The 72,089-nt window shown below is 40.5% G+C and overlaps 3 protein-coding genes across 6 annotated transcripts; 1 reads left to right on the top strand and 2 right to left on the bottom strand.

Annotated features, from left to right (window-relative positions):
- Positions 1-12,108: 12,108 nt before the first annotated feature.
- On the bottom strand, positions 12,109-29,503 carry LOC118024093 (tRNA wybutosine-synthesizing protein 2 homolog). Its single transcript, XM_035025690.1, has 6 exons — positions 29,110-29,503; positions 27,209-27,396; positions 26,972-27,118; positions 14,819-14,940; positions 13,504-13,601; positions 12,109-12,155 (listed from the first exon to the last, which is right to left on the bottom strand). The coding sequence occupies exons 1-5, from the start codon at positions 29,196-29,198 to the stop codon at positions 13,590-13,592; spliced, it is 558 nt and encodes a 185-aa protein (XP_034881581.1). The 5' UTR covers positions 29,199-29,503; the 3' UTR covers positions 12,109-12,155; positions 13,504-13,589.
- Positions 29,504-29,603: 100 nt separating this feature from the next.
- CSTF2 (cleavage stimulation factor subunit 2) lies at positions 29,604-53,627 on the top strand. Of its 4 annotated transcripts, none has more exons than XM_035024411.1 (16): positions 29,604-29,737; positions 30,828-30,906; positions 31,241-31,410; positions 32,118-32,254; positions 32,730-32,849; positions 32,964-33,101; positions 34,388-34,511; positions 39,997-40,059; positions 42,434-42,493; positions 42,674-42,760; positions 43,139-43,280; positions 44,071-44,246; positions 44,825-45,132; positions 48,387-48,497; positions 49,438-49,563; positions 52,246-53,627. In XM_035024411.1, the coding sequence occupies exons 1-15, from the start codon at positions 29,680-29,682 to the stop codon at positions 49,558-49,560; spliced, it is 1,896 nt and encodes a 631-aa protein (XP_034880302.1). In that variant the 5' UTR covers positions 29,604-29,679; the 3' UTR covers positions 49,561-49,563; positions 52,246-53,627. The 4 variants fall into 4 exon arrangements, with proteins under 4 accessions (XP_034880302.1, XP_034880377.1, XP_034880420.1 ...); XM_035024614.1 differs by having other exon boundaries at positions 29,681-29,732; positions 52,246-52,456; XM_035024486.1 differs by lacking the exon at positions 42,674-42,760 and having other exon boundaries at positions 52,246-52,456.
- A 1,311-nt stretch (positions 53,628-54,938) lies between these two features.
- On the bottom strand, positions 54,939-68,858 carry NOX1 (NADPH oxidase 1). The gene is given in 11 exon segments (XM_035024731.1): positions 54,939-55,554; positions 58,675-58,799; positions 58,990-59,136; positions 59,531-59,693; positions 59,910-60,145; positions 61,464-61,556; positions 67,082-67,214; positions 67,303-67,485; positions 67,588-67,738; positions 68,439-68,523; positions 68,777-68,858. Coding segments are annotated over 11 exon segments (1,503 nt in total). The 5' UTR covers positions 68,837-68,858; the 3' UTR covers positions 54,939-55,427.
- Between the last annotated feature and the right edge of the window lie 3,231 nt (positions 68,859-72,089).

Here is a 72,089-nt window from a genome sequence, read left to right as displayed (position 1 = left end):
ATAAAGCCAAAACGGATTAAAGACCTAAATGTCAAACCTGACACCATAAAACTCCAAAAAGAAAACTCCAAAAAGAAAATGTAGCACCATTTTTCTGGACAGTTCTCCTCAGGCAAGGGAAACAAAAGCAAAAATAAACTATTAGGACTACACCAAAAAGAAAGCTTTTTCACAACAAAAAAGCCATCAACAAACAAAAAGGATACTACTGAAGATATCTGTAAATGACAGATCTGATAAGAGGTTAATATCCAAAATACATAGAGAACTTTATTCAAGTCATCACCAAAAAACCCCAAACAATCCAATTTAAAAATGGACAGAGGACCTTAATGGACATCTTCCCAAAGAAGACATACAGATGGACAACAGACACATAAAAAGATGCTCCATATCACTAATCATCAGGGAAATGCAATCAAAACCACAATGAGATATCACTTACACCTGTTAGAATGGCTAGTATGAAGACAAGAAATAACAAATGTTTGCAAGGATGTGGAGAAAAGAGAACACTTGCACTACTGGTGGGAAGTAAATTGGTGCAACTACTGTGGAAAACAGTATGGAGGTTCCTCAAAATATTAAAAATAGAAATATCATATGATGCAATAATTCCACTACTGGATATTTACCCAAAGAAAATGAGAACACTAATTCCAAAAGACACATATGCCCCTATGTTTATTGTAGCATTATTTACAATATTCAAGGTATGGAAGCAATCTATGTGTCCGTCAATAGATGAATGGATAAAAGAAATGTAATATATATATACACAACAGAATATTACTCAGCCATAAGAAAGAATGAGATCTTGCCATTTGCAACAACATGGATGGACCTAGAGGGTATTATGCTAGGTGAGAGACATCAGAGAAGACAAAACCCGTATAATTTCACTTATATGTGGAATGTAAAAAACAAATGCATGAAGAAAACAGAGACAGAACTGTAAGTACAAAGGACAAACTCATGTTTGCCAAAGGGGAGGAGTTTGGGGAGATGTGTGAAATAGGTGAAGAGGATTCAGAGTTACAAACTTCCAGTCATAAAACTGGTAAGTCACAGGAATGAAAAGTATAGCATTGGGAATATAGTCAATAATACTGTAATAACATTGTATGGTGACAGATGGAGAGGGTAACTACACTTTATCACGTACAGCATTGTTTAATCACTGCTGTAGACCTGAAACTAATACACTGTACATCAAATATGGTTCAAAAAAAGGAAAAGAAAATATGGTATATATGTACAATGGAATGTAATTCAGCCATAAAAAAAGGAAATCTTGCCACTTGGGACACCATGGATGGACCTTGAGGGCATTATGCTAAGTGAAGTAAGTCAGACCGAAGAAGACAAATACCATATGATCTCACTTATGTGTGGAATCTGGGGGAAGTGGAAACAAACTCATAGAGAACAGATTGGTGGTTGTCAGAGGTGGAGGTGGGCAGTGGACAAAATGGGTGAAGGGGGTCAAAAGGTACAAACTTTCAGTTTTAAAATAAATAAGTCATTGGATATAATGTATAGTATGGTGACTACAGTTAATAATACTGTACTGTATATTTGAGAGTTGCTAAGACAGTAGATCTTAAAAATTCTCACAAGGAAAAAAATATAATTACATGTGGTGATGATGTTAACTAGACTTAGTGTGATGATCATTTTGCAATTTATACAATTCAAGTGACTATGTTGTACACTTGAAACTAACAATATTATATGTCAATTATACCTCAAAAAAGAAAAAAGAAATGAGTAGAAGTAGCCAAAGCCCACCAAAAATATTTACAAAAGACACATTTGAGAAGGATTTTAACCCTGATTAAACAACAGGTCAAGGACCTAACAACACCTCATTAAAGATACACATACAGCACATGAGCATATGAAAGAAGCTCCACATCATATGTCACCAGGGAATTGCAAATTAAAACAACAAAGATATACCACTACATAGCTATTAGAATGGCCAAACTCTAGAACAGTGACAACATCAAATGCTGTGAGAATGTGGAGCAACAAGAACTCTCTCATTCGCTGCTAATGAGAATGCACAACGGTATATAGCCTCTTTGAAAGACAGTTGAATGGCTTCTTACAAATCCATGTATGTTTTTACCATACAATCTAGCAATCACATTCCTTGGTATTTACCTAAAGATGAAAACTTACGTTCATGCAAAAACCCACACAGATATTCATAGGAGCTTTATTCATAATTGCCAAAACTTTGGAAGCAACCAAGATGTCCTTCGGTAAGTGAATGGATAAACAAACTGTGGTACATCTAGATAACATAGTATTATTCATTGCTAAAAAGAAATGGGCTATCAAGCCATGAAAAGACATGGAGGAACCTTAAATGCTTACTACTAAGCAAAAGAAGCCAATCTGAAAAGGTTACATGCTGTATGACTCCAACTATATGACATTCTGGAAAAGGCAAAACTATGGAAACAATAAAAAAGATCAGTTAAAGGTTGCAGGCAGGGGTACTGAGCAAAAAGGATATTTAGGGCAGCAGAAATACTTTGTATGATACTATAATGATGGACAGGTATAATTATACATTTTTCCAAACCCACAGAATTTACATCAAGAATGAACTCTAAGGTAAACTATGAGGTTTGAGTGACTATGGTGTGTCAATGTAGATTCATCAACTGCAACCAAAGTACCACTGTGGTGGGGGATGTTGAAAATGTGTTAGGCTATTTAAGTGTGGAGGCAGGGGGTATATTAAGAAATCTCTGCACCTTTCTCTCCAATTTGCTGTGAACCTACAACTGCTCTAAAAAAATTAAGTCTTTTAAAAAAAACCCCACAGGATAGAAGAAAATATTAGCAAATAAGGGTCTAATATCTAGAATATATAAAAAGCTCTTACAATTCAACAACAAAATGACAACACAGGGGCACTTGGGTGACTCAGTCAGTTAAGCGTCCAACTCTTGATTTCGGCTCAGGTCATGAACTCAGGGTTGTAGACTAAGCCCTGCATCAGGCTCCATGCTGAGTGCGAAGCCTGCTTAAGATTCTCTCTCTCCCTCCCCCTCTGCCCCTCCCACCCTGCTCACACTCTCTCTCAAAAAAAAAAAAAAAAAAGACAATCCAATCAACAAATGGGCAAAGGACTTAAATAAACATTTTCCAATGAAAATTTACATATCTCCAATAAGCATATGAAAAGGTGTTCAACAGCATTATTAGAGAAATGCAAAATAAATCCACAAGTAGATACCACTTTACACCCACTAGGCTGGCCACAATTAAAAAAAAAAAAAAAAAAAACAGAAACGAGTACTGGCAAAGATCTAGAGAAAATGGAACCCTTGTATACTGTTTGTGGGACTGTAAAATGGTGCAGCCACTTTGGAAAGTTTGAGACTCTGTTAAAAAGTTAAACACAAAATTACCATATCACCCAGCAATTCTACTAGGTATATGCCTAAAAAAATTGAAAACAGGAGTTCTAAAATGATCTAAAATGACTAATAATTGCATGTGCCTGTGATTACAGTAAATACTATTGAGTTATTATTTCTTTTTAAAGATTTTATTTATTTGTCAGAGAGAGAGCACAAGCAGGGGGAGTGGCAGGCAGAGGGAGAAGCAGACTCCCCGCTGAGCAAGGAATCTGACGCGGGGCTCGATCCCAGGACCCTGGCTGGGATCATGACCTGAGCTGAAGGCAGATGCTTAACTGACTGAGCCACCCAGGCATTCCTGTTTGTTATTTTTTTGAAAGATTTACTTATTTATTTTAGAGATAGAGCCACCCAGGCACCCCTGAATTGTTTAATTGTGTGAATTATGTAGGAATATCTGAAAATAGCTGCTATACACACCACACACACACACATTCACACATAAATATGGAATGAAGTACTGATACATGCTACAACATAAATGAATCTTGCAATCATTATGTTCATTCAGTTAAAGAAGCCAGTCACAAAAGACCACGTTATAGGATTCAATTTATATAAAATGTCCTTAATAGTCAAATATACAAAGACAAAATATGCTTTATTGGTTACCCAGGGCATGATTGAATGGGGAATTGGGGTGGTTAGACCTACAAATTACAGGGTTTCTTCGTGATGTGATAAAAATATTTTGGGGCACCTGGGTGGCTCAGTCGGTTAAACATCTGCCTTTGGCTCAGGTCATGATCCCAGCGTCCTGGGATTGAGCCCCGCATCGGGCTCCCTGCTTGGTGGAGAGCCTGCTTCTCCCTCTCCCTCTGCCTGCCACTCTGCCTACTTGTGCTCTCTCTGTCAAATAAATGGATAAAAAAAATCTTAAAAAAATACTTTAAAATTGATGGTGGTGACAGTTCCACAATTCTGTGAATATACTAAAAACAATTGAATTATACACTTTAAATGTGAATTGTATCAAAAGAAACTCTTTTTTGTAAAAGAAAAAAAAAGAACTGAAGCAGACTACTAGGAGACAAGGGGATTAGAACTTGGGTTGAGATAACAAGTTAAAGGCATCAACTATGGAAACTCATTTACACATGGACCCTTGTGCCACAGGATTTACCTCCTCTAATCAACTAAAGGACAGGGGTAGATACCCTGCTCATATAGTTCAGATCCAGGACTATGTGATCTACACGGACAGCATAGGATTTTACCAGCTGAATATGTAGGATCTGTGTCTTCAATAGTTGAGTGTGCACTTGGATGAAGAATGGCAGAGCTTTTTTTTTTTTTAAGATTTTATTTAGGGGGAGGGGGGAAAGATGGCGGAGGAGTAGGTGACCCTATTTCAGCTGGTCCCTGGAATTGAGCTGGATATCTACCAGACCACTCTGAGCACCCACAAAACCAGCCTGAGATGTAAGAAGATCTGGATCTCTACAAACAGAATATCGCAGGCCATTGATTTTGAGATACAAAGCAGAGAGCCGTGATTCTGAGGGCAGATATCGGAAGATAAACGGCAGCGGGAGGGAGCCTGGCCGTGGGGATCCTACACTGCCGGTGACAGCCTCGCGCGCTGCGGACGGGGCACAGACTCGCAGACCAGTAGCGGCGGGGAAAGGACTTTAGGGCAGCCCCCGGACAGAAACCCAGAGCAGCGGGGTCGCTCGCACGCGAACTGCAGCCCCCCCCGGACGGAAACCTGGAGAGGCGGAGTCGCGCGCACCTGAACTGCAACCCCCAGGATGGAAACCCAGAGCGCCGGGGTCATGCCAGTGAACTGCAGCCCCCGGGGTGGAAACCTGGAGCGACGGAGTCACGCACACGCGAACTGCAGCCCCCGGGACAGAAACCGAAGCGGTGGAGTCATGCGCGTGCCCCGCGAACTGGGAGCGGCTGGTGGTTTTAGAAGCACAAAGGGCAGAGACGTGCCCCGACCTGGAGGCAGGACTGGGAGCTCTGCGGAGGGGCGCACAACCCAGGACGCTGCAGTTTATAGCAGCACGGACAGAAACAGAGACAGTGTGGCCTGGAGAGCTCACTGAAGAACAGACTGCGGTCTCTGCTCTGAGGCAGAGGGTTGGAAACGGTCTCTTCTGCTCTGACTCATGGAAGAGACGCGGAAAGCCTCCAGGGAAAGGCGCCAGAGAACAAAAGCCCCAAAGACTGATTCCCACTGAGCCCATCCCCTGCCACAGGGGTGCAGGGCAACTCCACCCAAACAGGGTTGCCTGAGTAACAGCGTGGCAGGCCCCTCCCGCAAAAGACAGGCTGGGAAAACAAGAGGCCAGTAACCCTAAGGTCCCAAGAAAACAGGTGCATCTCGCTTGGGTTCTGGTCAATAATTTGGACTCTATACATTCCCTCAAACACCCATCAACAGAATGACTAGGAGGAGGAGCCCCCCAAACGGAAAAGACTCAGAGATCATGACTCATGCTGCAGATTTACAAATGGATGCAGATATAACCAAGATGTCGGAGATGGAATTCAGGCTAGCAATTGTGAAGACAATGGCTAGAATGGAGAAATCAATTAATGGCAACATAGAGTCTCTAAGGGCAGAAATGAAAGCTGAATTGGCAGAAATTAAAAACGCTATTAATGAGATCCAATCCAATCTAGATAATCTAACAGCTAGGGTAACTGAGACAGAAGAACGAATAAGTGACCCGGAAGACAATATAATAGATAAAAAGGGAAAAGAGGAGGCCAGGGAAAAACAACTCAGAATCCATGAAAATAGAATCAGAGAAATAAGTGACACCATGAAGTGTTCCAATGTCAGAATAACTGGAATCCCGGAGGGAGTGGAGAGAGAGAGAGAGGACTAGAAGATGTATTTGAGCAAATCGTAGCTGAGAATTTCCCTAATCTGGGGAATGAAACAAACATTCGAGTCCTAGAGGGAGAGAGGACCCCTCCCAAGATCAAGGAAAACAGGCCAACACCCCGGCATGTAATAGTAAAACTTGCAATTCTTAGAACCAAGGAAACCATCTTAAGGGCAGTTAGGGGGAAGAGATTCCTTACGTACAGAGGGAGGAATATCAGAAATACGTCAGACCTATCCACAGAGACCCGGCAAGCCAGAAAGGCCTGGCAAGACATATTCAGGGTACTAAATGAGAAGAACATGCAGCCAAGAATACTTTATCCGGCAAGGCTTTCATTTAGAATGGATGGAGAGATGCAGAGCTTCCAAGACCAGCAGAAACTGAAAGAATATGTGACCACTAACCCGGCCCTGCAAGAAATATTAAGGGGGGGTTCTATAAAAGGAGAAAGACCCCGAGAGTGATCTACAACAGAAATTTACAGGGACAATCTATAAAGACAACGTCTTCACAGGCAACATGATGACAATTAATTCATATCTTTCAATAATCACTCTCAACGTGAATGGCCTAAACGCTCCCATAAAATGGCACAGGGTTGCAGATTGGATAAAAAGACAGGACCCATCCATATACTGTCTACAAGAGACTCATTTTGAACCTAAAGATACATCCAGACTGAAAGTGAAGGGATGGAGATCCATCTTCCATGCCAGCAGACCTCAAAAGAAAGCGGGGGTAGCAATTCTTATATCAGACAAATTAGATTTTAAACTAAAGTCTGTAATAAGAGACACAGAAGGACACTATATCATTCTTAAAGGGTCTATCCAACAAGAAGATCTAACAATTGTAAATATCTATGCCCCCAACATGGGAGCAGCCATCTACATAAGCCAACTGTTAACCAAAATAAAGAGACATATTGATAACAATGCGTTAATTGTAGGAGACCTCAATACTCCAGTCTCAGCAATGGACAGATCATCTAAGCAGAAAATCAACAAGGAAACAAGAGCTTTGAATGATACATTGGACCAGATGGACCTCATACATATTTACAGAACATTCCACCCTAAAACAACAGAATACTCATTCTTCTCGAGCGCACATGGAACTTTCTCCAGAATAGACCATATACTGGGTCACAAATCAGGTCTCAACCGATACCAAAAGATTGAGATTATTCCCTGCATATCCTCAGACCACAATGCTCTAAAACTGGAACTCAATCACAGGAAAAAATTTGGCAGAAATTCAAACACTTGGAAGCTAAAGACCACTCTGCTCAAGAATGTTTGGGTCAACCAAGAAATCAAAGAAGAACTTAAACAATTCATGGAAATCAATGAGAACGAAAACACATCAGTCCAAAACCTATGGGATACTGCAAAGGCGGTCCTAAGGGGGAAATACATAGCCATCCAACCCTCACTCAAAAAAACAGAAACATCCCGAATTCACCAACTAACTCTACACCTTAAAGAACTAGAGAAAAAGCAACAAACGACGCCTAAGCCACGCACTAGAAGAGAAATAATTAAAATTAGAGCAGAAATCAATGAATTAGAAACCAGAAACACAGTAAATCAGATCAACGAAACTAGAAGTTAGTTCTTTGAAAGAATTAATAAGATTGATAAACCACTGGCCAGACTTATCCAAAAGAAAAGAGAAAGGACCCAAATTAATAAAATTATGAATGAAAGGGGAGAGATCACGACTAACACCAAGGAAATAGAAACAATTATTAGAAATTATTATCAACAACTATATGCCAATAAACTGAGCAATCTGGATGAAATGGAGGCCTTCCTGGAAACCTGTAAGCTGCCAAGACTGAAACAGGAAGAAACTGACAACCTGAATAGGCCAATAACCAGTAACGAGATTGAAGCAGTGATCCAAAACCTCCCAAAAAACAAGAGTCCAGGGCCTGATGGATTCCCTGGGGAATTCTACCAAACATTCAAAGAAGAAATAATACCTATTCTCCTGAAGCTGTTTCAAAAAACAGAAACAGAAGAAAAACTTCCAAACTCATTCTATGAGGGCAGCATTACCTTAATCCCCAAACCAGGCAAAGACCCCATCAAAAAGGAGAATTTCAGACCGATATCCCTGATGAATATGGATTCCAAAATCCTCAACAAAATCCTAGCTAATAGGATCCAACAATATATTAAAAGGATCATCCACCACGACCAAGTGGGATTTATCCCCGGGATGCAAGGGTGGTTCAACATTCACAAATCAATGTGATAGAACACATTAATAAGAGGAGGGAGAATCATATGGTCCTCTCAATTGATGCAGAAAAAGCATTTGACAAAATACAACATCCTTTCCTGATTGAAACTCTCCAGAGTACAGGGATAGAGGGAACATTCCTCAAGTTCATAAAATCCATCTATGAAAAACCCACAGCGAATATCATCCTCAATGGGGAAAAGCTGAGAGCCTTTCCCTTAAGATCAGGAACACGTCAAGGATGCCCACTCTCACCACTGTTGTTCAACATAGTACTAGAAGTCCTAGCAACAGCAATCAGACAACAAAAAGAAATAAAAGGTATTCAAATTGGCAAAGAAGAAGTCAAACTCTCTCTCTTTGCAGACGACATGATACTTTATGTGGAAAACCCAAAAGACTCCACCCCCAAATTACTAGAACTCATCCAGCAATTCAGTAATGTGGCAGGATACAAAATCAATGCACAGAAATCAGTTGCTTTCTTATACACTAACAACACAACTGTAGAAAGAGAAATTAAAGAAACGATTCCATTTACAATAGCACCAAAAACCATAAGATACCTCGGAATAAACCTAACCAAAGAGGTAAAGGATCTATACTCTAGGAACTACAAAACACTCATGAAAGAAATTGAAGAAGACACAAAAAGGTGGAAAAATATTCCATGCTCACGGATCAGAAGAATAAACATTGTTAAAATGTCTATGCTACCCAGAGCAATCTATACCTTCAATGCCATCCTGATCAAAATTCCAATGACAATTTTCAAAGTGCTGGAACAAACAATCCTAAAATTTGTATGGAATCAGAAAAGACCCCGAATCACCAAGGAGATGTTGAAAAAGAAAAACAAAGCTGGGGGCATCACGTTGCCCGATTTCAAGCTATATTACAAAGCTGTGATCACCAAGACAGCATGGTACTGGCACAAAAACAGACATACAGACCAATGGAACAGAATACAGAACCCAGACATGGACCCTCAACTCTATGGTCAAATAATCTTTGACAAAGCAGGAAAAAACATGCAATGGAAAAAAGACAGTCTCTTCAATAAATGGTGCTGGGAAAATTGGACAGCCACATGCAGAAGAATGAAACTTAACCATTCTCTAACACCATTCACAAAGATAAACTCAAAGTGGATGAAAGACCTCAATGTGAGACAGGAATCCATCAAAATCCTAGAGGAGAACATAGGCGGTAACCTCTTTGACATCGGCCACAGCAACTTCTTTCAAGATACATCTCCAAAAGCTAGTGAAACAAAAGCAAAAATGAACTTTGGGGACTTCATCAAGATAAAAAGCTTCTGCACAGCAAAGGAAACAGTCAACCAAACAAAGAGGCAACCCACAGAATGGGAGAAGATATTTGCAAATGACACTACAGATAAAGGGCTGGTATCCAAGATCTATAAAGAATTCCTCAAACCCAACACCCAAAAAAACAAATAATCAAGTCAAAAAGTGGGCAGAAGAGATGAACAGACACTTCTCTGAAAAAGACATACAAATGGCTAACAGACACATGAAAAAATGTTCATCATCATTAGCCATCAGGGAAATCCAAATCAAAACCACATGAGATACCACCTTACACCACTTAGAATGGCAAAAATGGACAGGGAAAGAAACAACAAATGTTGGAGAGGTTGTGGAGAAAGGGGAACCCTCTTACACTGTTGGTGGGAATGCAAGTTGGTACAGCCACTTTGGAAAACAGTGTGGAGGTTCCTCAAAAAATTAAAAATAGAGCTACCCTATGACCCAGCAATTGCACTACTGGGTATTTACCCCAAAGACACAGATGTAGTGAAAAGAAGGGCCACATGCACCCCAATGTTCATAGCAGCAATGTCCACAATAGCCAAACTGTGGAAAGAGCCGAGATGCCCTTCAACAGATGAATGGATAAAGATGTGGTCCATATATACAATGGAATATTACTCAGCCATCAGAAAAGATGAATACCCAACTTTTACATCAACATGGATGGGACTGGAGGAGATTATGCTAAGTGAAATAAGTCAAGCAGAGAAAGTCAATTATCATATGGTTTCACTTATTTGTGGAACATGAGGAATAATATGGAGGACATTAGGAGAAGGAAGGGTAAAATGGGGGGGGGGAATTGGAGGGAGAGATGAACCATGAGAGATTATGGACCTGAGAAACAAACAGGGTTTTAGAGGTGAGGGGGGAGGGGGGATTGGTTAGCCCGGTGATGGGTATTACGGAGGGCACATACTGCATGGAGCACTGGGTGTTATATGAAAACAATGGATCGTGGATCACTACATCAAAAACTAATGATGTAATGTATGGTGACTAACATAACATAATAAAATTAAAAAAAAAGATTTTATTTATTTGTCGGAGAGAGACAGCAAGAGAGAGAGAGCACAAGCAGGGGGAGCAGCAGGCAGAGGGAAAAGCAGGCTCCCTGCTGAGCAAGGAGCCCAACGCAGGGCTCAATCCCAGGACCCCGGGATCCTGACCTGAGCCAAAGGCAGACGCTTAACTGACTGAGCCACCCAGGTGCCTCAAAATATTTTTATCACATCACAAAAAAACCCTGTAATTTTTAGGTCTAACCACCCCAATTCCCCAGGCGCCCCGCAAAGTGAGTTTCTACATATCGAACCCACGTTTGCCACTCTAGCTTGGCTAACTGCCAGGTTTCCTCACAGAAATCCTGGTAGCCTTATATTTCCACTGGACATTGATAATTTGCTAAGGATAATGACAGTGCTTCTTCGCCTCTATTTCCCTGCTCCCATGAAGATGGAGATTCTTCTCCAGGAAAGATCCTATTATTTGGTGTACATGCAAAATGCCCCCAGTTCTGATACAACATTTAACAGGAAATGAACCAGCCTTCTTCAGAATTACCCTATCAGTGATGTGAAACAGTTTCAGCTATAAGAGGCATAAAGAAATGAAATGAGGAACAACAGCAGTACTATCAAATGGGACACAGCCATAGCAAAGCAAAAGAAAAAACGACTACCTAGATTTTCCCAATTCTTTTCCAGTTGCGTATTCTGAAAAGAAGAAAAAGAAATTCTTCCGCACTTTATTCTGTAGGAAATGAGGATGACTCATCTTTCACGAGTTTTCACTTCTACTTAACATTTCTCACATCATTTTCCTTTTATTTTAATGCAAGCAATACACATCTTTAAACAGTTTTAAATTCCCAAAGTCCCATACTTTTATTTCTACCACTTTATTATCTTCCTGTATTGGTTCCAGACCTTGACTTCCTACCTCATCCCCTCCCCACACGCAATTTCATGCAAATAACTTCCTACATTGTTATCACTCAAATTCTGAGTAAAATCATCAATATAAGAGCAGTACTTTGTATAGTGAGATGATGAAGGCAAGAGATAGAGTTGGTCTTATTTTGTTTTTGGAGAAAAGGATATTTTCTGACTTTATTGTAGAAAGTCACTCCGAGTTGTCAAAAGATATACCTCCCCGGCACTCACCTGTTATTCTCAAAGTATATTTGGCACCAATCTGCTACTCCATCTATCTCTGGATTTTTTTTCTCAGAGCAGCTATGAGGATTCCAATCACAGCCATGGAAGGTAGCACAGCATGAACTGGGAATGGCAATGTAAAAGAGTCAATCTCTACAGAAAGATTAGACACTGCTTGATATTATGGACCCCAAGTAGCCAACCATAAAAAAGGTTCCATGTTCTAAGAATCAGAAATAGCAATTTCCTTGAGGGAATACCCAGCTTTGGACTGAGTCGGGAGTTAATTTCCTATAATCACAGCCAAGGGACTAAAGAAAGCACAGTGAAACCGACTACCTCAGATTTAAGAAGTCCCCTTACTCAAATTTGTAGATGACTATAGTCCAGAGCTATTAGAGTGTTTATCTTCCTCCTGTTTATCAATAAGCAGATATTTAGTCCTATCTTGACTGGGGTATTTACATACACGTTCTTTAGGAAGATGACAGCATTAATACAAATATTTAGAAGATATGTAGGAACATAATCAAATGTTCAACACTTTGAGTATTTATACCATACACATATCAAGGGCCAGTACATTCTAGGGGATAAACCGCAGTGTTCAAAAGGCAGTAGATAGGGAGGTATTAGCACTCCTCGTATTACTCCAGGTGGAGTTTGAAGTTATTTGAATCATAGTCTAGTGAAGAAAATGATGAGAAAAGAACATATCATGCATGAAAATCATGGGAGAAGGTTCACAGGTATAAAAAATATGGCAATCTTATAGGGGGTGCTGACACTCAGGAGGAAGATTTTAGACATCACCCATAGTGAAATAGGAAGACTCTTTAGGATAAGAATCACATGAACAAAAGGAAGATAATTTCTTCTTAAAGGATTCACTTTAAAGAGCTCCCCTAACAGTTAAGGAGGCACTAAATTTGCTAGGAAGATAATAAAACATTTTAATTCTATTAACAAAAAGAGATTTGGGGGGGTGCCTGGGTGGCTCAGTAGGTTAAGCATCTGCCTTCAGCTCAGGTCACAGTCCCGGCATCCTGGGATCAAGCCCCATGTCAGGCTCTCTGCTCAGCGAGGAGTGTGCTTCTCCCTCTCCCTCTGCCCCTCCCCCCGCTCATGTGCGCACACACTCTCTCTCTCTCAAATAAATAAATAAAATCTATAAAAAAAGAGATTTGGTGTTCAGTTCACTTTTCATATTTGAACAACATGATTTTTTTATTTTTGCTTCTTGCAAATTATTTTATTTTTTTTGATGTAGTGAGCCACGATTCATTGTTTTCGTATAACACCCAGTGCTCCATGCAGTACATGCCCTCCTTAATACCCAGCACCGATTTTTTATGGTCTTGAAGAAAAAGATTGATAAAGACTCAAGAGTAGACTGAACCTGAATATGGGTCTGGGGAAGAGATAGCTACTTAAAGCCAAAGGTCCCTAGAACTGTCATCTGCATACAGACCCCCACATGCTTCTCCAGTACGAGGCAGTGACGCCACTTGCAGCATCTTGGTGATGATCTCAAAGGAAAACACGCACCAGGTCACATCAAAAAGATTCCTAGGGAAAGAAATACAAGGGAAGCTGAGTAACAGAGGCATCAAACAAAAATGGTGAGGGTTCATAGCTGTTCGTGACATTATAGTAGCTAGTTCAGATGAGTACAGAAATGAGACTAGTAATGATAGCTAACATATGAATACTTACTCGTGCCAGGCACAGCAGAGCATGTGCTCTCTATTAGTTAATCATCATCCCAACAACCTCATGAAGTAATTATACCCATATTACAGATGAGGAAATTGAGGTTCACAGACACACAACTAAAATAATGTCAGAGTTGGCATTTAAACCTAAGGTTTCTAAATCTTAGTTTATGCTGTTAAATTACCTCCAATCGTGAACTATCATTCAGCAGAAAATTGGATTATGACCCTTCCGGCTTTCTCTTCTTCTTTGGTCTTGTTAACCACCTCCTACACATACATACCCTTCCAAATGAGTTTTTACTGGCTACTACAATCTATTAGACCTTTCATATTCTGGAAGACATCTTGATTTACTAAAAGGAACCACAGCTCTTTGGATGACTGATTCTCCAACGGCTAAGGCAGGGAATATACAAAATAGGCATCCTGTAGTGTAAGAAAGTAAGGAAAGTGCACAAAAAACACAACAGTGGGGGCATGCCAAAGGGACATGGGCACCAACATGGAGCTTCCAGGGGACAAAGCTGAAACAGTCTTTTTTTTTTTTTTTTAAGTCTGTCAGTCTTTTTTTTTAAGGTTTTATTTATTTTATTTGACAGAGAGAGACATAGATAGTAACAGAGACAGAGAGAGAGAGCATGAGTGGGGAGGAGAGGGAGAAGCAGGCTCCCTGATGCGGGGCTCAATCCCAGGACCCTGGGATCACGACCTGAGCCGAAGGCAGACGCTTAACCGACTGAGCCACCCAGGCACCCCAAAGCTGAAACAATCTGAGAAACAAATAATTCTTCCTACAGAATTCCTACAGAAGAATGCTAAATAATTTATGTAGCTTCTCACCCTCCAGGAAGTAGAACTTAATTTTTCCCAACCCTTCTTAACTGTGGTATATAAAGTGGAAAAAGTAAGTTTACAGAGCAGAAACCTGGCAAACATTACCTTGGCCAGCTGATCAAGGCCTTGACATGACATGATAAAAATGGTCTTCCTCCCAAACACCCATAACCCAGTCTAATCATGAGAAAAGCCATCAGACAAATTCCAACTGAGGCACAGTCTACAAAATACCTGAGTGGTACTCCTCAATACTGTCAAGGTCATCAAAACAAAGAAATTCTGTGAAACTGCCACAGTCAACAGGAGCCAAAGGAGACATGACAACAATGTAATATGGTATCCTAGACTGGGTCCTAGAATAGAAAAAAAAATATAAGTTAAAAGTAAGAAAATCTGAATAAAGTATAGACTTCAGTTAAGAATAATATATCAGTATTGGTTCATTAATTGTAACAAATAGAGCATACTAATCTAACATGTTGATAAAAGGGACAACTGTGTAGGGCAGAGGGTGGGTGGATATGGGAGCTCTCTGTACTATCTTTGCACTTTTCTGGTAAATCTAAAATTATTCTAAAATAGAAAGTTTATTTTAAAAAAAAATCACAAAACTTGGAGAAAGAAATACAGTCAAATCCCAGCCTTTATCCTTATTAACTGTGTAACCTTGTACAAGTCACTATCTGAGCTTTGATATCCCTGTTTATAAAATAGATACTCTGTTTTAGGGGACATCTGCAAGTTAGCAGACTAGGAAACTCTGTTTAGGCCTTCTATCCCCAACCCACACTGACATTTAAAAAAAAAAAAAAAAAAAAAACTAGAGGAGACAGGGAAGATGACAGAGTAGGAGGATCCTGGGCTCACCTCCTCCAAGACACACCAAGGCAATGACTTCATGTAGTGCAATGCACTCTGAAAATTACCTAAACACTGGAAGAACAGATCCTCCCAAAGCCAATGACATTACCAAAAAAAAAAAAAAAAAAAAAGGCCATATTGAGAAGAGTAGAAGGGGCAGAGACATAGCCAGGAATCAAATGCCTGCCATGGTGACCCACAAGCAGAAGGTATATCACAGGCATGGAGGTCCTCTCCTTTGAGGAGTGAGGGGATCAAGACCCAGACTGGGCACCCCCCAGCCCTGGGGAACTACACCAAAAGGAAGAGCCTCCATTATGTCTGTCTTTGAAAATCAGCAGGACTTAAAACTGGAAGATTTGGAAATCAGCAGGGCTTGACTCCAGGAGAGCCATGGGGCTTTAGGAAACAGACTTTGCTCTGCGCCCTCTACACTCAGTCTGAGACTCAGCACGGAAACAGCAGTTTGAAAAACACCTGTGTTATACATGAAGGAGATTTACTAATTTTAGGTATGTGCTGGAGACACAGGGATCTCCTGGAACTTTCCCCAAGGACGGGAGTGCTGGTGGGCAGCACCATTTTTCCTGCCCTCCTTCAGTCTAGCTGGCCCAGCACTGGTGGACACCAGTTCTGATGCTCTCCATCTACCTTGCTAGCACTGCTTGCCCTGCCTCAGTCTTCGCCCACCAGCCCGCCCCGGCAGGAGCCCCTCCAAAGCAACTACTGTGTCACCACGCCTGGCAGGTAGCCCAGCCTGGGACAGGCACCCCTACAAAGTGACTTCTGCCCTGGGAGGAGGGTAGGATTCCTGCCCCATCCAGCAGCATACCCACAGCCACTCTGGCCAGCCCACTCAGCCAGCTGTACCAAGAGACGGTTGCACCCAAGAGCCACCAGCATCTATAGCCCAGCCTCTCAGCCAGCTACAATGGGAACTAATTCCACCTACCAGCACCACCAGCATGCTCGCAGCAGTCACACCAGTCATTGCTGACAACAGGGATGAGGGCCAGCCACGCCCCCGAGTGTACCAGACACAACAGGAGGACATATGAACCCACAGAGGGGACACTCTCACAGTGGCTGGTTCTGTTGACCAGGGAGCCTGCACTACTGGGCATCACAAAATGCCTTCTTCATAAGGCCACTACTTTCAGAACCAGAAAACATAGCTGACCTACCTAATTCAAAGAAACAAACACAGAGACTCAGACAAAATGAGGAGACAGAAGAGTATGTTCTAAACGAAAGAATAACACAAAAATTCAGAAAAAGAACTAAATGAAATGGAGATCAGCAATCTATTTGATAAGGACTTCAGAGTAATGGTCATAAAGATATTCACCAGACTTGAGAGAAGAGTGGATGAACTAAGTGAAAACAGCAACAAAGAGACAGAAAATATGAAAAAGAACCAATTGGAGCTGAAGGATAAAATAACTGAAGTGAAAAATACGCTAGAGAGGGGCGCCTGGGTGGCTCAGTCGTTAAGCATCTGCCTTCAGCTCAGGTCATGATCCTAGGGTCCTGGGATCGAGCCCCTCATCAGGCTCCCTGCTCAGCAGGGGGCCTGCTTCTCCCTCTCCCACTCCCCCTGCTTGTGTTCCTGCTCTCGCTCTCTCTCTGTCAAATAAATAAATAAAATCTTTAAAAAAAGAAAAGAAAAAATATGCTACAGAGAATCAAGAGCAGGTTAAAAAATATAGAAAAACAATCAAGCAATCTGGAAGACAGGGTAGTGGAAAGCACCCAAGCTAAAGAGCAAAAAGGAAAAAGATTTTTTAAAAATGAGGATAGGTTAAGGGACCTCTGAGACAGTATGAAGCATACTAACATTCACATTAGAGAGGGCCCAGAAGGAGAAGACCCAGAGAGAAGGGGGCAGAAAACTTATCTGAAAAAGTAATAGCTAAAATTTCCCTAACCTGGGGAAGGAAAAAGACATCCAGGTCCAGCAAGCTCAGAGAGCCCCAAACAAGATGAACCCAAGGAGGTCCACAGCAAGACACATAATTAAAATGTCAAAAAGTTAAAAATAAAAGGAGACTCCTTAGGGGCACCTGGGTGGCTCAGTCAGTTGGGTATCCACCTCTTGATTTCAGTCAGCTCAGGTCATGATCTCAGGGTTGTGAGACTGAGCCCCATGTCGGCTCTGTGCTCAGCGTAGAGTCTGCTCGGGATTCTCCCTCACCTTCTCTCTTTCCCTTTCCTCTCTCTCTCTCAAATAAATAAATAAAGAGAATCTTTTAAAAACAAGAGAAAAGCAAATAGTTATGTACAAAGAAAATCCCATAACACTATAAGCTGATTTATTAGTGGAAAATCTGTAGGCTAGAAAGGAGTGGCATGTTATATTCAAAGCACTGAAAGGAAAATACCTGCCACCAAGAATACTCAACCCACAAGGTTATCATTCAGAACTGAAGGAGAGAGAGTTTCCCAGAAACAAAAGATAAAAGTACATCACCACTAAAACTGCCTTATAAGAAGTGTCAAAGGGAATTTTTGAGGTGGAAGAGAGAAAGCCATAACTAGAAGAAAATTATAAAAGGAAAAAAATTCACTGGTAAAAGCAAACCAAGTAAAGGTAGTAAATCAAACACTTATAAAGCTCATATGAAGGTTAAAAGACAAAAGCAGTAAAAACAATTGTATCTATAAAAGTTAGCTAAGGGATGCACAAAATAAAAAAATGTAAAATATGACATCAAATACATACAATGTGGAGTGGGGGAAGTAAAAATGTAGTGTCTTTAGAATGTGTTTGAACTTGAGTGGCCATCAACTTAAGACAGATTGCTATATACACAGGATGTTACATATAAACCTCATGATAACCATAAACAAAAAACCTATAATAGATAACAGAAAAAGTAAAGAGAAAGGAATCCAAGCATAACACTAGAGAAAGTCATCAAATCACAATGAACAGAACAAGAGAAGATGAAAGGAAAAGAGAAGAACTATAAACATAACCAGAAAACAATTAACAAAAATGGTAATAAGTACACACCTGTCAATAATTACTTTGAATGTTAATGGTCTAAATGCTCCAATCAAAAGACACAGGGTGAATTAATGGATAAAAAAACCCAAAACCCATCTATCTATATGCTGCCTACAAGAGACTCACTTCAAACCTAGATACATACAAACTGAAAGTGAAGGAATAGAAAAAGATATTCCAGGAGCGCCTGGGTGGCTCAGTTGGTTGGGCGACTGCCTTCGGCTCAGGTCATGATCTCAGGGTCCTGGGATTGAGCCCCACATCGGGCTCCCTGCTCTGCGGGAAGCCTGCTTCTCCCTCTCCCATTCTCCCTGCTTGTCTTTCCTCTCTCACTGTGTCTCTCTCTGTCAAATAAATAAATAAAATCTTTTAAAAAAAAAAGATATTCCACATAAAGCAAGAAAAAAAAAAGGCTAGGGTAGCAATACCGATATAAGACAAAACAGACTTCAAAGACCATAACAAGAGACAAAAAAGAGCATTACATGATAAAGGGATCAATTCAACAACAGGATATAACAATTATAAATATATATGTACCTAACAGAGGGGCACCTAAACATATAAAGCAAGTATTAACAGACCTAAAGGGAAGCATTAACAGTAATTCAGTAAGAGTAGAGAACAGCCCACATACATCAATGAATCACCCAGAGAGAAAATCAATAAGGAAACCATGGCTTTGAACAACACACTAGACCAGCTGGACTTAACAGATATATACATTCCATCCAAAAATAGCAAAATACACATTCAAGTGCACATGGAACATTCCCCAGCATAAATCACATGTTAGGCAACAAAACAAGTCTCAATAAATTGATGAAGACTGAAATCATATTTATCAAGTATCTTTTCAGACCACAATGGTATGAAACTAGAAAACAATTACCAAAAAAAAAAAGGGAAAAACACAAACATGTGGAGGCTAAACATGCTACTAAACAACCAATGGGTCAACTACAAAATCAAAGAGGAAATCAAACATACATGGAGACAAATGAAAATGGAAACACAACGGTTCAAAATCTTTGGTACACAGCCCAAGCAGTTTTAAGAGGGAAGTTTACAGTAATACAGGACTACCTCAATATGAAAAATCTCCAACAGTCTAACCTTACACCTAACAGAACCAAAAAAAGCCCAAAGTTAGTAGAAAGAAGGAAAAAATAAAGATCAGAGAAAAATAGAGTCGATCCTTCAACAACATAGGTTTGAACTGAGCAGGGCCACCTACATACAGATTGTGTTTATTCTTTTTCAAGATTATTTATTTATTTATTTGACAGAGAGAGAGAACAAACTGGGGGAGTGGCAGACAGCGAGAGGAGGAAGCAGGCTCTTCACCGAGCAGAAGCTCAATGTGGGGCTCGCTCCCAGGACCTGAGATCATGACCTGAGCTGAAGGCAGACGCTTAACTGACTGAGCCACCCAGGAGCCCCCAGATTTTGTTTTATAAAGTACAGTACTGTAAATGTATTTTCTCTTCCTTATAATTTTCTTAATAACATTTTCTCTTCTTTAGCTTACCTAAATGTAAGAATAGAACACATAAATACAAAATATGTGTCAATCAATTGTTTGTATTCTCAGTAAGGCTTCCAGTCAGCAGTAGGCTATCTGTAGTTAAGTTATGCAGGAGTCAAAAGTTGTATGCAGAGTTTCGACTTGGCAAGGGTTGGTGCCCCTAGCCCCCACACCGTTCAAGGATCAACTGTAAATGAAATAGAGCCCAAAAAACAATCGAAAATATAATGAAACTAAGTGCTGGTTTTTTGAAAAGATAAACAAAATTGATAAACCTTTAGCCGCTCATCAAAAAAAAAAAAAAAAAGAAAACTCAAAATCAGAAATGAAAGAGAAGTTACAACCAACACCAGAGAAATACAAATGCTAAGAGACTACTACAAAAAATTATATGCCAAAAACTGGACAACCCACAAGAAACAGATAAGTTCCTAGAAACATACTCTTCCAAAACTGAATCAGGAAGAAACAGAAAATGTGAACAAACCAATTACTAATAACAATATTGCATCAGTAATCAAAAAAATCCCAGCAAACAAAAGTCCAGGACCAGAGGCTTCACAGGTGAATTCTACCATTTACAGGAGAGTTTAATAACTATCCTTTTCAGGGGCACCTGAGTGGCTCAGTCAGCTAAGCATCTGCCTTTGGCTTGGGTCATGATCCTGGGGTCCTGGGATCAAGCCCCGTGTTGGGCTCCCTGCTCAGCAGGGAGTCTGCTTGTCCCTCTCCCGCTGCCCCTCCTCCTGCTTGTGCTCTCCCCCTCTCTCTCGCAAATAAATAAAAATCTTTTAAAAAAATAACTATCCTTTTCAAACTATTCCAAAAAATAGAAGAGGAAGGAGTATTTTCAAATTCATTCTACAAGGTCAGCACTGCCCTAATACCAAAACCAGACAAAGGCACTACAAAAAAATTTACAGATTAGTAATCTCTGATGGACAAAGATGCAAAAATCCTTAACAAATTATTAGCAAACAAAATTCAACAATACATAAAAGGTTCATTCACCATGATCAAATGGGATTTATTCTAGGGATGTAAGGATGGTTCAGTACCTGCAAACCAATCAACGTGATACTCCATATTAACAAAATAAAGGATAAAAATCATATGATCATCTCAGTAGATGCAAAAAAAGCATTTGACAAAACTCAATATCCATTCAGAATAAAAACTCTTAGGGCGCCTGGGTGGCTCAGTCGGTTAAGCGACTGTCTTCGGCTCAGGTCATGATCCCAGGGTCCTGGGATCGAGTCCCACATCGGGCTCCCTGCTCCGCGGGGAGCCTGCTTCTCCCTCTCCCACTCCCCCTGCTTGTGTTCCCTCTCTCGCTGTCTCTCTCTGTCAAATAAATAAATAAAATCTTAAAAAAAAAAAAAACTCTTATAAAAGAGGGTCTGGAGGGAACACATCTCGATAAAGACATTATGTGACAATCCCACAGATAGCATCATAATCAATCATATAAAGCTAAAAGCTTTTCCACTAAGATCAGAAACAGGAAAAGGATGTCCACTCTCATCATTTTTACTCAACATAGTACTGAAGTCCTAGACAGAGCAATCAGACAAAAGAAAAGGATAAAAGGCATCCAAATTGGTAAGGAAGAAGTAAAACTATCACTATTTGCAGATTGCATGGTACTTTACATAAAAAACCCTAAAGATTCCACCAAAAAAAACTATTCAATGTAATAATTGAATTCAATAAATTTGCAGCATACAAAAATATACAGAAATCTGTTGTTTCTATACACTAATAATAAAGTAGCAGAAGGAAAAATTAAGAAAACAATCCAATTTATAACTGTACCAATAAAAATAAAATACCTATGAATAAACTTAACCAAGGAAGTGGACGACCTGTACTCTGAAAACTATAAAACACCGATGAAAGAAATTGAAGACTACACAAAGAAACGGAAAGACATTCCATGCTCATGGTTTGGGAGAAACAATATTGTTAAAATGTCCAAACTACCCAAAGCAATCTACAGATTTAATGCAATCCTTATCAAAATACCAACATTTTTCACATAACTATAACAAATGATACTAAAATTTGCATGGGAACATAAAAGACCCCAAATAGCCAAAAAAGATCTTAAAAAAGAACAAAGCTGGAGGTATAACAATCGCAGATTTTAAGATATACTAGAAAGCTGTAATAATCAAAACAGTATCATACTGGCACAAAAACAGACACATAGATCAATGGAACAGGATAGAAAACCCAGAAATAAACACATGCTTATATGGTCAAATTAACCTAGGACAAAGGAGGCAAGAATATACCATGGGGAAAAGACAATCTCTTCAACAAATGGTGCTGGGAAAACTAGACAGCTACATGCAAAGGAATGAAACTGGACCACTTTCTAATGCCACACACACACACACACACACACACACACCCCTCAAAATGGATTAAAAACCTAAATGTGAGACCTGAACCCATAAAACTCCTAGAGGAAAATATAGGCAATGATTTCTCTGACATCAGTTTTAGCAACATTTTTCTAGATATGCCTCCTCCAGCAAGGGAATCAAAAGCAAAATTAAACTATTGGGACTACACCAAAATAAAAAACTTTCGTACAGTGAAGGAAACCATCAACAAAACAAAAAGGCAACCTACTGCATGGGAGAAGATATTTGCAAATGACGTATCTAATAAGCAGTTAATATCCAAAATATATAAAGAACTTACACAATTAAACACCACAAAAACAAAGAATCCAATTAAAAATGGGCAGAAGACACAACAGACATTTTTCCAAAGAAGGCATCCAGATGACCAACAGATACATGAAAAGATGCTCAACATCCCTTATCATCAGAGAAATGCATATCAAAATCACAATGAGATATCACCTCATACCTGTCAGAATGGCTAAAATCAAAAACACAAAAAATAACAAGTTTTAGCGAGAACGTGGAGAAAAAAGGAAACCTCATGCATTACTGGTGGTAATGGAAACTAGTGAAACCACTCTGGAAAACAGTATGAAGGTCCCTCAAAAAATTAAAAATAGAATTACCATATGATCCAGTAATTCCACTACTGGGTATTTAGCCAAAGAAAAGAAAAACACTAATTTGAAAAGATATATGCACACCCTACACCCTATGTTTACTACAGCATTATTTACAATAGCCAAGATATGGATGAAACCCAAATGTCCATCCATAGTTGAGTGAAGAAGATGTGGTATGTGTGTGTACACACATACAACGCAATATTACTTAGCCATAAAAAAGAATGAGATTTTGCCATTTGCAACAACATGGATGGACCCAGAGAATATAAAGCTAAGTGAAAAAAAGTCCGTCAGAGAAAGACAAATACCATATGATTCCACTCATATGTGGAATTTAAGATAAAAAATAGAGGAACAAAAAAAAGGCAATCAAAAAAACAGATTCTTAAATACAGAAAAACTGGTGGTTACCAAGGGAAGACTGGTGGGGGGAGGAGTGAAATAAAGGAGATAAGAGTACACTTATCTTGATGACCAGAGTAACACACAGAATTGTTGAATCCTTATACTGTAATCCTGAAACTCACATATAACACTGCATATTAATTTTACTTAAACATGGACATTTCTAAAGAAGAGTAAACTTAACAAAGGAGGTGCCTTTAATGCCAGAAACTACAAAAGGTAGCTGAAAGAAATTAAGGAATACACAAATAGAAAGATGGCATCCCATGTTCATGCGTTGGAAGATTCAATATTGTTATGATGTTAATACCACTGAAAGCAATCTACAAATTCAAAGCAATCCCTATTAAAATCCTAATGACGTTTTTGCAGAAATAGAAAAATCCATCCTAAAATTCATATGGAATCTCAAGGGATTCTGAATAGTCACCATAATCTTGAAAAAGAACAAAGTTGGAGGTCTCACATTTCCTTATTTCAAAACTTACTAAAAGCTACAATAATCAAAACAGTATGGTACTGGTATGAAGACAGACATGCAGATCAATGAAATAGCCCAGAAATAAACCCTCACAGTTATGTTCAAATGATTTTTTTTTTAAAGATTTTATTTATTTATTTGAGAGAGAGAGAGAGAGAGCACAAGAGGAGGGAGGGTCAGAGGGAGAAGCAGACTCCTTGCTAAGCAGGGAGCCCAATGTGGGACTCGATCCCAGGACTCCAGGATCATGATCTGAGCTGAAGGCAGTCGCTTAGCCAACTGAGCCACCCAGGCGCCCTCAAATGATTTTCAATAAGGGTGCCAAGACCATTCACTGGGGGGGAAAAAGCAGTCTTTCCAACAAATGGTGCTGGGACAACTGGATATCCACATGCAAAAGGATAAAGTTGGACCCTTGCCTAAACCATATACAAAAGTTATCTCAGGGTGCCTGGGTGGCTCAGTCAGTTAAGCAACTGCCTTTGGCTCAGGTCATGATCCCAGGACCCGGGGATCGAGCCCCATGTCGGGCTCCCTGCTCAGCAGGGAGTCGGCTTCTCCCTCTGCCCCTCCCCCTGCTTGTGCACTCACGCCCTCTCTCTCTCAAATAAATAAAATCTTTTCAAAAAAGTTATCTCAAATTATCAAAGACCTAAATGTAAGAACTAAACCTATGAAACTCTTATTAGAAAACATAGGAGAAAAGTTTCATGACACTGGATTTGACAAAGATTTCTTGGCTGTAACACCAAATGTACAGGGAACAAATAAAAAATAGGTAAGTTGGAATCCATCAAAATTAAAATCTTTTGTGCATCAAAGGACACTGTCAACAGAGAAAAGGCTACCCATAGAATGGGAAAAAGTATTTGCAAATTATATATCTGATGAGGGATTAGTATCCAGGATAAAAAAAAAGACTCCTACTACAACAAAAACAATCCCATTAAAAAATTGAAAAGGACTTAAATAGACATTTCTCCAGAAAAGATATACAAGAGGCCAACAGCACATGGAAACATGTTCAACCTCACTCATCACTAGGTATGAGATAACAGAAAATACATATATGGGTCTCTGCACCTGGTTCCCCATTTAGAACTCCTAAAACCCTTATAACTTCTAAGTGATAAGAGCATAAGGAGTGTCTCTTAGTCTAATATTTGGTCTTTAACCTTGTACCTGATACAGGGCTCCTAAATACCTTGTTATTTCCTAAGTGATAACAGCATTAGGAGTATCTTTTGCCCTAATGAGGCAACTCTGGGTGGGCTCCTAGATGTGGGCTGGTCACCGAATAACTAAGCCATAATTAGATGTTGGAATTTTCAGCCCCACCCTTCATCCTCCAGAGAGGGAAGTGAGGCTGGAAATGGAGTTAATGACTGATCTTGCCTAAGTGATGAAGCCTCCATAAAAATCCCAAAAGTAGGTAGGAGATTCACAGAGCTTCCAGGTAGGTTAACACATCCAGGTACCAGTCAGGTGACACATCCCAACTCCAAAAGGACAGAAGCTCTTGCACTCAGGACCTTCCCAGAGCTCACCTTACATATCTCTTCATTTGGCTATTCAGCTGTATCTTTTATCATATCCTTTAATAAACTGGTAAATGTTAGTAACTGTTTTCCTGAGGTCTGTGAGCTGCTGTAGCAAATTAACTGAACCCAAGGTTATAGCCAATCAGTGAGAAGCACAGGTGACAACCTAAACTTACAATTGGCATCTGAAGTGGGGTAGGGGGAGTCTTGTAGGATTGAACCCTTAACCTGTGGGATCTGACACTATCTCCAGGTGTCAGAATTGAGTTAAATTATAGGACACCCAGCTGGTGTTGCAGAGAATTGTTTGTTGTGGGAAAAAAATCTCCACATATTTGGTGCCCAGAAATGTCAAAAGTAAAGTGTTCTGTGTAAAAGTAAAGGAGGCACACAGGAGAGGAGAACAGTAGGTTTCCCAATATAGTAGTGAAATGCCAATCAAAACCACGATGGAGGGGCACCTCGGTGGCTCAGTTGGGCATCTGCCTTCAGCTCAGGTCATGATATCAGGGTCCTGGGATCAAACCCAACATTGGGCTCCCTGTTCAGCAGGGAGTCTGCTTCTCCCTCTCCCTCTGTCCCTCCCCACTGCTGGTGCTCTCTTGCTCTCTCAAATAAATAAATAAAATATTTAAACAAACACAATGGAATACCACTTCACACCCATTAGGGTGGCTATTATTCCAAAAATAAAAAAGGAAATAACAAATGTTGGTAAGGATGAAATGGGAACCCTGTGCACTGCTGATGGGAATGTAAAATGATGCAGCCACTGTAGAAAACGGTATGGTGATTCCTCGAAAAATCATACATAGAATTACCACATGATCGAGCAATTACACTTCCAGATATGTATGCAAAAGAATTCAAAGCAGGAACTCAAACAGGTATCTGTACTCCCATGTTCATAGCAACATTATTCACAACAGCCAAAAGGTGGAAGCAACCCAAGTGTCCGTTAATGGACGAGTGGCTAACCAAATTTTCATGTGTACATACAATGGAATATTATTCAGCCTTAGAAAGGAAGGAAATTCTAACACACACTACAACATAGATGAACCTTGAAGGCACTATGCTAAGCAAAATAAACCAGTCACAAAAGTAAAAATAGAGTGTTAAGATTCCACTTATATGAGGTACCTAAAATAGTCAAATTCATAGACACAGAGAGTAACATGGTGGTTGCCAGGAGCTGGCGGGAGGGAATATGGGGGATTAATGTTTAATGGATACGGAGTTCCCGTTTGGGAAAATAAAGAAGTTCTGAAGATGGATAATGATGATGGTTGCACAATGTGAATATACTTAGAGCCACTGAACTGTACGCTTAAAAATGGTTAAAATGGTATATTTTGCTATGTATACTTTGCTATAATAAAAATATAGAGAGCACACTAAAACAATCTCCCAAGTGTTGTGAGACTGAAGACCTATGTAGAAAAGCTTTGTAATCTACACAGCCCTTCACAAATACTAGCTCTTTTTAATCATTATCACCCTGTTTACCCCAACCTGATACCATTATCCACATGTTCTGTCCAGCCATGTTCACCCAGCAGCACACTGTTGGAGTGTAAGTGTGGTACAGTGATAGCCACCTTCGTTTTGCTAAACCCTGGATTTCACGTGTCCCTGCAACAGTCTCCCAGAGTTCTGGTCCTGAAACAGAACAAGCCCCCCAAAAGACATAAGTTTTAGACAAGCCTGATTGGAGTCTCGAGAAAAAACTCAGAGACTTCCTCCTCTTACCCAGTTTTCCCCAATGCTTGGTTTGAAAGCAGTCCTCATTCAGCAGCAAGAGGTCACCATGCCATTGCCAAGAACAAGGAAAATCTTCCTCCAATTCAGCTGACCAACTAACTCCCTGGCCTGCTACCATGCAATGTATCTCATAAGACAGCCCTTGAGCAGGTGAACAATCGGGAACCTTCCGGATTCTAGGAAACAAATATAGGAAATGTATTCGTTGAGCATGAATTGAGAATAGAAGTACTTAGATAAGAAATAAAAAATGAGGGGCACCTGGGTGGCTCAGTTGGCTGTCTGCCTTTGTCTCAGGTCATGATCCCAGAGTCCTGGGATCGAGCCCCACGTTGGTCTCCCTGATCAGAGGGGAGTCTGCTTGTCCCTCTTCCTCTGCCCCTGCTCTCTCTCACTCACTCTCTCTCAAATAAATAAAATCTTTAAAAAAAAAAAAGAAATAAAAAATGAAAATGCTAAAATCAAAAAACCAGAATGACCAGCTTTGATGGACTGCACAATTCTCGATATTGTAGCCTCAGAGCTGAACCCTCAAATACTCACAGAAAGTATAAATATTGCTGCAGAACAGGTATGATAATGCAGTAGTGCAAAACTTAGGAATGTTTCTTTCTGGAAAGCAAGCCAATTGGAACCTACATCCAGATACTGACCAGGATCTGTGTCAGCATTCAGGTGCTCTCTGAGAGCCCCAAGTTTCCTTAGCTATTACAGGTGCTGCTCATTGAGAATTTCTCCAAACATGGATAATGCTACAGTGCCATCTGGAATCTTCTTCATGCAGTGATGTATATCCAGGGGTTGCTGCCTTTGCAGATAGTCCCTGGAGACCAATGAGGGCTTTTATTCCATGGCTCTTTGAGGAACTTAAAATGTAGATCAAACATGAAGTAGTACTTACCCCAGCCTTGGAAGTTTGACCTTCTATGGCCAAGTCTCTGTGCCCTCACAATCTTGAATGTCTTTGCTTGCTTCATTTATACCTTATCCAAGATTCTTAGTATCATCAACCAGACTAAATAACAACTGTTTTCCACAGAACTTTCTGCCAGTGCCCCACAAATCTTGACTGTGGTTTCCCAAATTCTTTGATTCTCCACAACGCACCCTTTCTCTTCTGTACAATTCCCCCAAATAACACTTATTCTAAATATAGTTCCACTTGTGTAGAAATGCATCTTTCCTAGTTTTCCCCCCACCTCTGCATACTGCACCTATGTTGTTAACTGAGGTTCAGTCATAACACCTACAACAACAGCATCAGACGCCCTATCTTCTGTCTTCATTTTGTTATAACCTATAGGCTAAAGATACGTATCACTCCAAGATTGCTACAGTGAAGGAAAACGACTCTGAGGGACAAGAGGCACTGAGGCAGGAGTCACTAGCACGGGGCCTATAAATGAAACCCAAATATACAAAAGCTTACGAAACATCCCCTGCACACACCTCCTCTTTTATAACCAGTAGAGTAAGGTTTGAAGAGAACCAACAATCCATTCTCTACAAACGCCCATTCAGGTTTCGCATGGCACTGGTTATAGGTGCCTCGACCTATTCTTGGGTGGTTCATTGTTATAAGCCACCAGCCTAGGGTCACCAAGTCAGATGCTCTAAGTTCTTTTCCAAAAATGGTAATAAAACATGTTGAGTCACTCATATTCCCTCAGTTATACTGGGAGGCAACAGCTACAGCAGTTAAACATTCAGTCTCCGAGCCAAAGCAATCTGAGTTCAAATCATGCTTTAGCCGCTTGTTGAGTACCAGCAGTCAATGATCTTTTCTGAGAATCCCGTAGCGACGCCCTCCGCCAGCTCGCTCCCTCACCACCAAACGCATGGAGCCCAGGGGCTACACAAGAGCAGACAGGGGTCTGTTCTCCCTTTACCTCCCCATCTCCTCGGCTATGGTGACGCCTTGAATTTGAGCGCTCCGCAGTCTCTCATTCCCTAGACTGCCACGACTCTCTCTCCTCATGTTGCTTGGTACACTCCAGCTTTCACAAACAGGCACGCTGCTGGGGCGGGACCAAGCACTTTCCCCCCCCAACAGGGCGGAACTAAAATGAAAGGGCCAAGGTTGTTAGCGAATGACTTCCCTATTACCATGGTAAAGCGGCTGCCGCCATCTTTATTGTGATCGATGATTCCTCGTGTTGGTCTAAGAAAAAATGAATAATAAGGGATTCTACAGACTAAAATCCTGCAAGTTAGTCTGGCGCCGCCCTACTCTAGGTCGGAACGGAGTTCTCTTCCGGCCGCAGCCCAGCCCGGAGTGGTTAGCTCTTCGGGACAGAGCGTGCGCCGGCTGCTGACGTAATGACGCCAGGGGAGGGGCCATGTGTACGCCCCGCCCAGGTGCTTCCGGCTTACGCGCCGTGCAGAAGCGTGTTTAGCGCAGAGCTCACGCGCCGTACGGAAGTGTGCTCTGGCGCACCGGAAGCTGCCGGAAGAGAGCGATGGCGGGTTTGACTGTGAGAGACCCTGCGGTGGATCGTTCTCTGCGTTCGGTGTTCGGTGAGACGAATTCGTGGAGCCAAGCATCCGGGAGGGACAGAAAGAGACAGGGAGCAGCAAGGAATGTCCCCTGCACCTCTTGAATTGTTGCAGGAGCTGGTGATGGGTCGGGCTTGCAGCTCTACCTGCCTATCCTTTGGGGCGGCCAATCTAGTGGACTCGCGGGCAAAGTGATGCTCTCTTCCCCTGAGGTCTCAAAGCCTTTCCATGATGTGGCTGAGGAAGTTAAACTGGCGTTCAGCTTCTATGTGTTTCTCCTTTTATGAGCTTCAATTATTGTTTGGAATCGAGGGCGCATGGCAACTGCCGTACTACTTCTCACTCCCTATCCCAGAATACAGATTATATGCTGAGTGTATAGAACTCTATGTCCACTTCCCGCCCTCTCAAAAGGACTTTCATCCTCTGCTTTTTACCGTAACATTTTAGTTCGATACTGGTAGCGGCCACCGGGAGTCTTAAAGTGGATTGTAAATGAATGAATGAACGAATGATTAAGATCTCGTCGAAGAAATTTTAAAGAGGATCAGGTCTATTCTGAGTAATCTTTTCAGATGAAATAAGTTTCTTTTAAGTACGTGTGGTGATTTTAAAGCACCTTTTGGAAAGAACATAACAAAACAGATTAGAATAATTTTTAAACATCCTCCACTACATTCATGGTTATTCTTGAGTGTGTGTGTATGTGTGGAAATACGGACATAATGTGCCAGTTTTTAAAATACCAAATACATTGGTATTTTTAGTAGTTACCGGTAAGACTTGCAGATCTTCAGGTAAATACCAGTGCGAAGGTATTTATTTTCACCGAAGTTAAGGAAAATCATAACACTTGTCAGATAAGTCTGAGAACTTTTAGAAGTGCCTATACCTTTTATATTTTAGTCTTAGTGGTTTATTTGTTTTGTAATTAAAGTCAGCAGACAAGATTGAAATGTCTGAAATACCATGGAACTGGGATTGTAGGAACACTATTTTGAGGTAGTTGTTACATTTTCAATGATATAAGTTCTGATTCTGTTTACTTTCTCACAAGGGAAATAGGTTACAAACTCAAGAGTTTTAATATATTGTCTATTTTCTTTCATAGTGGGGAACATTCCATATGAGGCTACCGAAGAGCAATTAAAGGACATCTTTTCTGAGGTTGGACCTGTTGTTAGTTTCAGGTGAGATTCTCCTTTGACTACTTGGGGTTTTCTTTAAAATCACAAATTTGGCCCTTAGTAATAATAGCAAGGTTTTTACTGGTGACTTTTCACATGCATCCTTCTATTTGTAACAGCTTTATTCAGGTATAATTCACATACCATACAACTGACATTTATTTTTACTAAAAGATACTTTTTTTTTCATTTAAAAATGTTTAAAAAAATATTTCAGTGAAGCAGTCAGTTATAACGTTATTTGTCTTACAGTGGACCAAATTAGAACATGGCCATGTTAGCAGGAACACTATATGTGTGTAACATTTGTGCCTGATACTTGGTTCTGCTCTTCCAGGTTGGTATATGATAGGGAGACAGGAAAACCAAAGGGTTATGGCTTCTGTGAATACCAAGACCAGGAGACAGCACTTAGTGCCATGCGAAACCTGAATGGGCGTGAGTTCAGCGGGAGAGCACTCCGAGTGGACAATGCTGCCAGTGAAAAGAACAAAGAAGAACTGAAGAGTGAGTATGAACCTGATTTGTACGCAACATGAATTAGTAAAGATGTAACAATGAAGATTTTTCCATTTGTGATATGTTTTAGCACTCACTGAAATGGTTAGCCTCGTAGCTTCTTGACCCACTTTAGGCGCCTGCATTAGGGAAGTGTATATCTTTGAGAAACAAGGTAAAGTTGACTTTAGAAGTCCTTCAGTTGTGAAGGAGTTGGTTGACAGTTGAAGATGAATTCAGGCTCACCAAGTCATTAGTTGCACTATGTCATTAGTTTACCACTGCTGTAACGGTTTGTCAGATCTGTAATTGGTGGGATTACTAAGGCATTCTGGCTTCTTTCACGAGGCAACAGATCAGGGATTCCATTTTGAAATTAGCATCTTTTTCTATTCTTTTGCTATTAAAAATTAGCATCTTTATTATTTCTCTTCTGAAATGACTTGTCAGAGGAAATCGATATGCCTCATCCCTAATTCAGGTTAACATTGTCCACCTATGTGATCCTAGTCCCAGCTTTCTTCTGAGAGCAGAAAATACACTCTTGTCACTTTCCTCTGCAGAAATAAGGACTTGCAAATCACTTACTTCTCAGTTCCAGAGAATTTAAAGTTACAACGGGTCCTGGAAAGGAAGCAGCCCTGGAAAGTAAATACTTGAAATGATTTAGCTCATAATTTTGCCTCCTTAACTTTTTGTACTTTCTTCCCGATCAGGCCTTGGCACTGGTGCCCCTGTCATTGAGTCACCTTATGGAGAGACCATCAGTCCTGAGGATGCCCCTGAGTCCATTAGCAAAGCAGTTGCCAGTCTTCCACCAGAGCAGATGTTTGAGCTGATGAAACAAATGAAGGTGGGAGGAGGCATTAGGTTAAGAACAAATCAAATCACATCAAATTTTTGAGGAGCTAATTGATCGAGTGAATGGAAATAATTCCCTGAGCTCAAATATAAGGTGTGCCTGTTGACCACCACTTCTTGCACCTTCAATATGCCATATGTGCACAGCATATTTTACATTTCGTACAAAGAGCTTTCCATTTTTTGTACACAGACACAACTATACAATCTGGCTTTTTGTGACCCATAGATATCAGATGTAGATATTCAAATGTGGCTTTTCTCCTAAATGGTGGTATTATGGTATTTGAAATGCCTCTTCCTTCTCTTGCCTGACATGACCAAAATTTTGTGTGCTATGCCAAAACCGATGATAGCTTAAAAAGCTTCTTGAATATTATATTTCTCAGATGGGAATGGCTCTAAATCGCTATTAATTTCTAAGTACTAAGTATTGAACCTGATGATGAATCTATTTATCTTCTCAGCTCTGTGTCCAGAATAGTCCCCAGGAAGCACGGAACATGTTGCTTCAGAACCCTCAGCTGGCTTATGCTTTGCTACAAGCACAGGTAGTGATGAGAATTGTGGATCCAGAGATTGCCCTGGTGAGTGCTTCTTATTCTTTTATGGAAACGCCACGGTAAACCTTGAGTGGGGTAGGAACTGCCTGATTGCTTTGTTAAGCAGACAGCTCATAGATTTGTCTTTTCGTTTTTTAGAAAATTCTGCATCGCCAGACAAATATCCCAACGCTGATTGCAGGCAACCCTCAGCCAGTCCACAGTGCTGGGCCTGGCTCAGGATCCACTGTGTCAATGAACCAGCAGAATCCTCAGGCCCCTCAGGCCCAGTCTTTGGTAGGGCTTTATCTCCTAACGTTTCTTTTACGTGTTTTGAATGCCATTTTCATGTTAAGAAGATAATACTGAGAGAAGAACAGTCAGGAGCTGAAGATGATAATTTCAATTCCCGGACATAAAAGCAATTTTCAGTTTGCAGAGTACATGGCATCTGTGCCAAGTTTGTGAAACAAAGAGATCCTTCCTGTGTGTCCTTTTATATAGGCTAATTTGATATTTATGTGCATGTGTGGTACTATGGTTGGCACTTTGTTATTCTACATCCATTATCTCATTTAGTACTTAGACTCTAATTGAATGAGGTTGGCACTCTTACTATCTCTTTACCAGTGGTAAAAAGTAAAGCTTGCTTGCCAAGAATGACACAAAACTGAAGCCATAAGAAATCAGTACATTTGAAAACTGAAAAATTTCTGTATAGAGAAAAAGAAAGAAACTGTAAAGACAAATGACAAATTGGGAAAAACTGTTTGCCACACACATGACGGACAACAGGCTGATTAAGAGTTCTTAGTCATGTTCAAGAATGTTTATTGCCACATTATAATAGTGAAACATCGAAACATCCTAAATGTAAATCAGTGGAAGAATGGGGAAAATGTTGTATATTTATCCAGTGAAATACTCTATAACAGTTAAATAAATTGCACAGGTCACCATGAATGACTTCCAAAAACCTAATTCCATGTAGTAGTAAAGATGAACTAGGATACATGGTATTAACACAGATAACTCAAAAGTTACAAAAGTGAAAATAAGTGACTGTGGAAGCCTTCCCAAAATATGGGATGTATGTGTTTGCACATATCCCAAAACCATGTTGAATGAGTTGCAAATATGTCTAGTACATAATGATTTACATACAATTTCAAAACATCTGTAAAAATTCTTAAGTGCTTGTCTTAAGAAGGGGACACAGGATGCAATTGGGGAAGACCATAAGGCAGATTTCAAATATATATAATATATTTATTTCCTAAACTGTATATTTATTTTCTATGCAATTTATATATCTGGAATTTTTCATAAGAAAAGTGTTCAACCTCAAAATAAGGTAAACATAAACAGAAAGAACAGTAATCTACCATTTTTTACCATTCAGATTGGGAGAGGTAAAGAACTTGAAGTCAACCATAGGTGCCACGTATGGCCTCACAACACAGATCAGACTTGTCAGTCTCTGCTTTTAGAATATGGTCCATCTTAATTGTGTTCTATATAACCAGGCTCATCATGTGTATTGTCCAGAGGCATATACATACTCTGTTTTTTCTTTTGGTTAGGGTGGAATGCATGTCAATGGTGCACCTCCTCTGATGCAAGCTTCTATGCAGGCTGGAGTTCCAGCACCAGGGCAGATACCAGCAGCTGTAACAGGACCTGGTCCTGGTTCCTTAGCTCCTGGAGGTAGGTTTCAGTTACAGTCTTCACCATTTTGGTATTTTACTAAAGTTTTGTTGTAGCAAATGTTCTAATGTCGCCAAATTATTATGTGGTAATGAGATCTTTATATAAAATTAATACACAGCTAGGAAGCATATATCCAGGTGGAGGAAATAGTTGATCTCTTATATACAGAGAGCAGGGAAAAGGACCACAAAATGGAAAAGTATGGTAACACTTCCAAATTAACAAGGGGGAAATGGAATAAATGGAAACTAGCCAACAAAGCCAGCAAATAGAGGGAAAAGAAAACAACATTGTGGAAGTAAGTAATAATAAACATAGAATAAGGAGGAAGGAATAAAATCTCATACAGTCATTATTCTGCTAATGTGAATGGACTGAATTTTCCCACTAAAAGCCAGAGACTTAGATTAGGTTAAAAGGCACATTAAAAAAAAAAAAACAGACACAGAATACAGAGTCACATTTGTTATTATTATATTTAATAGATACGAAATTGCGTTTCACTAAATATAATCAGACCAAACAACAAAAGGAAAAAAGAATTTTTAAAACTGTATATTTTGGGGCACCTGGATGGCTCAGTTGGTTAAGCAACTGCCTTCGGCTCAGGTCATGATCCTGGAGTCCCGGGATCGAGTCCCGCATTGGGCTCCCTGCTTAGCAGGGAGTCTTCTTCTCCCTCTGACCCTCTCATGCTCTATCTCATTCTCTCTCTCAAATAAATAAATAAAATTAAAAAAAACTGTATATTTTGATTGAAAGTGTGTATATAGAAATTACTACTGAGTATTGCTATTATGCTTGTAGCTTTTTATCATTCAACAATCATAACTAAAAAAGTTATGAGTGAAATAGTGGTTCCCTATATGAAACTCCTATATGAACACATGATATATATCCATATTTAAAGTTTCTTATGCAACATATTTGCCTCTTGTTAATTTATCTAATCTGGGTTAGATTGACTACAACACTACTCATAGAGCATAATTGAATCTAAATTGTTCTGTTTTGTAGAGAAACTGGTCTATAGAGCAAGTTGACAAGGAATAGAGGAAGGGATTTTATTTTATTTTATTTTTAAAGATTTTATTTATTTATTTGACAGATAATGAGAGCAGGAACACAAGCAGAGGGAGTGGGAGAGGGAGAAGCAGGCTTCCCACCAAGCAGGGAGCCCGATGTGGGGCTCGATCCCAGGACCCTGGGATCATGGCCTGAGCTGATGGCAGATGCTTGACAACTGAGCCACCCAGTCGCCCCTAGAGGAAGGGATTTTAAAAGAAATTTCAGCAAACTCATGATTTTCATTTATCTATAGAGTAAATATCTTTCAGTGAAAGAAACAGATTCTGTATTTTATACATTTTTGAGTCATGGGTGCCTAACTTACCTTAAAATATCACAAGTTGAAATGTGGCCCTACTACACATGACAAGTATGCAACCCATGACATAGGCAGCTCATAACATGAGCTGAAAAACACCCAAAGTCGTCTGTATCCTGTTCAGTGACAGAAGTGCCCTGATCATGCACTTGAATGTGACAGGAGTGTCAAATTGCTGTAAAAGTTTCTAAGTGTCTGCTCTCCATTTCTGTACTTGTCCTGAATTGTTAACATACAGTGTGTGGATCAGCGTTGTCTGTGGACCACACTTTGAGTACCTTTGTACTAATAGACAAGTAAAGATATTGAGGAATAAAGTAGTGGAACCAATAAGCACGATTTATTATGGGAGATTTATGTCTTTTGACTGAAGAATACACTTTTGCCCCCAAATGACCATGGAACAGTTAAAAAAAAACACATACTTGGCCATAAAATAAAAACAAGTTTAAAAAGTAGAGATTTTACAGGCCACATTCTCTTAATATAAGCCAATAAAATTAGAAGTAATTTTATTGTAATAAAATTTACAGTAATAAGTTACTGAAAATAACCTTCACTTGGAAAAATAAGGAATATACACTAGGTAATCCTTGAATTAAAGAGAAAATAAAAAGGAGATTTATAAATTACCCAAAAGACAACAAAAAGTGTATCTTATACAAAAAAGTATGGGAAATAGTGAAGGCAGTACTTAAAATGAATATCTTCAAATGCCTGTGTTATTAAGGAATAAAGGATCTCTACTAGTTTTAAAGAATTAAGAAAATAATTTTTTAAAGAAACAAGAGATCGGGCGCCTGGGTGGCTCAATTGGTTAAGCAACTGCCTTTGGCTCAGGTCATGATCCCGGAGTCCTGGGATCAAGTCCCACATCGGGCTCCCAGCTCGGCGGGGAGCCTGCTTCTCCCTCTGACCCTATCCCCTCTCATGCTGTTTCTCTCTCTCTCTCTCAAATAAATAAACAAAAATCTTTAAAAAAAAGAAACGAGACCAAAAAGAGGAAATTAATAAATACAGAAGTTGAAAGTAAATGGGAAAGGAACTTAAATTACTGGATTTTCAAGTGGTATTTTTTGTGAGTTTGTAGCATTTCTATTTCTGAAGTTATTAAAACATCACTCAGATTTTTTTTTTTAAAGATTTCATTTATTTTTTGACAGAGAGAGAGACAGCGAGAGAGGGAACACAGCAGGGGAGTGGGAGAGGGAGAAGCAGGCTTCCCACTGAGCAAGGAGCCCGATGTGGGGCTCGATCCCAGGACCCTGGGATCATGACCTGAGCCGAAGGCAGACGCTTAACGACAGCCACCCAGGCACCCCCATCACTCAGATTTTTGAAATACCCTGTACAAAACTCCATTGACAGTTGGTGAGAAGGAGAAACAACCTAGTAGAAAAGGAGGCAAAGAAAATGAGTAGGCACTTAATAGAAGAGCAAATCCAAATGGCAACAAAAACAAATGCATTTGTAGTCCTGGGATTGCAAATTAAATTACAATATTTCACTTTACTTAAACCCATCAGACGAACCAAAGTCTCAAAGAGAGATGACACTATTGGTGGGGAAAGTGGGGATCATAAATTGCCAGGAGAAATGTGAAGTGTTTCAGCCTTTTTTTTTTTTTTAATTTTTTTTTAAGATTTTATTTATTTGTCAGATAGAAAGAGAGAGAGAGAGCACAAGCAGAGGGAGTGGCAGGCAGAGGGAGAGGCAGGCTCTGTGCTGAGCAAGGAGCCCGATGTGGGACTCGATCCCAGGACCCCGGGATCATGACCTGAGCCGAAGGCAGACGCTTAATGACTGAGCCACCCAGGTGCCCCGTGTTTCAGCCTTTTAAGAAAGTAGTCTCACATTTAAAATTCATGTACACTTTGACCCACCAATTCCACTTCTGGGAAGCTAGCCCCATACAAATAAAAGTGCCATCATGTGATAGTGTATAATATGAGAAATTATGCCCGTAAGTCCTTCTGCCACTGCTTTCCTCAGATTCTAAATCTTTGTATTGTTTTAGTGAATGGTCTGAATAAATCAGAGAGTGGTTTGTGGTTAGAAGAGACCTTTGAAATTATGTAGACCTGTGGTTCTCAAACTCTAATGTACAGTAGAATCACCTGATTAGCTTATTAAAGCACAGATGCTGGTCCCCACCGCCAGATTTTCTAATTCAGCAAGCCCGAGGTAGGGCCCTGGAATTTGCAGTTCTAACAATTCTTTGGTGATACTGACACTTCTGGTCTGAGCAGCACATTCTGAGAACCACTGGTTTAGACCAACTCATTCACTTTACAGATGAGTAAGCATGGGCAAATGTTAACTTTATCAAATCACTTGTTCAAAATCAGTTACTTACTAGTAGGGGTGGGGCTAGCACGGGTTCTTAATTCATGGCTCTTTGGTGCCTGGCGTATTAAATGGAATAAGAGAATATGATGTGGGGGCGCCTGGGTGGCTCAGTTGGTTTAGTGTGTGCCTTCAGCTCAGGTCATGATTTCAGGGTCCTGGGACTGAGCCCCATGAGCCCTGCATGGGGCTCCCTGCTCAGCAGGGAGTCTGCCTCTCTCTCTCTCTCCCTCTGCCCCTCCCCACCATTCGTGCACGCTCACTCTCTCTGAAATAAATAAAATCTTAAAAAAAGAAAGAATATGATGTGTACTTGATCTTTTAGTTAAGTATTAATGAACTGCAAACAGTTCAGCTTGTCTTTTCTCCCTACTTACAGCATATAAATTTCCTTTGAGGAAAAGAGAATTATTGCTATGTAGAAAGGACGAGACAAGGACTTGTGGTACATAATTATTCTTTGTATAGCAGTCCTCCTATCCCAACTGGTTAGGGTAGAGCAGTGGTTCTCAACCCTATTAGACCCTGTGGCCTCTTTTTATTTTGTAATGACTTTTTACTATCCTGAAATGAAATGCACAGATGTAACCTACTGAACATGAGTTCCCCAAAAAATATAATGCCCTAACTATAATATAAAGAAGTTAAAAGGAAATTAACCTATAGTAAAGAATATTTTTGATATGCACGTGGTCAGGCACAACTACACAAGAAACCAAAAGGTAGCAGTCAGATGCTTGCACCTATCCCATCAGTGTAAAAGCTACAGATGCAGACAAATACAGGTATGATGTTTTGGCAGCTCAAATACCAGAGGGCTGGGGCGCCTGGGTGGCTCAGGTTAAGCGACTGCCTTCGGCTCAGGTCATGATCCTGGAGTCCCTGGATCGAGTCCCGCATCGGGCTCCCTGCTCAGCGGGGTGCCTGCTTCTCCCTCTGACACTCCCCCCTCTCGTGTGCTCTCTCTCTCATTCTCTCTGTCTCAAATAAATAAATAAAATCTTTAAAAAAATAAAATAAAAAAAAACCCAGAGGGACTGTTGACATTAGTGTTGTGATTTTCTCAAATGGTGAAAACTTTTGGTAAAGTTCTTAACAAAACAAAATGCAGTACCTGGAATTGACTCAGTAATTGTATTTCTGGAAAATTCAATATATGTGTGTACAGCTGTAAATAGGGCAAAGAGCTTTTTTGTTTACAAATATGGCAGACTTAGGTTCTAAGTTCAGATGACTGTAAACAGATTTTCATTTGTGTTAACGTTCACCAAGACATTTGAAAATTTTGCAAGACAAGATAATTCTGGATTTTGGAGGACTATCTCAGACATTGCAAGGCATCTAGTATCCCTGTTGGCTTCTCATTAAATGCCAGCCATGCCCCATAAATCTTTTCACAACTAAAGTCCACAAATTTACAAAATACCCTGGGAACAGTATTGCCTCCTCTGAGAGGAGTTTTGTGGGCAAGTGCCATCATTCTCCTATATCACAGAACTTCTGCCAAGGTTTTAGTAACCAATGAGATTAAGTATTCTCATTTAACTCATTTTTCTGTCACTGAAGCCTAGAGTTTACTAGCAAACTTTATCTTCTGTATAACTGCATTGTTTAGTGATAGTTATGATCTTTCTTTGTAGTTTTCTGCCTGGGAGGCAGAAGAAGGGAATTTGTTAACTCAGCCACTGTCCTAATTTTTTTCTACATGGTCCTAATTTGTGTTTTTCTTTCCTTCCCTTTATCTTCTAGGAGGAATGCAAGCCCAGGTTGGAATGCCAGGAAGTGGACCAGTGTCCATTGAACGGGGACAAGGTAAATAAATGTTAATATCTGATTAATGTGGACTGGACTCGGAAATGTTGTATTTATCTGCACTGTCTTAATATGGCAGCCACTAACCACTGGTTATTTGAATATTAAATTAATTGAAATTAGGTAGAACTTAAAATTCAATTTCTCATCACACTAGCCACATTCCAAGTGTTCGACGGCCACATGTGGTTATGGCACCACATACTGGATATGGCAGATATAGAATATTTCCCTCATTGCACAATATTCTGTTGGGGACAGCGCTAGTCTAGACTTTCCATCTAGTGACTCAGAGCCCAGCTCTACAAGAATCAAAGCAGATGGATCCTTTGTTTCTATTTAATTTATATCACCTTTTCATAATAGCCTAATGACACTGCTGGCATGTTCTCTCTCACCCTTGTGGATATCTGTTGACTGAGTAAGGAGCTTTAATAATGAGCATGTAACATGTAGAAGCCTAAATCTAAACCACAGAGAAAACTGGGAGGGGATCAGAGGTCTGTGAAGCCTACTTGGTAAGGGTATGTTGTACTGTGTCAGTAACACTGGATACCACAGCAAGAGCCACTCCAGAATCTCCAAATTATTTCCCTCTGTTGCTGGAGTTTGAAGAAACAGAAAATGCAGTGGTTTGGTTGAAAACAACGTTAGGAGGAGAGAGAGTGAGAAAACAGAAGCAACTAACAGTAAAACTGAGGGCATACTATGGGCCAGGCACTTTAATTTTCATAGACAACTGTGTGAGTTAGGGGGCAGCACCTCAGTATTCAGATAAAGAAATGGAAGCTCAGAGTTTTAAGTTACTTATTCAAGGGCACATGGTAAGTAAATACTGCTGAGTAACGTGGACAGGACTTGGGGCACTCATCTCTTCCAGCTAGTAAGTGGCAGAGCAAGATTCTGAAGTCTCTGACTAAAATCTTCCTCTTTCTGAAAATCCACACCGCCTCTATTAACTTCCAGAAACACTCTTCAGTGTCTTCCATTCTTACTCATGTTGTCATCGTGATGAGAAAGAACTGCTTTGGGCAGCACAGAGAAACTTAAGTTGTTACTTCTTAGCATATGGCCTATAAGTGAAACCCATTTTTTAAAAGCAAAATATTAAGGTGGAGCCTGTGTACTATATTCCTCGTCTACGGTTTGTCCCTTAGGGTTGGTTGCTGAAGTGACAGAACGGATCATCTGGTCAGATGGTTGACAGTGGGACAAGCTCTTGACCAAATGCCTCATCTAAGCAGCCTGTGCTTTTGTGCTGTTGTGCCCCCACGCCCTTGACCACTCTCAGTAGATGGTGTGTGCACCCACAGTATTTCTGCACTAGGGAGAAGGCATTGGGGTTCCAGTCATATTTTTCTTCTTCCCAAGCCATCAATCAGTCAAAACTTCAGCCGTTTAATATATATTTCCGCAAGACCTCTTTTTTCCCGCTATAGTTCTCTTCATCTCTCTGGGTCAAAAGTTAGCAAAGGGAAATGACTTGAGTTCTGAAGGTATATGAGGTGTGTCTTCTCGAAGAGATAAAGTGAGATGAGTTTCTTTTATAGTTTTTGTTCAGTACCCAGCAGAGGAAGCAAGAATCTTTCCACTTGTACCCAGTTTTCTTTCTTTTCCTGGAAGCCATACTTCTTATGCACCTTTGTAATGATAAAAGGAGACAGTGAGATTAGTTTAAGAAGACACTTCTTGCCTTCTGCCACCTCTGTGTAGTGTTGGTGCCCTTGTCATCTCATTAGTCTTTGTCTGCTGTTGTCATGGCGTTTGGTTATCACCGGGGACTCGTAGCAGCGGAGTATTTTTTGAGGAGTGATATTCTCTTTCTTTGTCTAAAGGTCATTCGCTGCATTTCCCGCAGAGATTTTTGTGCTTTAAAATACGGCAAAAAATCGTACGGTCCACTTCTGTTATGGGCCTCTTCAGAAAAATCTTGCCTTCCAGATTCAGTACAATCTCTTTCATGTTTTGCTTATGAAACCTTGTTTATGTTCTTTGCCTAACTAGAGGTTTAGAACCATACTTTTTATGTTTTGTTTCTTTTCTTGTAATGGTATAAGGAGATTTAGGTGGACTCGTAGTAGCAGAGGTGAAAATGGAGAGTGGCTGAATAAAATCAGGGGCCCACCGGTTTCACCTTAGGAGGCAATCTCATTACAGCAGAAGAGTTTCAGATCCCAAAGAAGCCACTTATAGGAAGATTTTGTAGCCTGGGGCAGGCTCCTGAACTCTTGGCTTTTTAATTTACATGTGTAAATCTCCACCGTCTGTATGTGTATGATTCTGTGTGTGTGTGTGTGCGCGCGCGCGCGCGTGCGTGCATGCAAGCTATTTTAAGTGTCTGCTCTTTCTCCTTTTGAACTTACTGCTCACCTAGGAACCCTACAGCACTCGCCCGTGGGACCCGCCGGGCCTGCATCAATTGAGCGAGTTCAAGGTACCCATTGTATCTGCGGGTTTCCTTTTGCTTGTGGTGTTCAGGGTGGGACGTTGAGAGGACAAGGGCTGCTTGGCAGTCATCCTCACGTTCGGAACCCAAAAGGGTAGTGTTTTGGGCTTTTGTTTTTACATTTTTTCCTGTTGGGGCCACACGCCTAAGATTGACCTCTTCACACAGGGCAGAGAACATGGATGATATGGGCATCTGTCCGAGGCTGTACTCCCTCCCTACTGGTGTCAGGAGGCTTGGATGGAATAGCAGTCTGTAAGGAGACAGCAGGTTCTTGCAGAGCCATGGCAGTGTTCACATATGCCAAGACCCTACCTCTCTTTTGTGACTCTGGTCCTTGAACTAAGATTGATTATAAGGAAAACCAGGAGCCTAAGTTTCTTCAGGTTGCAGTGCTAGTCCTTGGCAGGTTGCTCCCCACTTTGCTCTTTATATAATTCCATCCATACCTCTGACATGGCACAGATGCTGCCTACACCCTGCTTCTGTTCTTGAGCTGCAAGAGGAGTCTGCCTTGGTGAGGTTTCACCCGCTCTCAGGTGTCTGAATTATGTTGTCAGTGGTATATAGAGTCATTTCTTGTTTCCTTCTGTGTCCTTCACAACAGTAACTCCCTGTTTGTTTCCCTGTCAGTGCCGATGCAGGACCCCAGAGCCGCTATGCAGCGTGGGCCCTTGCCTGCCACCGTCCCAACTCCTCGAGGTCTATTGGGAGACGCTCCAAATGACCCGCGTGGAGGCACTTTGCTTTCTGTAACTGGAGAGGTAGAGCCTAGGTAAGCGCTAACATAGAAGGAAAAGACTGCGGGGATCCGAACTTTCCCTTTGTCTGAGAACACTGTCATTCTGTACCTGTTTGCCTACTTCAGCAGATAAATAAATATTCATGGCCGCTGTCCGAGACTAAGGATGCACTTCTCCTTGGACAGAACTGTATCTGTTGAGTATGTCATTTTGAATGAACCATGGCTACCCGAGTCTTTAGAAATTGGAAATTCTAGCACATACCCAAACGGGAAAAACTTCTGTTGCTTCTCGGTAGTAGCAATAATGATAAGATGATGATGATTGATATGAATGGGGATTATGCCTCTGACTCTGCTGTAAGTACTTTACTTAGATCATCTCATTAAATCCACACAACAGCCCTGTGAGATTGGTACCAATACAGTCCTATTTTACAGATGAAGAAACCAAGGCATAGAGAAGTTAAGTAAATGTGCCCAAGATCACACAGCTAATAAGGGATAAAGCCTAGATTTGAACCTATAGAGTAATCCACGTTCTTAAGCACTGTACTACATACTCGTTCTATACAATGGATATCCATTACCTCCTCCTTAATTATGAGTGCCCCAAGCAAATATGAAATTCTAGAATACGTGCGTTTATATCTCCATAGCTTTTTTTTTTCTTTTTGGACCTGTTTGGTGTTTATTCTCTTAACATTTATAGACTGATGTTTGCATCAGTTCTTTGATTTTTTTACTTACTGATCCTTCTGGTTGACTCTTTTTTTTGTTGTTTTGTTCTGTTTTAAAATGTAACATTTTTCTCCATCTCTAGAGGTTACCTGGGACCACCTCATCAGGGTCCACCCATGCACCATGTCCCGGGCCATGACAGCCGTGGCCCACCCCCACATGAGTTGAGGGGAGGGCCATTAGCTGAGCCCAGACCTCTAATGGCGGAGCCAAGAGGACCCATGCTAGATCAGAGGGGTCCACCCTTGGATGGCAGAGGTAAGGGGAGACCATGTCACAAGGCCGACTGGTAGTTGTGGGCTGATAATAAACCCAACTCTCTTAGGTTCTAATCTGGGATAAAGAAGGCTGGGGCAGTGAGATTGGCAAACATATTTAAGATTTATCTGCAGACCTGTAAAACTGGGAAGGAGAAAACGGTCTCGTGTACAGTTGACTGTTGAATAACACGTTTGAACTGCGCAGGTCCACTTACACATAGATTTTTTTTATATATAAATATAGTGCAGTACTGTAAGTGTATTTTCTCTTTAACGATTTTCTTAATAGCATTCTCTTTTCTCTAGCTTACTTTATTGTAAGAATGCAGAACAATACACATAGCATACAAAACAGGTGTCATCAACTGTTTTATGTTTTTGGTAAGGCTTCCAGTCAGCAGTAGGCCACTAGTAGTTAAGTTTTGGGGGAGTGCTCCAATCCTTGCCTTGTTCAAGGGTCCCCTGTAGTTGGGGGGAGACGTGACTGGAGGAATAGATTTCTTTCTTTGATTATTGTTTCTTTTTGCAGTAAAGATGAGTAGCTACACAATGGTTTTCTTACAACTTACTTTACAGGTGGAAGAGATCCCCGAGGCATAGATGCACGGGGGATGGAGGCACGAGCCATGGAGGCTAGAGGATTAGATGCCAGAGGATTGGAGGCCCGTGCGATGGAAGCCCGTGCGATGGAGGCCCGCGCGATGGAGGCCCGCGCGATGGAGGCCCGTGCGATGGAGGCCCGTGCAATGGAAGTCAGAGGGATAGAGGCCAGAAGTATGGATACAAGGGGCCCAGTCCCTGGCCCTAGAGGCCCTATGCCTAGTGGAATCCAGGGTCCCAGTCCAATTAACATGGGCGCAGTTGGCCCCCAGGGATCCAGACAGGTATGTGCGATACTCACTTCTTGCTTCTACATGAAATCGTGATCTATTCCGGAATTGACCGTTGAGCCTGACTATGACTGCTTTCTGATTTGGGCTATTTCTCAGCTTGTTAGAACAGGAAGATTAGAAAACTCCCTTCTTCTAGTTTCTTTGTCCCTTAAGGTGGTTATTTTCTGGCCACCAGGATTGTAGCAACCTTGTCCCACAGTTTAAGGAGTTCTTCCATTCAGAGCAGAGCCCCTGCAGATTTAGGAGACAGAGTGTGTATCACTAGAATCTAGGCATGGATAATTTGAAAAACTTCCCCCAAGCGATTCTAACGTACAACCGTAAGAACTGCATTAGAGCATGTGAAGAGCTATTAGCAGTCATTTCGATAATCTTAGGTTTGCCGAAACCTATTTTAGTTTACTTTCATCACATAGCCTAAGTGAACAGTGGAATATGAAAGGCAGGTTTTACTAACGTTCACCTTAAAACCTATGGAACTGAATTCTTATCTCTTCTTTCTCCTTATTTGGCTCTCTCTAGCTAAGTGTATATGGCGATCTCTGATCGTCTATGTGTTGTCATCTCCTCCTTCTCCACACACAGTTGGTTGTGGGGAGATGGTATGTGTGTCTGTTCCCTGAATTTGTATGTGCTAGCACCTTCGTCTCCCTCTTGCCCCTCCTTCCTCTATGTACTTCTTCTCTCTTCCCTCTTCCATATGTTTATGTGTCTTGCTCCCCTGTGTGTGTATGTGTGTGTGAGACAGAGAGAGAGAGGGAGGGAGAGTGTCACTGGAATGGAACATGTCAGTCATCCAGTTCTCTCATTTTATAGGTTTGGAAACTGAGATCCAAGAATTCAGGTGGCTTATCCAAATTCACACAGCTAAAAAGTGACAGAGCAAGGAGTAGAACCCCCTGTTTTTTTCAGTGTACCACTCAATCCTGTTATCTGCACATCATGTATTGTGTGTGTGTGTGTTTACCTCCCCCTCTTTAATAGGAAATACGAATATGTTGTTTTCTGGTACGTGTAAAAGAAAACTGTTCTCCTTTTTTCAAATTGTGCTTTTTAAAAATGTGTCTGTGGGCCTTGATGTTTATTCTGCCCTCTAGGATCAGTAGCCTTATAATAGAAATGGTTTTTATTCATTTATTCAGTCATTCAGCAGATATTTATTTGAGCACCTACTGTGTACCAGAGAGAGCTCTAGGTACTGAGGATATAGCAGTGTGAACAAAACAAAGTCCCTGCTCCCGTGGAGCTTGCATTCTAGCTGGGGAGACTGACAACAAGTAACTACATGATGTCGTTATATAATTCTGTCAGTAGTTTTGTGGAGAAAGACATTGAAAATAATGTTTGGAAGACCATTCTGGATAATGTGTTGCTGTTTTGTCTCTGCTAGTGCTTGAACTCATTACTCTGTAATATTAGGTTTATATAGTTTTCATTAGTAGATTGTATAAAGCCTATTGGATCTGAGTGGAAAAAAATAAAAATTTTATCTTCAAACTTTTTTTATACTGTTTAAATTAATATGTTTACTCATATATAAGAGATAGTGAGACCCTTGCTTCCTCCCCTGTATCCATCTCCCCTGTGACCCCCATCCCCTATAGATCATTGCTTTTATTCAATTTTGGATGTATCTTTCTAACAAAGAAGAAGATATTAGGAAGAAATGCATCTGTATTTCCTTTCTTTCACTGTTCTGTGCTTTGTTGTTTTTTTTTTTAACTTTACAGTATATCCCTAATTCATAATTTTAAATCAGATTTTAAAATGAACTCCAGTTCACCTAGTTGGAAATTTGTTAGTTAAAAGGCTTATTATTACTAGGGTGATTATATGACTTACCCAAACAGGGACATGTTTGGAGTGAGAGTGCTGTTAAATAGTTACTCTGGGGCAAAAGCATAAACTGGGACTTAGGCAGACCTTGGACGTGTGGTCACCTATATTGTGACTTGTCTGCCTAGAACATGTTGGCACTCCTGGAAACTTTATAAATGGCCGTTATTGAATGGTTAGCTCATGATAATAATACCTCAAATTAGTATTAACTGTGAAGCTTCCAAAACGTTGTTCTCCTAGATGTTTCAGATCTGTAATGTAACATTAAGGTTCAGACCGGTCTCTGGATTCAGTATTGATAAAGAACAGAAAGTGATAATGAAGTGTATTATGCTTCCTTCCCTTCTTAAACAAGATAATGAAAAATGATTTTAACCATTTTTGATTACTCAAGGTCATCATTGAATGTGCCTATTATTGTATGTGCTATAATAGAAAGTACAGTTACCTCCTGTTTGGTTTCTGGTCTCCTTCACCATCAGGCTGTCGCCTGGCTCTTCACATTGCTGTCATGGTATCTGCTCCTAACAGTGTATCCACATTTCGTTTTGTGCTTTGCTGCTTCTGATCTACTGGGGAAGCAGGTAACTAAGTTTGTTCACAGTTTGTGTTTCATAAGAGTACCTAAACTGGGTGAATGCCTGAGTGTGAACATAATAACAACATAGGGACCTTTAACAGTTATTCTTGGTGCTCTGAGGCCTTTTCTTTGGGTTCTGGTGGTCTTCCCAAAGATCGAACTCACTGAAGATCTTAAATAAGTATGATATAACTGCATTTTGTTCTTTTAACTTGAGTCATTTCTTGGTCTGTATCTAGCAGAAAGCATCTGCTGCATATTCTCTCTGGAAAGTTATAAAAAGCAAATGTTGAGCTAATAGCAGTCTTTTTCCCAGAGGCCTTCCCATCTCCTTTCTGCCTCTGCCATAATGATCGTCTCTGCCTTACTTGTGGGATAGGGCCCTTTGGGGCGAACTGCCTATGTCTTATTGAACTAGAGGTAGGCGGTATCTCTGTGAATGAAGCTTCCCCAGTGGACCAGCATACATTATCTCTAGAATCTGCTGGCTTTCATTTCTGTTTCCACTGAGCACTAGTTTCTAGGATGTTCTCAGTTTTCTCTGTGCTTATGCGGCTGGATTTTGCTTGATTTGATGGTACTGTGTGATATTTGTTGATGATGCTAGAGCTGCCGTAAGCAAATGTGTCTAACTCGCTAGTTGATCTCTTGCTAAACCCTGCCTCCTGCCATTGCTAACAGTAGGAAATGATCTTCAGAGTCATTAATTTGCTTTTTTTTTTACTCATATCCATAATGAGATCATATCTTTCACATTGCTGTTACTGGATTCTGAATACTATATGAGAAGTTCTGAAAACTCTCCTCCTCCTCTCTGTGCACATAGGTCCCAGTCATGCAGGGAACAGGCATGCAAGGAGCGAGCATTCAGGGTGGAGGTCAGCCTGGGGGCTTTAGTCCTGGCCAGAACCAAGTTACCCCACAGGATCATGAGAAGGTAAGCAATACTGTCTGTCTCCAGAGGCATACATCTTTTGGATTCCTCTTTTCAGTTACGATGTGGAGGTCCTGGGTCTTTAGAGTTCATTTGAAAGTGATATTTACTCTTACAAGTTTTTATGATCTTGTTATCTGAATATCTGTGGGCCTGGTCTTAAAATTCTTAAATGGATGTATGTAAATGGCAGCTTATCTTACATTTCAGACTCATCGGCCAATAACAGTTTTTTGTGCTGATTGACCTGAAGCTCTAAGTCCCTTTTCTTCCCCTCCCCTTTCTGTTTTATCCCTAAAAACAATAGCAGATTCCCCATGAGTATATATGTTTCTATATTTGACCATCATGGGGAGCTCACGTCTGATGGAAAGACTAAAACTTGTGAAAAAGAGAGACTTTTAAAGGGGGATTAAAGGGGCGCCTGGGTGGCTCAGTCGGTTAAGTGGTTAAGCATCTGCCTTCGGCTCAGGTCATGATCTCAGGGTCCTGCTGGGATTGAGCCCCACATCAGCTTCGGGCTCCCTGCTCAGTGAAGAGTCTGTTTCTCCCTCTGCCTCTGCCCCCTCCCCCCACTCATGCTCTTGTGCATGCTCACGCTCTGTCTCTTTCTCTCAATTAAAGAAATAAAATAAAAAGTCTTTAAAACAGGATTACAAACTGAAGACTTCCCAAGGTCCATAGATAGCATGTTAGTCTGCAAGAACTTTGGGTTCATGCAGGTGTCTGTTTGATTTGAGTCTCCTAATCTTAGGTATGATTGTACTTGAGCTTTTCATTGTGCCTTTTCTCACCAGCCGGTTTTGGTTTGATTTGGTTTGGGGTGGGGTTTTTTTGCCTGCACTATTCTATGTGTGAGGTATCCTTCCTTTTTGGACAAAAGCTGGTGGTGGTTTTTTAGTTGCCATCATTAAAACTCATTCCCTTTCTTTTCTCTTCACAGGCTGCTTTGATCATGCAGGTTCTTCAGCTGACTGCAGACCAGATCGCCATGCTGCCTCCTGAGCAGAGGCAGAGTATCCTGATCTTAAAGGAACAAATACAGAAATCCACTGGAGCACCTTGAAAGGTGAGCAGACTTAACCTGCCTAAGTTGAACAAACTCCTTGTCCATTTGGGGTATTAGATACTTTCAGCCTTAACCAACAACATTTTCCTGATCTAAAGACTATCCGAGGCCCACACTCCTCGTGGCTAGACTCTTCACCCTTCATTAGGTCAGCCTCTGTCAGGGTAGGGAAAGGCAACAGGGTATCTGTTCAGTTGTTGAGTTGGTTGTAATCTTTTTTAACCTTTCTTTCCTAATGGCAAAAGTAACGTGATCACTTTTACAAAATGAATCAAATACCAAAATGGAGAAAAGTCGGGGTAAGAAGCTCTGCTTCCTTAATCTCCTTCCCCAGACAACCTCTAAGTGTAGTTTATTGTGTATCCTTCCAGGATCAGTTGTGTTATTTTACTCCAGCTGTCCCATCAAAATGGAGAAAATACAAAGCATTTCCATAAAACGTATAAATATTTTGGTTTCCAGTGTTTATTTAATATTAACTATTTTGATGGTAAACTGTTAGAGCACATATTTCAGGGTGGTGACCGTCCACCATCACCATCAGTCCCTTTACGTTTTAGAGGTTGCTGTACACTGCTGCCCTTTCTTTTTCTTCCTTATCTGTCAGATAAAACGGATCATAATCATGGAACCATCTGATTCCATGTATTGGCATTTCTTTTAAAAACCATTTTGCCCAATATATTGTATTTCATAAATAATTGTATTCTTGGGGAGCCTGGGTGGCTCAGTCAGTTAAGCATCTGCCTTCAGCTCAGATCTTGATCTCAGGGTCCTGGGATCGAGCCGAGCTCGATCGGGCTACTTGCTCAGTGGGGAGTCTGTTTCTCCCCCTGCTTGTGCACACGCTCTCAGTTCTCGCTGTCAAATAAATAAATAAATAATCTTTAAAAAAAAATAAATAATTGTTTTCTTTTTTCTTTAAAGATTCTTTTAGTTTTAAATAATCTCTGTACCCAACTTGGGACTCAGACTTACAATGCTGAGATCAAGAGTCGTATGCTCTACCAACTGAGCCAGCCAAGCACCCCAATAATTCTGTTTTCTAAAAACAGTTTAAAATTCACATTGTCCCAGTGTCAGCTGGAATATCACATTTTGAATTTCTACTTGTTACCCCATCTGTATTATAATCCCATTCATATATTATCATATAATAGTGAACTCATTTACAGTACTTAGCAGTCTTTACCAAATATATTGTGTTTTAATCCATATTTGCAAAATTACTAAAACATCTAAACTGGAAATATGCTTCATATCTGTATTTAGACTTTGTTTTCTTAATAATTTTATTTATTTATTTGACGGGGGGCGGGGAGAGCACGAGCAGGTGGAGCTGCAGGCAGAGGAAGAGGGAGAAGCAGGCTCCCCGCTGAGCAGGGAGCCCGAAGTGGGGCTCAATCCCAGGACCCTGGGAGCATGACCTGAGCCGAAGGCAGACGCTTAACTGACTGAGCCACCCAGGCATCCCTGTATTTAGACTTTAAATGACTGAACTATAATGAGAAGCTATCATAGATGGATAGCTAGCCAGACTTTTGGTATGACCACTACTTTACCTTTTTAGTCCAGATGCCCAAGGCCATTTTTTTTTTAGTAAAAGTATAGACTATTATATTCAGAGGAATAGATTAAAAACTGTTCTCCTCTTTTACTTTTTCTAATTTATTTATGTCAGAGAAGGTATTCCCTACAATATGGGGAAATTACTCTTTTTAGATAGTGGAGACAGAAATGTTTCTGAAAGTTCTTTCATTACGTATTCTAGCTTATAAGATATTTCAAAGCCTTGCACATACACCACAGGGCAAAGGTTTTTGCTTGTTTTACATTTTATTTTGAAATAATTATAAATTCACAGAAGGTTGGAAAAATAGTACAAAGAGCCTCTTGTACCCTTCCCCCAACCTCCCCCAGTGATAACATCTTGAGAAGCTGTTGTGCAATACCTTTTTGGTTTGTAGTACAAAACCAAGAAACTGACATTGGTACATTACAGTTAGCTAGACTACAGACCTTATTCCATTTTTACCATTTTTTAAACCTACATTCAGTTTTCACCATTTTTTAAACCTACATTCATGTGAGTGAGATGTGCTGTGTGCATGTAGTTCTATACAGTTTTACGTGGGCAAGGTTTTAATGTGTATTTGCTGTTACCCGTGCATACTGTGGCCAAAATGTTGGCTCTCTGTCCATCCGGTACCTTGCTGGTTGTGATCCATTTCTGCTATCACTTGTGACAGGTCTCTCTACTATTACTGGTAGATCAGTGGTTTTCAACCAGAGGCAGTTTTGCTCCCTGTAGGACATTTGGAAATGTCTGGAGACATTTTTCATTGTCACAACTTTCGGGATATGGTATACTACGGGCATTCAGTGGGTAGAGACCAGAGATGCTTCTAAACATCCTATAATCGTAGGATATCTCCCCCCCCGCCCCCCCGCATAACAAAGAGTTCTCTGTCCCCAAATGTCAGTAATGCTGAGGTTGAGAAACCCTGCTATAAGAGGTGATTACTTTGGGGATCCTGGAGGCAGACCCCTTAGGAATCTCTCCCTGGTGATTTGCTCTTTTGCATAGCCTCCCTCCCCTGCTTTGAAATTTTTTCTCCTGATGTTTGGGAAAGAGAACTTTGTCTCCATTTCTAATGGCTTTCTCCCAACTTTTCCTTACAGGTTTTCAAAAATACCTGGCAACAAATCGGGAAATTAATTCCATAACTTTGTTGAAATGTTGCAAAAAGATGACTTCTGCATCCTAACCCTTGAATGACTCAAATTGGTGCCAGGTGGAGGATTCCCATCACCTTCTCTCAGAACAAAATCAGTTCATTCTGTTGTCTTAGTTTGTATATTTTCTGTGACTTGAAATAAACTTTGAACACAATTTTAGTATACTGCAAATTGATATACACGACCTTTTTGCTTTTAAAAGGCTGAACACCAAGGGTGAAACCTTAGATGTGTTTTCAACCCTTACCGCAGTATTGTACTTTAATGTTATATTGCCATAGTTCTGTTTTTCCTTTAAGTTAACCACTTATTCTTCTTGGTGATATTTGAGAATTTCTCAGAAGCAATGTTTTCTGGAACTTAGTTTTTGCTTTGTTTGCTTCCAGCAGGAATAATATTTGCCCTTTGAGAACTTGCTAGAACTTCTGAGTTTACTGGGAGAAAATAGCCCCTGCTTAGAGCTATTAAATGGTCAGAAGGCCAACAAAGCAAAGAGCCTAGCAGAGCAGTGTATTTAGTTTAGGAAAATCTAATGATCAAAATGCACTTTTTTTTATCAATAGCAGGTTTATTCACATGCATATTTCAGAGCTAAGACAAAAATGTTATATTGGCACTGGTTCAAGTGTGTCAGCAACACAGGAGACTGTTAACATTTACCTGTCTGTTCTAAAACTCTTCAGTCTTGGTAGTCAACCTTAAAAGTTAAAGAAGCCACTAACTTTTCACATGTTCAAGACGAAGTAAAAACTAAATAGAAATCAAAGGAACAAAATACATTTCATTCTGCCTTCTAGATAATCACTAACTTATAGCCTTCCCCCATAACCAAATTTATTTTGGGAAATTAAAACATAGAAAACCCTAAAACTTTTACATTCTTCTCATTTATTTTAAGAGGACCAAGTGTAGATCACAAGCAGTCAGATTGCCCATTAGGCCTGCCCCTGCCTGCTTCCTTACAGATGGATATGACAGTAATTAGTGCCACTCGCTCTGACCTATGGCTCCTACTACCTAGTATTCTCTCTCTCATAGTGGCATTAAGGAGGAACATGATTTCTCTCCCATCAGGCCAACCTCAAGAGGTTAAGAGATGCCTTAATAATTAGTAAAGTTCCACTGGAACTATTCTTTGAACCTATTTATATTCTCAGAATCCTACCCTCTGGGTGAGGATTATGGTCAAGTGAATTAAAAGCCTGCCATAGGCTTAGAGAATGTAATAGCATATTGCTTACATGTCAAGCAAAAGAATGCAATGATAATCAACTTTATGAGAGACATTGAAATTGAGGGATTTTCTATTCTGATATATAAACGTTTACTACGACAAAAATTTGCTGAATAAGCTACTTCATATTACAACCTAGGAAGAAAAACGCTCAAAACAGCTGAGGAGCTTTCTGGGACTCCTGCTCATCCCCAATTCAGGCTTGGATGTTGATTATACATAGGATTTATTATTATCATTACCTTTTCTGCCTACTTCCATGAATATTCTAGGCCTTAACATGTTGATTTTAGCAGTAGTCCTATCTCAAAGTATTGATATAGTTAGACATTGAAACCGAGAGTGAAGCCTTTCTCATTAGGAACTCATTATGTAAGTTTCAAGGAACACTAAGATTCCAGATCAAAATCAACGAAGATCAAATTATGTAGTCAGCAGTTGTCTAAGAGGAACCAAATCATCCAGGTTCCATTGTGCATTTTCCTAAAGCCTTATTAAATTTCATTTAGATTGTTGAAATCCAGGAAATCAGCAACAGCAGGGATATTCCAATCTGTTCCTACGGAAATATCCATTACTATTTTTTCTGATGTCCAATTAATAAATGAAACACAATTAGCTGCCGTGAGTTCATGACACCTTTGTTTTGTTCAGACTAGTTACTGAAAATGGATCTTACTAATCCTTCAAGTCATACAGATTTTTGGATAATTAGAAACAACCATCTGTTCATTTTTGGTCACTTAATGGTAGAGAAATAGGTGCTATAATGCTAATTTAGTAGAAACAGTCTTACAAATTTAATCAGTTGACTTGTCTTTGGGCACAATGAAGTATGGGTTTTTTTTCCCCTCTTTTAAGGGCCCCTCAGTCTTCGCTTCTACTGATCACAGTGTCTACTAACATCCCAGAGCCAGGTGGATGGGAGAAATAAAAAGCATTTTGATAGGAGATAAGACATTTTGCTTATGTCATTAGGTGAATGATTCCTTAATAAATAGGGAAGAGCCGGAAAAATGGTATCAAAGTTTTAAATTATCTTTTTTAAAAAAGAAACGTTCATAAACCACCTTAGTAAAAATGATGATAAAGAGCCCCTGTTGACTAAGTCATCTTAAGATGGAGTTCAAGTTTTTGCAATTATTTCCAACAGAACCATGTAAGCTAATGATAATATATCTGACTTTCAATTATAATTTCAATTATAATTAGCATCGTTTCAAGATTTTCTTTCCCAAATGGAGAACCTAGATTAAGTAATAAGATTCATTCATTAAGCAAAGAGGAAAATCCTTCATTTCTTGACAAGCAAAAATAAGTAAAGCAGAAATTGCTATTCACACTGGATAAGATCATGTTTTAAATAACAGTAAGAATGTACATAGTGTTATATAGGGATGGGGTTCTTGGTGATTTTATGTTCATTGTTTTATTATTTATGCTTATGATTATGTTTTGTCATTAATTCTTCAATAAATTTTTTATTTAAAAAAAATCACCCTATTTACAAATTTTCTTTGAAGGTCAGAGGGAGGGGAAAATATGACCTAAGGCTGGGAGATTCCAAGTAACACTTGGAATCAACAGTATCACCTGGGGTCAAGTCATGTAGCTGTCAACCACCTCGGCTCTCAGGCCTTGTTGCAGTCATGGCATTCCAGAAGGATTTACAGTTCTTTTCCCAAGAAAGGATCCATGGCCTTTGCAATTATCGTGGCCTCGTGAAGATCAGTGACATCCAAGTTGAATCCAATCAAAAAAGAGAGGCTAGGGAGTCAGAGCCTGAGGCATGTTACTGTCCTTAAAGGGCTGCCCAAACCTGATCAGACTAAGTTGTTGGGAGATTCAGAGGAGAGACTAAAATGCAGAGTAGCATCCTCGTTCCTGTAATTCAGAAGTTTTCCTTGTTGAAGTAGAATTGAACCTTCCTGGGATCCAGACTGGAGTATTGGTGACAGCGTTTGCTCAGGCTCTTTGCCAGGGTCTGAGGACCACATAGGAAGACTCCCACCACAGACCTGCAGGAATCGAACAATTGAAAGGGCTAGAATCCAGCGAAAGGGGCTATGTCGGTGAGGCTGGAGAAACTGCCTCTGCTAGGCCTCTACTACTCCCACAACCTTGCCTAGTCAGGCATTCTGACTCCCTCACATTCTTCACGGTAGTTTTCTCACCTTTTCTGCCCGCAAGCCCCCAACGTGCTCTCAGCCCTTGTCACACTCTCCGCGGTCACACTCTCCGCGGGCAGCCTTGCCTGTTCTGTTGAGAACAGAAACTCAGGAGACAACGGTGCAGGGTACAGGTGAAGTGCTAGACCCTGGAGCCCAGCTATCTGGGTTGGAATACCAGCTCTGACACTTACCCCAGCTGGGTGACTTCAGGCAAGTTTCTTTAACCTCTCTTTCAGGTTTCCCCCCTGTAAGACGAGGATCAAGATAGGCCCCACCTCACTGGGTTGTTTGGGGGTTTGAATGACAATGTATGTAAAGCAATTCGAAAAGTGCCTGGCACATAGCAAGTTAGAGCCATCCACTGTGCATCTACCCCACTCCAAAATTTCTCACACTGAAGAGGTGGTGAGCCTTCTTGCCAAGGATAATCTTTCTAACTGTGCTCTGGGTCTTTTCCTTGAGGCGCCCCTCAAATCTACTTTTAAATCTCTAGATTTGCCTGTTCCGAACATTTCATATAAATGGAGTCATACAGGGGCTCCTGGGGGGCTCAGTCGTTAAGCGTCTGCCTTCGGCTCAGGTCATGATCCCAGGGTCCTGGGATCGAGCCCCGCATCGGGCTCCCTGCTCAGCGGGGAGCCTGCTTCTCTCTCTCCCACTCCCCCTGCTTGTGCTCTCTGGCGCTCTCTCTCTCTCTCTCTGTCAAATAAATAAATAAAATCTTTTAAAAAATGAAATAAAATAAATGGAGCCATGCACTAGGTGGCCTTTGGGGTCTGGTTCTTGAACTTAACATGCTATTTTCAAGGTTCATCCATGTCATAGCGTGTGTCAGTACTTCATTCCTTTTTTTACAGCTGAATAAGATCCCACTGTGTGGATATACCATATGTTGTTTATCCCTTCATCTGTTGATGGATACTTGAGTTATTTCCACTTTTTGGCTATTCTGCATGCATTCATGTACAAGTTTTTGTGTGGAGAGCAAAGGCTGTTTTCAGTTCTCCTGGGTATATACTTAGGAGCGAAATTGCTGGGTCAGGTGGTAACTCTATGTTTATCATTCTGAGGAAATGCCAGAGTTTTCCCCAAGTGCCTCACTGTTCCACATTCCCACAAGCAATGTGGGAGGAACTCTCCTACAATTTCTCCACTTGTTCGCCAACTCTTATTGCCCATCTTTTTTTTTTTTAAGATTTATTTATTGGGGCGCCTGGGTGGCTCAGTCGTTAAGCGTCTGCCTTTGGCTCAGGGCATGATCCCAGGGTCCTGGAATCGAGCCCTACATCGGGCTCCCTGCTCCGTGGGAAGCCTGCTTCTCCCTCTGCCACTCCCCCTGCTTGTGTTCCCTCTCTCGCTGTGTCTCTCTCTGTCAAATAAATAAAATCTGTTGTAAAAAAAGATTTATTTATTTGTTTATTTATTTATTTATTTATTTATTTATTTATTTGAGAGAGAGAGCTCAAGCAGGGTGAGGGGCAGAGGAAGAAGCAGAGTCCCCGCTGAGCAGGGAGCCCGATGTGGGGCTCGATCCCAGGACCCTGAAATCAAGACCTGAGCCGGAGACAGAAGCTTAACCAACTGACTGAGCCACCCAGGCACCCCTTATTGCCCATCTTTTATCATGGCCACCCTAGCCCTCTCCCCATTTTTGCATATTTACTTTATTCCTATCCACTGGCTCCTGTTCTGTCTATAAGTATGCTTAGATCATCGTTAAGTTAAATAAGCATTTTCTGGACCCTGCCACTCCTCCAGCATTGTTGACCACACTTCTCTAATATTTCCTCCCTTGGCTTCTGTGACACCATTTCTCCACATTCTCCTACTTCCTCCTTGGCTCATTTTTCTCCCTTCCCACACAATGTAAGCATTCCTCACTCTGTCCTCTGCCACCCTCTCTCCTGGCAATCTCATCCATCCTCACAACTTCAGCTATGGTCAGCTCAACACGATAATTAACATAATCTCTTTCGTTTAAATGCTGCTTTACTGTTTACACAGCATTTTTCATGTATGTATTGCTTAATGTTTACAACAATTCTGCAAGTGAGTAGAGAGGGCATTTACTAATATAACCCCCATTTCATAGATAAGAAATCGGAAGATCAGAGGACTTTCTAGCTCAAGGTCCCATAAATGGAAAGTGTCAGAACTAGCATTAGGACCCAGGATCATCTGAATCCGAGTGACTAAGTGTTCTCACCACTGCCTTCATGAAGCCTGCCCTGACCACCCCACGTGGGCATAGACTTTCCTTCCCTCCATGTCTACGTACTTGTTTCATAGAGTGCATCATTCTGTTTTGAGTTGACTGTATGCACCTCTTATTAAAATGTGTGCTCCTTGAGGGCAAGAACCATATTCTATTTCTCTTTCAACCTCCAAAACTTGTAGAATAGTGAGTGCTGAGCTTATAGAAGGTAACCAATAATGTCTGTGGAATTGAACTGATCTTCAGCTGCCAACTTGTTCCAGGAACTTATCTAATGATCAGCTCAATCTCCTTCCCCTTGAAATGGCTGATTTCATGGCACCAGGTTTTCCTATATGCTCTAGCATATCTCAAAACTCTTCAGAAAGACAGAGGTCAGGTTATCAGTTAACTAGATAATACACTCTAAACCTTTCTTACTTTAAGTAGGGATTATTAAGGCCAAAAACAATGCATTTGAATTTTTCCAGTTTTCCATTTTATTTGGTAATACTGATCAGAACTGAGTCCCCTTGCCTCACTGTTTGAATGGGGAATGTAGGGGCAGAAAACATCTCATCCATTACAAGGTCATAACCCTTATTTGGCTAAAACCCCGGATGAAATTTTGTTCAGCTTGGAGCGAGAATCTAAGAATGGTGCAAATAGTTTCTGCCCCAGAGATCTTTTTCCTAAGAGTGTTCAACATGCTGTAATAGCTTTCCTAAACCCTAACTCTGCAAACTCAACTAACTAGAGGAGAACACACTTACCTGGGGTGGGCATTAGCTATTGTAGAAAACTCATTGTCCCACATGGGTCTCCCAAAGGAGGTTTTCTGTTTCAGACCTGTCAGGATGTCAGTGGCCTTGTCAAAGTTTAATGCGGCGTGACCGGCCTGGATTCAAAGAAATAAAAGAAAAAGCAGGTCCTGACAGCTGTCTCTTCCTTCAGCCACTTTTAAACTTGGGGGTGGGGGTGAGGGCGGGTAAGAAATCATTATTTCCAATCAGCACGCACGACCTTGTCTGACATTGATCTTGCATCTAACGTGGGAATTAGTGTTTCAATCAATTGTTTGAACTCACTATGTTGCTGTCCCATCCGGTGAGGAAGAGACGGTAGTTTAGAAAATCCACTTTGCCTAATTCCTCCATCTCACGTTCCAGAGAAGCCAACAGGTCATTGAACCAGGCAAAGGCACCTGTCTCCCTGCAGATCCAGTAGAAATAGATCTGGAACCAGCAAGAGAGAACATAGCCTTATTCAAGTGCCTTTAAGATGTCCATTGTGGTGACATGACTATTATATATACTCTATATTTGTTGGTCAAGTCTACAGGTGACCTGAAAAATCAGTTGTACAGAGCATCATGAACGTCCAGAGTTCTCACGACTTCCCTTAAGGAAAAAGACTTCCAACATCATCTATGGTTCAAGGTGATTTTGAACTCCAAATTGAAAATGAAGACCCTGTTCCTATGATGAATCTTACAGAAATGGATGCCTTGGCAGAGAGAAGAGATCACTCACTCTCATAGCTCCAGGGATCAGTTGTGAAGAGCTTAAGCCATGAAAGCAGTGGACCTGTCAGTCCCAGACCAGATGAAAAGAAGTATGAGGGAGTTACCGTTTGTGTTTTAAGGTTGTGATCTTCACGCTGAAATTTGTACCAGATGGATTTTAAGATGGAAGCAAAGGGGGTGACCCCAATTCCTGCTCCAACCAACACAGCCACTTCATATTGGAAGACATCTTCACTGACAGTGCCAAAGGGACCATCCACCTCAGTCCTGGCAGCAGACAGAAGACAATGGGCAAGTGAAGTCTCACCTCCAGCCCCAACCTCAAACATCCCTCCCAGGACATAGCTGTTCCCATGGTTCGTGTAGTGCCTGTTTATCTTCATCATATTCGATTGCACCAGACTTAAGGTTCAACAAGGAATCGCTTCCTCTTGTCTGCCTGTCTGCCTCTGCTCTGGGTCTCGGCTGCTCTCAAAGACCCACCTGGGAATGGGTGACTGCTGCTGCTCAAAAGCCCTGATGAGATTTTCTGTCCAGTCCCCCGCCGCTCTGATATGAATAGAGAAGAAGTCTTCCCCTGGAGCAGAGGTCAGAGTAAAGGGATGCCACTCCAAATAAGAGATGGAGGGACAATTAACAAAAATATACCGTCCCACTTCCATGCGGAAGCCACGCTTGTTCATCTGCAATTCCAGAACTTTGGATGGGTGCATGACAACCTGCGAATGAAGCACAGAGGCCAAAGGAGGCAAACTCAAATGGTGATAAGGGGCAGGCAGATGAACTAAATCAGTAAAGCGGGAGGGCTGGCGATGGTGGTGAACTGCGAGCAGAAGTCCTTTCGAAAGGGGGCACCAGTGACTTTGCCCAGATGGTGGGTGCACTATGGAACCGCAACTCAGCGTTATCGGGTTGCCTGATTCTTCAGTAGAAGATAGAAGGGCCATTTTTCTTTTACTGTGAAAGCCTCCCTCTGGATGTTTAAATGTCAGCAACCAATTCAATTTTCCAAGCAATCAGTGTGCGGGCCAACCGAAGGATGTCTGTGGACTGGCCCAGGCCACCTGTTTGCAGCCTCTGACGAAGACCCATGCTGATGATTTCTGCCAAAACTTTTCCCCCTAGTTCTGTCCAGCACTGGGGGAACTAAAGTATGTTGCCTCCAGCTCTTTTTTATTCCTTTCAGAGTGACAACATCACAATCTATTCCTATAATCAGGAAGAAAAGAACTCTTATGACAGCTAGAAGAAAGTGCATATTCTTTTTTAAAAAACATTTTTTAAGATTTATTTATTTATTTTAGTGGGGTAGGGGAGAGGGAGAGAGAGTCCTCAAGCAGACTTGGCCCTGAGTGTGGAGCCCGATGCAGGGCTCCATCCCACAACCCTGAGATCAGGACCTGAGCCAAAACCAGAAGTCGAACTTTTTTTTTTTTTTTTAAGATTTTATCTATTTATTTGACAGAGAGAGACACAGCGAGAGAGGGAACACAAGCAGGGGGAGTGGGAGAGGGAGAAGCAGGCCTCCCGCGGAGCAGGGAGCCCGATGCGGGGCTCGATCCCAGGACCCTGGGATCATGACCTGAGCCGAAGGCAGACGCTTAACGACTGAGCCACCCAGGCGCCCCCAGAAGTCGAACTCTTAACCGACTTCATCACCCATGTGCCCCAAATGCATATTCTTTTTTTTTTTAAAGATTGTATTTATTTATTTGAGAGAGAAACAGACAGATAGTGACAGAGAGCGAGAGAGAGCACAAGCCAGGAGGAGAGGGAGAAGCAGGCTCCCCGCTGAGCAGGGAGCCCAACGTGGGGCTCGACCTCAGGACCCTGGGATCATGACCTGAGCCAAAGGCAGACGCTTAACCGACTGAGACACCCAGGTGCCTGGAAGTGCATATTCTTTTTTAAAGTTTTTTTTTTTTTAAAGTAATCTCTACACCCCATGTGGAACTTGAACTCATGGCCCCAACATCAAGAGTCACACATTCCTCCCACTGAGTCAGCCAGGATCCCTGGAAAGTGCATATTCTTTACCTTGGTAATCACGACCTTCTGCTGCGAGCGGTAAAATCGGAGAATCCGTTCAAAGATATGAAGAACCCCTGGTGCAAGGATCCACTTGCAAGACTGCACAGAGAAACAATAAAGAGTGAGGTTACATATTAATCTCCTGTTGAGGATTTATATGTGTAGCAGTTCATTTCTTCATTCAATAATATTTATCAAGTTCTCTGATGTGTATCATTATTAAGCCACTAATTTCGCCAAATCTCACAGACGGAAATGGAAAGGAATAAATTATAATGGTTTTGTTTGCTAATCTGTTACTCATAAAGCAGATCATTTCCTGAAGTTTTACAAGTCTCACTAGGAAGCAAAGAAAAGCACAAAAATAAAATATGTGGTAATTATACATATAATGTATATTATATATATTCTTAAATTATATATACATTTTAATTTTAAGACTCCAAGACAGTCTTCCAGTACAATTTGTCCAAACTGAAAAACCAAGAGAGAAGCAGATGATTAAAAGCAAAACAAACTAACAAAGAAGAGAAAGCCCATGGCTGACACTATTGGTAACACTATATAAAACTTGGTATTTATCCATCACATCTTTTCTCAGGTGCTCAAAACACCTAACATAGTACTATACTTTTTATCTTCTCTACATTTTTTTTAAAAGCAGTCTTTCTATCCCTGAGATCCTCTCAAAGGTAGCAGGTTGCTCCAATATGCACAGGAGCTACTAAAAATGTATTTCCTAGCAATGCTAAGTCATGTCCTTTCTTGCAAAATTGCTTCAGCGTGAAACATCAGAACTGTGTGGAATGAGGTTTCTTATGCTGTTTCAGGCAAACAACTTCCTTGGGTATCTCCAGGGAGGAAAGGGGCAGAGATGTGGCAGGTGAACTTGAGAGTGGGTATTATACAATTTGATGCTACTCCTGATTTGGAAAAAAATTCTCCATGTCTTCAGAGAAAACACACAAAAAATATATTTAAGAAATGGCTAATAACAACGTGGCAAAAAAATTTTGACCTCAGAAGTAATCAGAGAAATGAATATTAAACCAAAATAACACTCTAGCCTCTCAGATTGGAAAACAACATTAAACAATAATGCCCACCATTAACTGGGATGCAGGGAGATGGGCACATTCACACGTGCAGTCAGTGGAGGGACAAATTAGTAGCATCTTCCCAGAGAGCAATTTGGTAATACATCCCAACAGCCTTAAAAGCATTCCTTCTATTTGACCCAGAAATTTCACTTCTAGGAAATGGAGCATAAAGATATAATTAAGGTGTGCACAAAGTATACGAGTATAGGAATGGCCCTATTATTTACTAAGAAAAAAAATGACAAAAATGGTATACCACACAGATTTTTTTGCCAATACCCAACTGTGTTTTTTTAATTTTTATTTTTATTTCATTTTTTTGTATTGAAATATAATTGACATATAGCATTACATTAGTTTCAGGTGTATACCATGATGATTCAATATTTGTATATATTGCAAAATGATCACAATAAGTATAGTTAATATCCGTCACCATACATCGTTGCAAAAATTTTTTTCTTGTGCTGAGAACTTTTAATATCTACTATCTTAGCAAATTTGAAATGTGCAATACAGTATTATTAACTATAGTTTCCATGCTGTACATGGCATACCCATGACTTATTTATTTTATAACTGGAAGTTTGTACCTTTTGACCACCTTCACTCATTATGCCCACTCCCCACCCCCTGCCTCTGGAAACCACCAATATGTTCTCCATATCTATGAGTTAGGTTCATTAAAGTAAGATTCTACATACAGTGAGATCACACAGTATTTGTCCTTTTCCATCTGACTTATTTCACTTTGCATAATGCCCTCAGGTCATTAAAAATAATCACATTAAAAAATTGACAAAAATGTTATACCATAGAGCTTTTTAAAAACAAATGTTTCAGTGAAGCCACAGAAAGAGAAATTAAGAAAGCAACACCATTTACTATTACACCAAAAATAATAAAATAACTAAGAATAAAATTAACCAAAGAGGTGAAAGACTGTACTCTGAAAACCATAAAGCGTTGATGAAAGAAATTGAAGATGACACAAAGAAAGGGAAAGATATTCCATGCTCATGGATTGGAAGACAAATACTGTTAAAATGTGTGTATAACCCATAGAAATTTGCAGATTTAATGCAATCCTTATCAAAATACCAACAGCATTTTTCACAGAACTAGAACAATCCTAAAATTTATGTGGAACCACAGAAGACCCCAAATAGTCAAAGCAATCTGGAAAAAGAAAACAAAACTGGAGGTATCACAATTCCAGTCTTCAATTCCAGATTTATGTTAGAAAGCTGTAGTATTCAGGGCCCCTGGGTAGCTCAGTTGGTTAAGCGACTGCCTTCGGCTCAGGTCATGATCCTGGAGTCCTGGGATCGAGTCCCGCATCGGGTTCCCTGCTCAGCAGGGAGTCTGCTCCTCCCTCTGACCCTCCCCCCTCTCATGCTCACTCTATCTCATTCTCTCTCTCAAAATAAATAAATAAAATCTTAAAAAAAAAGAAAGCTGTAGTATTCAAACCAGTATAAAAAATATAAATAAATAAATAAATAAATAAATAAATAAATAAATAAAACAGTATGATACTGGCACAAAAATAGACACATAGATCAATGGAATAGAATTTTAAAACCCAGAAATGAACCCACAACTGTATCATCAATTAATCTTCAACAAAGTAGGAAAGAATATCCAATGGGAAAAAGACCGCCTCTCTGACAAATGGTGTTGGGAAAACTGGACAACAACATGCAAAAGAATGAAACTGGACCACTTTCTTATACCATCCACAGAAATAAACTCAAAAATGGATAAAAGACCTAAATGAAACCATACAAATCCTAGAATACACCATAGGCAGTAATTTCTCTGACTTCGGCTATAGCAACATTTCTCTAGATATGTCTTCTGAGGTAAGGGAAATAAAAGTAAAAATAAACTATTAGGACTACATCAAAATAAAAAGCTTCTGCACAGCAAAGGAAATAATCATCAAAACTAAAAGGCAGCCTCCAGAATGGGAGAAGGTATTTGCTAATGACATGTCTGATGAAGGGTTAGTTTCCAAAGTATATTAAGAACTCATCAAACTCAACACCCAAAAACCAAATAATGCAGTTAAAAAATGGGCAGAAGACAGAATAGACATTTTTCCAAAGAAGACACATAGATGGCCAATAGACACATGAAAAGTTGCTCAACATCACTCATCATCAAAGAAATGCAAATCAAAACTACAATGAGACATCACCTTAGACCAGTTAGAATGGCTAAAATTAACAACGCAGGAAACAATAGATGTTGGCAAGAATGCAGAGAAAAGGGATGGATCCCTCTTGCACTGTTGGTGGTAATGCAAATTGGTGCAGCCACTCTGGAAAACAGTATGGAGGTTCCTCAAAAAGTTAAAAATAGAACTACCTTATGATCCAGCAATTGCACTAGGTATTTACCCAAAGGATACAGAAATACTAATTCAAAGGGATACATGCACCCCGATGTTTATAACAGCACCATCCACAATAGCCAAATTATGGAAAGAGCCCAAATGTCCATCGACTGATGAATGGATAAAGAAGAAGTGGTATATATATATATATATATATATATATATATATATATGAATATTAGTCAGCCATAAAAAAGAATGAAATCTTGCCATTTGCAACAACATGGAGCTAGAGAGCATTATGCTAAGCGAAATAAGTCAATTACAGAAAGACAAATACCATATGAGTTCACTCACATGTACAATTTAAGAAACAAAGCAAATGAGCATAGCAAAAAGAAGAGAGAGAAAGGCAAACCAAGAAACACACTCTTAACTCTAAGAACAAACTGATGGTTACCAGAGGGGAGGTGGGTGAGGGGATGGGTGAAATGGACATGGGGATCAAGGAGTGCACTTGTGATGAGCACCAGGTGTTGTATGGAAGTGTTGAATCACTAAATTGTACATTTGAAACTAATATTACACTGTACATTAAATAACTAGAATTTAAATAAAAATTTAAAAATTTATATAGAACACATTTTAATATATATTTATTCAAATTTATTTTATTTTATTTTCTGACTTCAAGGTCTTTTTAAATCTTATTGAGGGAATTTTTTGCTAATCCTTCGGTATTAGAAAAAAATTTACCAGATGGTCTTAGGATGCTTTTATGATTTCTTTCCTTTCTTTAACACTTAAATCCTTGATCCATGCATTCCTGATTCATATTTTAGTGTAAAGTGTGGAATCAAGATTCAGCTTTTCTTCCTGGATGGATAACCTATTGTCCTAAAAAATTGTTGAATGATATATATTTTTCTCAACTGATTTGAAATGCCAACTTTAGGGGTTTTTAAAAGATATTATTCCCATTTTTGATGAGGATCAAGATACTGCTCTTAATTCTGCAACTGATTTAAAGACTTTAATCACCCCCAGAGCACTCTGAGACACCACAAGTTTACCTTTCCCTTCCATTTATTCCTCCATCTAACATATTTTATGAGCATGTAAAGGTAAACCATGATATCCACAATAATTATCCCAAGGCACACCTTGAGTTTCCTGGAATCCAGTTTCTTGGTTGTCCACTATTTAATAATAATTTCCAAGCATGTTCTTATAACACCAAAGAAAACTGACTTCGAGAATGCTTTAAAAAAAAAGAAGTTGAACTTATAGAAACAGAGACTAGGAAGGTGGGTAACCAGGGTCTGGGATGGGAGGTGGGGAAGTGATGGAAAAATGCTGGTCAAAGGGTATGTGACTTCAGTCATAAGATGAATAAGCTCTGGGGATCTAATGTAAAGCATGGTGACTGCAGTTGATAATACTGTATAGCATACTTGAAATTTGCTCAAAGAGTAGATCTTAAGCATTCTCACCACACACACAAAATGGTAACTGTGAGGTGATGGATGTGTTAATTAATCTCATTATGGTGATCATTTCACAAAGTATGCATGTGTCACTCACCACATTGTATGTTTCAAATATATACAATTTTATTTGTCAATTGTACTTGAATAAAGCTGGGGGGAAAAGAATGCATTTCTTCCCCCCAAGAAAATTGACTGGATTTCAGTGGTTAAGAGCGCAGTCTTTGGAATCTGAAAAGCCTGGGCTTGAATTCCAGTTCCACTAGTTACTTACTGTGAGAGCCTGACAGTTGAATTTCTTTGAATCCTAGTCCTATTGTCTCACAATGGAGACCAAAAAATACCTACCTCATCGATTATTGCTATGTATAAATGAGATAATCCATATTACACAGCAAACCTGTCCCATGGTAAACACTATTAATAATGTGAGGTATCATTATTACTTTTAGATAGGGTCTCACAACATGCAATAACCATTAGTCCTTCCTCTTCAGGATCCCCTGCTAATGGTAATTCCCTGGCCTGTTGCCAGGAATAATGGAGTTCCTTGATGGAAGGAGCCTTGTGAATATATCCTCCATTGGACTCAGCACAGCACTGAACTAGTAACAGGAACAATAATAAGAGGAATAATAACAACAATAGCAATAACAGCTCCTAACTAGAGTCTATCCTTGTCTCTGGGGTTCTTACCTCAGCGGGGAGCCCTTCAAATCAGGGATGCTTGCAGTGGGAGTCATGATCATCCCAGTGCTTGAAAGATTCTGCACACCTGTGAGGATGACTCTCATTCAGGCTCTCTTCTGTTTGACCCCGGACAATTCCACTGAGACAGACAAAGAAGGACAGTTGGAGGCAAAGAATTATGCAAGGTCAGGGGCTGGGGCATGAGAATGAGGGTTCGAGGACCTTACCCAATGCCGTGAATCCCTAAACCAATGAAGTAGATGATAAAAATATGGTGTGTGTACCAGAAGACCTCAAAATAACTCCTCTGGATGAACTCCATAGCTGAAGTCACCACGAGAACCAGAGCTATTGTGATGATCACTCCGGTGAGACCAGCAATGCTGGTAAATGTCAGATACTCCACTGTCTACGAAAGGAGAAATTTCAGCCTGACACAGTGGGTGCCAGACACACCATGCCCTTCCATACTCGTGACCAGATCGCCGACGCTTTGCCATTGAGTCAACTCAATGTTTGGGGACTGGATAGGATTTAGCCACGAACCTTCCCCTTTCTCTTGATGAGATAGGGTGGAGAGAATGGAGGCAAGGGATCCATCTGTGTCCTGTCGGCTTCTGCTGTAGTGTTCAAAGTTGAACAGGTGTGCAATGATGTGAATAGCTAAATGGAAAGACGATGGGGCACGTATTGCACTGAGCACTGGGTGTTATACAAAAACAATGAATCATGGATCACTATATCAAAAACTAATGATGTAATGTATGGTGACTAACATAACATAATAAGATTAAATTAAAAAAATAAAAATAAATAAAATATAGTTATATCAGCAACAACAAAAAAAGAAAGATGACGGGGAATTGAAAGGTATCTCAGAAACCTCACTGCAGGCATGCCCCACTAGCAAAGGAGAATCCTGTGGATAGTGTCTAGCAGAATGCTCAGTCCATGGAAGGTGCCTGATAAATCTTGATTGCAGAGAGAACCAAGATTTTTTGTATTCTCATTCTGTTCCCAAATGAATCGAATATAAGTTCCATGAAAATAGGCCTACAGGGGTGCCCGGGTGGCTCAGTCAGTTAAGGGTCTGCCTTCGGCTCAGGTCCTGGGATCAAGCCCCGCATCAGGCTCCTTGTTCAACCTGCTCCCCCTGCTTGCGCTCTCTCACTCTCTGTCAAATAAATAAATAAAATCTTTAAAAAAAAAAAAAGAAAGAAAGAAAGAAAATAGGCCTACAACAGTGCCTGGCAAATAGTGCCAGGTGTTAGATAAATACTTTTTGAATATCTAAATGCAGAGGTCAATGAAACTATATTCTGAATGCTCATGAGCTTGCAGTTTTGTGGTTTGCCTCAGTTACCTGTGTGTAGGCAGATCATATATGCTACCAGCTTGTGGAAGGTGAGGTTGTGATCCAGTTGCTTTCTCAGGGTGCACCTGCAGAACTACAAATGGAATGTGATCAAGGCCCGGTGTCTCCGGGCAGTTGATAAAATTCAGCAACCCATAACCAGCATGTCTTAAACAAAGCATACCAATACCCACCCCCCACACCAATACTTGCCTACCCCCTTGGCTACCAAAGGAGATCCCTGGCTTCCATTCCTAGGGGTTTGAAGATATTGGGCTGTCCCACTGAGGAGTTCAGGGTCTCTTGTCTTTAATGTGAAAGTTGACCTAGGAGGGGTTGGGACTCACTGAGCAGGTGCCCCTCAGGAAGGACAGCAGATTTCGACACACAGGAAGCAAGATCAGCATGCTGTTAAAATTCAGGCAGCAAGCAGAGGCTCGGGCCCAGGCCAATGCCGAATAGAGCAGAGGAGAGAAGAGACCATCAGCTGCTTCATCGCATCATCTAGGAGGTGAGCACAGCCCAGTCCACTTGTCTGAGACCTGGAAAAGGGCAGGGCAACATCTTCCTCACCCCTTTCTCAGTAGCCAGCACACTAGGTCCAGGCTCTCTGCAAAATGACAGAACATTTGCTGAACTTACCAGTGAATTGAGAAATTCTCATGACAAGTGGCTTGGAAATATTTGACTACACATCTAACAATACGAAAGAGAACAGGATTCAATAATTTCACATTAACAGATACATTCTATCGATGTAATACTTTGCAACGAGTATTTTCGCCTAATCCACTCAATTATTGGGGCACCTGGGTGGCTCAGTTGGTTAAGCGTCTGCCTTCGGCTCAGGTCATGATCTCAGGGTCCTGGGATCGAGCCCCTATGTCGGGCTCCCTGCTCAGTGGGGAGCCTGCTTCTCCCTCTGCCTCTGCCCCTCCCCCTGCTCATGCTCCCTCTCGCTCTCTCTCTCTCACAAACAAATAAATAAAATCTTTAAAAAATATACTCAATTATTATTTTATTGTTTGTCATTTGTAAAACAATCTTGAAGATTGTATGTTTTTATTTGCATTTTAAATAAAGCTTATATATTTAAAGTATAATTACAGACAGTGACTTTCTCTTTCCTGTATTTTCTAACATTGCAATTATAAGCAGATATAATTATAAGCAATATTACAAATATTGCATTGTAATAACCATGCAAACAAAAAAATTTAACCATTTATATTTAAGATGCCTTTAATGATTGAATACAGCTTAGGCAAAACTAGTGAACCCCTCAGAGCAAACATTTTAAACTCAGGCAAAGATTTGAGAAAGGAGAGCTTCTGAGAACAGAATTTCAAACTGATTTCCTTGGGTGGCCAGGCAGCATACACCAAGATCAGTCTGATCCAGCAGTAGAAGTTGCCAGAAAAGGAGACTGGCCAGCCTCACATGTGTGCCCATCAGCGACTCGCCGAAAGGAAGAATATGGGTTAGAGTTAACGATTTCTCCTTTTTTTTTTCTAACTCTTTTTTTCTCTCTCTTTTTTTTCCTCCCTAAATTTTTCTAATAATCTTTTCAGCACAAAAACTCTTTTTCATGTGACACCTAAACCCAGGGCAACGTGACATCAAGCCAAGTCAAGATCCACCTAACATCCGTAATGGCTTCCCGCGTTTGGCAGCGCAGGGAACAGGAGCCGCCCTACTGTTTTCCATTGCTGGCTCTTCCATATGATCTGTGTTTTCTCCCTCCGCTGAGTCACACTCCGACTGTTTTTCAGAGAGACATCCTGTTCCATTTCTGAGTAAATTTTCTCTGCGCATCTCAAAGAGCCTGCCTTTCCACATTGGAAAGCAAATAAGCAATTGGAATTGCTTATTTGAGACACAGAGGTTTCTTAAAGCTAAAATTGGCAAGTGAGTGGAAAACATAGGACTACACTTTCATAGTTCCATATTCTGGAGGGGCTATCTGTATGGGATCAATTCTTTTTAGAGGGAATCTTTTCTCCCCCCATTGCAACACACCGAAATATCCCAATTTACGTGTACTTTTTGATATCAACACCACCTGATGTTCAAATTCAACTGCTGCTATCATTAATGTCTCACTGACTATGGATTTAAACTGCTTATTCTGTTACTTATTTGCTCTGCTTCATAGTGAATCAAATAACTCTGTATTTTCTTAGAGGAAGCACAAATTCAAGAAATAACTACAGAATGATTAAATAAATTATGGCACATCAATGCCATGGACGGTTAGGTTCTTAAAAGGATGAGAGCTATATGCAGGGGAGTAGGAGTGGTAAACGTTTAAGAACCAGCTTTCAGGGGAAGAGGGGAGATTGGTTTCCAGCCTTTGCCAATTTACATGATGTCAATACCGCCGCCGTGGCAGATTTCAAAATACCAATTTGATGTCATTGAACACCATTGAATATAGGGCTGGGAAGAGATGCACATAAGTGGCTATTGCAAGCTGATATGAGCTAGTTCCAGCACATCACTAGTTACGTACTCACATGGAAAGCTATCTGAAATACATTAAGTGTAAGAAGCAATTTCCAGCCAATATCTACGATGTGATCCCTTTTTTGGTGAAAACAAAACAAAACTCAAAAAAAAAACCCCAAACAAAACAAAACAATGGCAAAAAAACCTCTTTGCTACTTTATGTGTTTATCCAAATTCATAGAATGGTGCATACACCAGAAAAAAAGAGCGAATTTTACTGTATACAGGAAATTAAGAAGTGAGTAAGAATGGTACCTACCTCAAAAACAAAACCTATATGTCGATGCATTCATGAGCTTAAGTCAGTGCATCTACACAAACACACACACAGACTATTAACAGTGGTTATCTCTGGGGAATGGATGGGAGGGCAATTTTCACATTTTTACTTATACACTTCTGTATCATTTGCTATCACGGAAAGTAGCAGTATTTATCATTAAGTGTTTTTAAAAAACGAAGTGAATGAAATATCCACAGGATATCAGCATGATTCATTTTTCTGCTGCTGACATTTTGGTCATAAAGCAATTAAGCTCTTAATAACAAGTCACATTTATTGCATCATTCTCTTACTAAAAAGCTATTTTTAAAATAAATTAACACTTCCTTTGGAGTTTAGAGTTTCCAAAGAAGGATCAAGGACCAACATTTAAAATGGAAAACAGCAGGGTGAAATAAGCCATGAACAGAACATTCAAATTGGTTGTGATCTCAACATGGATCCTTTGATTACAGAGAGAAAAGAAGGATTTTTTTAAAAGGACAAGCTGTCTTTAAACATGTACATCGGATGGGTCTTTGTGGAAAGCCAATGATCTCATCAAGATGAAAGTGATTTAACCAAATCCCTTCCCTGCTACTGAAAAACTCACTAGAGTTAGCAGTTAGATTTGCTTTTCTAATCAGATAGTGGCCAGACTGATGAGCCTGTGAGAGAATCATTCTCACCTCCATGCTTCTAACTCTGGTCACCTAAACATTGACGTACCCTATCCGGCCCCCACCCTCCCTCTTCTGTTCTTTACCTACCGCTTCTACAGCCTTCTCTGTCCTGTTATTCTCACCCGACCCCTGCCTTTCTTCAGGCCTTGAGTTCTGCTGCGCCCCTCACCCCACAGACCCTCTAAGTATCCCTCTTATTTGATGGAG

The sequence above is a fragment of the Mirounga leonina genome, unplaced genomic scaffold (assembly GCF_011800145.1).
Source record: "Mirounga leonina isolate KUSES-001 unplaced genomic scaffold, KU_Mleo_1.0 Mir_101414, whole genome shotgun sequence".
NCBI lineage: Eukaryota > Metazoa > Chordata > Mammalia > Carnivora > Phocidae > Mirounga > Mirounga leonina.
The sequence above is the reverse complement of the archived record's forward strand: the minus strand, read 5'-3'. Positions and strand labels throughout refer to the sequence as shown.

Coding starts and splice junctions, on each gene's coding strand:
- LOC118024093 (XM_035025690.1), bottom strand. CDS start 29,198: ATGAGGAGAGAGAGTCGTGGCAGTCTAGGGAATGAGAGACTGCGGAGC. Junction 27,397..29,109: donor ATAGCCGAGGAGATGGGGAG/GTAAAGGGAGAA, acceptor TTTGTTTCCTAG/AATCCGGAAGGTTCCCGATT. Junction 14,941..26,971: donor CATGTGGATAATGGTATCAG/GTTGGGGTAAAC, acceptor TTTCTATTCTAG/GACCCAGTCTAGGATACCAT.
- CSTF2 (XM_035024411.1), top strand. CDS start 29,680: ATGGCGGGTTTGACTGTGAGAGACCCTGCGGTGGATCGTTCTCTGCGT. Junction 44,247..44,824: donor TCCACCCTTGGATGGCAGAG/GTAAGGGGAGAC, acceptor CTTACTTTACAG/GTGGAAGAGATCCCCGAGGC. Junction 48,498..49,437: donor CCCCACAGGATCATGAGAAG/GTAAGCAATACT, acceptor TTCTCTTCACAG/GCTGCTTTGATCATGCAGGT.